Below are 60,770 nucleotides of genomic sequence, written 5' to 3'. Positions count from 1 at the left end.
ACAGGAAGGCAAAGATGTTTTTAAAAGAAACATTCATTCCAACATTTTTTATAGTAGCAAATAAGAACAATGGAGACATTTAAGGGAACACACTAGATAAATAATGGTATATATGAACAACGAATTATGTAACCATTAAAAAGAATAAGGTGACATGGAAAAATGCCAATAAATATATTTAATTGTTAATTTTATTTTTAAAGGGAAGATATAGCATAACAGTATGGTGTATACACTTTCAAAGGATCTATATATGCTATATATTTCAGTATTTTTCTTTGAAAGGATATAATCAGTATGTGATAGGTACATCTCTTGGGAAAGAGATGGTGGGGGAAGACCCCAGAAGTGGGTAAGAGAGACATCATTTAATAGTTACATTTCTGTACTGTTACTTTTTGAAAAATCTATGTATATGTAAATTTTTTTTTCTATATTAACAGAGATTCTCTGGGTGCAGGGATAATTGGTGTTTTTTTGTTTGTTTTCCACCTTATCCTTTTCTGTTTTAGGCAAATAAAGATCATTTCAATAAAAATTGTAAATGACAAATTACCAGCTTTTTCAAATGGAAACATAAGGTGATCAATATTGGATTACGCATTATATTGTTTTCCAATTAATTACTGCATATCTGAGCTCAAAAGCTGCAGAACCTGCTCCAAGAATGATTTTTTTTTCTTTATCGAATTTATCTAGTTTATCCCCTTAAACTGAGATTGGAACTGTTTTCACCAGTATGAGAATGTTGACATAAAGAAACAAAACCAAAAAGGTAAAATAATTATTTTGAAAGAAGACTAAAGTGTAAAGGAGAGGATATGGCAGGAAGATTAATTTGGGAATCAGAGTGATATCTGTGATGGTGAAGATGGGCTCGCTAAGACTTGACAACATAGATGATGCTTCAAAGAGGCATCCGTAGGAGGAAAACCAGGATGACTATCTGGTTAAAACCAGCACCGTATGAACGTGGACTGTATTTCTAATGATGACATTGAGGGCTTTTCAGCAAACATCTTCACCTCAGGTTTCCTACATTTGAAAAAGGGAAAATTCTGTCTTCTCCAGGTTTTCCATTTTATAGTAATTTGTGAATATCAAAACCTCCTTCTTCCAGTTATGCTATATGGACATGGGACTGTTTATAATGTTTAGCATAGTAGTTGCCCTCTCTTGATTCTATTTCATTGTGCATGTTGTTTTCTTCACATAACTTGTTTTCTTTCCCCTAACTTGTTTTCTTCGAAAATGCCTCTCATCTTTCTTTACTCAACTGAAGAAGCCCCCTGCTCTATGAAGCCTTCCCTGACTCCACCGCAGATGTAGACTGCTTTTCCTATGACATTTCCTATACCCACATGATGGCAATTATTGTATTAAACATGAAGTTTTGTTTTTTATGTCTCTGTTCATTCTAGCCCTAATGCTTCTTGAAAACAGAGATGGCCTTTGGACAAAATGGCACACATATATGAATAAATAACGGAAGGAATAGTCCGATGAACAAATGAAGTACATGCAATGGATGCTTAGCTTTTTCAGGCCAGTGTATTATCACGATTCAGTCACTCACTTTTTCAAAAATATCTGTTGAAGGTTGGCTGTGTATCAGGCACTGTGCCAAGTACTTGAAATAGAGCAGTACACAAGGATAAAATGTTTTGCCCTCTTAGAGCTTGTAATCTTTACAGGAAATTGAGATATGGAACAAGAAACCACATTCATAAGTGAAGCACAATGCGGGCAATCAGAGGAGAGCTTCGGATGTTAGAGACATGCCGATATCTAACCTAGTCTGCTGGAAGTCTGGGAGGCCTCCCTGAAGAAGCGATGTGCTATTGGAGATAGGAAGGATGTTAGGAGTAAGAATTGGAAAAGGGAGATGGTGTCTTAGGGCTAGAAGCAAAAAAGCATAGGGCTTTTGAGGCAGGGAAAGAAACGCAGTCTGGTTGGAGGGTGAAATGCAAAGAAGAGAGTGCTAAAAGGAGAGATCAGAGCAGTACCCAGGGACCAAGTCACATCCAACATTAAAAATCATGTTAAAATGTGTGTTGCTTTATCTTAGAAACAATAGAAAGACATTCAAGCAAAGAAATAACATGATTGGACATTTATTTTTAAAAACTTCATCTGGCTGTAGTGTGAAGCATGGACTAGAGAAAGAAAAAGAAGAAACTGTTACTACCTTCCAGGAGAGAGAGAATGGTTTGGGCTAAAATGAGGTAATGACTTGGACTAAGGCAATGACTTGAGGGCTTGTAAGGAGTTAGAATCCATAGCATTTACTGTTTCGCTAGCTGTGGAAATGAAGGTGATGAAAGAGTCAAAGACAACTTCCTCGTTTCTCTTTTAAGCATGAAACACCTGGTATCGAGCCCACAGAACAACATGATTTTAAATTAGTTAACAATAGATTCTTACAGATTTAGACACAGTGTTATTTAGAATGAATAAGATGTTTGTTTATTGATACCTACCAGATACTACACATCTACACCTACCAGAAAGGCTAAAAGGACCAAAGACAATACTAAATGTTAACAAGGATGTGGAGCATCATACGGTTGTGGGAGCATAAACTGCTACAAGCACTTTGCAAACCTGTTTGACAATATCCACTATGTCTAAACATATGCACATCTATGACAGAGCAATTCCATTCCTAGGTATCAAAGAAGGGAGTGCAGGTGTCTCCCAAAATCACATACAAGAATGTCCATAGCAGCACTATTTATAATAGCTAAAATTTGGAAACAAACCAAATATCCATCACCAGTAAAATGGATTAAGTATCTGTGGCATATTAAGTAATTGTGGCATATAAAATACTGTACAGCAATGAAAACAAACATACTGAACTACACACAACAATATAGATGAATTTGGAATCTTGTGTTGAGTGAAAAAACTTAGACACAAACAAATATACAGTAGTTCAAACACAGACAAATCTAATCTACGGTGTTGCAAGTTACCCACAGGATAGTAAGGATAATAACTGAAAGGCAGAGCAAGGAGTAACTTCTGGGGGAAAATTATCTTCTGTTTCTTGACATAGACACTGATTTATTATACAGGTATATTCACTTTGTGAAAAATTCATCTAGCTATAAACACACTTTTCTGCATGTACTTCAACATTAAGATTACTGAAAAATAAATTTTTGAAGGACTGTGTCCAGAAAACACAGTGGTCAAATTAAAGAAGCCCCTATTGACCAAAGATTAACACTGCAAGTATCAAAATAATAATTATAGTAAATTAAAACACATTGAATTAATGAAAATTTATAACTCCATGGTACCCTGAAATGAAAAATATTGAAAAATTGTCACATTTGAGCTAGCAGAGTGATTTGAGCTACCTCGCTCGAGGGATAAAGATTGTGGAGTAGGTAAATGCTGTGCTTTCATGACATCAAAATTACAACTAAACTACAAAACAACCATCATTGAGAATCGTCTGAAGTCTTGCTAAACCAAAGCCATATAGAGGAAGCCACCTGGAGACTGGTATGAGGGGCAGAGATGTGAAATAGGCTGGTCTCACATCCACGTGTGACCATTAAAAATTGGAATATTTTGGCTGCGAAGGTCCCTCACCCCCAAGGAGCAAAGGGACAGACCAGGCTCCCCAGCCCAGGGTTCCAGTGCCAAGGAAAGGAGTCCCCACAATTTCTGGTTGTGAAAACCAGCAGAGATTGTGATTGAGTGAAACCCAGGCAGCTACATTCCGAGGTACTCCTCTTGGAGGACAAACTTACTCACTGATGGAATCACTCACTCTGAGCTCCAGCGCTGGGGCAGCGGTTTGAGGGGCGTGAGGAACACGCTGTCATGCAGGGACTCATGCGGGGTGTCAGGCGGGGTCTCTGGTCCCGCTCCCCACATACGAACGCAGGGCATGGTGAAGCCAAAAAGGAACACCCACGGAGCCATAGATAGGGGAGTCACACCACTATATTCTCACTGGAGGCTGGGTTGGAGACACAGGAAACAGGAGCCACATGATCTGCAACCCTCACTCCACCGCTTGCTAGCTGCAATCCATGCTTGCTAGCTCAGCCACCATCTTCTTGCTAGCCCCCATTCTTTGTTAGCATAGCTATAGCAGTTATATTAGTGGCCAATGGCTCACTGGTTACAGCTGATGGCCAACTAGCCACAGCTGATGGCCATCCAATCACAGTTGATGGCCATTTACTACCTGAGCCAGCACCTTTCCATGTGAGGCCCAGAGCCTGGAAACTGCTCTCTAGGGCTCCGTTTCCACACATGCGGTGGGGAACTGACTTGTCTGGCTGCAGTGTGAGAGCTCGAGGGGCAGCTTTCTCCCAGATGGAGGAGCTGGCAGGAGCCATTCTTCATTTTTTGAGCCCTCCCCCTTTCCAGCGTGCAGACACAGGCGGCGGCCATACCTGAATCTCCATCAGCCTAGCTATTACCATTCATTCACCCAACCCTGGTGTTCTGAGACCACACCCCCACCAACTTTCGAGCACACCCAAACAGCTTGCAGTGGCTTTTTCATATAAACTGCCTGCCTTGAGTCACGCTGCAGATTTTCCTAAAGTCTCTCAAAGGTTCACAAAACCCAAACAAGCAGCATCTGGCTTCTGCATGTCTGGTACCTCTAGCTGAGCAGCCCTTAAGCCCAGCACTAATGGCAGCCAGCCTTAGTTCCTGGCTTGGCCTCTCAAGGCACCTCCAAGCACAATGTGAGTGGCAGATATGTGTGGATTGCTTTGTGACTCATGCCAGGTGGCCTCAGGCAGAGCACAAGCTGTGTCTGAATTTGGCCTGTGGTGGTCCCCTCCCAGGTAGCCCTGGGGCAGGCATACCCACTGGCCAGGTTCAAACTGAGCTGGAGCATCACCTGGCTGCCTCCAAGGACGAAAAACTCAAAGTGCACACTGGGCAGGCACCAGAGCTCTGCTAAAGTGAATCCTGATCCATAGGGTCAGTTCCTGCACAATAGTTCCTTCACTGTAGTCACGGCCTTTCCTCACAACCAATCAACCCGGGAAAGAATCCCCCCATTAATGTGCAAGCAGCAACCAAGGCTCAACAACAACAAGAGGAAACACATAACCCACACAAGAGCATACCTGGAGCACCCGGCTCAGGTGACCAGGGAGACTGTGCCACTGGGCCCCACGGAACACCTACTACATAAGGCCACTCTACTAAGTCCAAGAGACATAGCAGCCCTACCTAATGTATGTCTATGTGTGAGTGTTTGTGTGTATGTGCATAAACACAGAACATATGGAAGGATGTGCAGACATTCAATAAGGTTTTAGGAGTAGTGATGTTCTAGGTGGAGAGAATATGGTGCCATGCTATTTACATAAGATACATTTTTGTTTTTCAACTGTCTGCAATGCACATATACAACTTCTATAATAATAAAATGTGATATTAAAAAGCAATAGCTAATAAAGTGGAAGATAAATAAAATTGTCTAATTTGTAAATTTTATTTTTTTTATTGCAATTAATAGGACACGACTACATTATAAATAGTACCCAGACTTTAGTGAACTTTAATATTTCAACCTAATCCTTTGGGCTTATATTATTTTTTTTCTTTCTCAGCATGTTGAGCCACCACCATGTTAATGATTACTTCTTAACTATTTAATATTTGTTTTGTCGTTCACTAGTTGCTATACAAAATATATTTTTATGCTTTATTTGGAGATGCTTTATTAAATTATCATGGATTATGGATTAAAAGGAAACATCTCCTAGGCAATTAAAAAAAATACTAATATTCTTCCCGGGAATATTAGTATTAAAAGATATAGTATTTTTGTATTTGTAAAAGTACTAATGCAAAATGTTCTTATTGAGAAAAAGATTCAAAACAGTCATAGATGTTAATTATCATCATAATACTTTGAAATATTTCCTCATACAAATAAAATATTTGAGAAGGGAAAAATTCGTATCTCTAAAATATTGTGAACTATTTAATTAATTTTTAGCCTGCTTTTCCCCAGAATTTCAAGAGAATATTAGAGTACACAAAACATCACAGACAATACGTCATAAAATAAAAGTGAACATAAAAATTTTAAAAACCATGGTTGAGAAAAAAAAAACCAACACAAATAAGTTTTTAAATGCATAGAATAATACCCATATAACTAAGAATCATGATCTACAAACAATATTTTTTCAAAGTCAATTACACAGTTAGTAATACCTATGAAATAAAAGTGAATCAATTGCCCATAATTCTGATTAGATTAGAACTTCTGAGAATACTGGTAAAATCATGAACACCACTCTCAACAACATTAATATGTGTACTAGGCTTTCATCATCTCATTTTCACATTATTTTTAGCTTTTTAAACTTAAAACACTTCTCTTGGGGTCCTCAGAAATTCACAACTATATTTCCGTTTTCCTAAGAACTAATTTCTAGTTTAAACAATAGTCCATTAAGGTACTGCAAGGGTACTAATGCTATTCATATGGATTACTAGGAATCAGAAAACCTGAGATTAAAATTTATAACCTTTTAAAAGCTCTACCATTTAAAAGATTAAAGATTATTACATTATGAATATTAATAAAATCCCATTAGCCATCATTCACTGATTTTCTTCTTAAGTGTCTATGTAATTCTATTTTTTCAAAAAAGCACCAATTTATGAGGGTAATTGATTTTGAAAGAGAGGGGTGAGTCTTTATTTCACTCAATCAACAAATATTTGTTAAATTTTATATGTCAGATATTTTGCTAGGCGCTGAGGATCTAGTTGTGAAAGGACAACTGAATCAGTGAATTCTAATATGGTGCATTCATGAAACATATTTGGATGTCCAATTAATAAATGAGTGAACTCCCTGTCTTAGCTATGAGGTGTGATAAAAATGTGAGTGTTTAAAGTAAAACAATTATTATAGTAAAAGACACATCACCATTAATACTCCTGAAATTACTCTCCCTCACTTTGAACATACTTATCCCATTGTTCTTGCCACTTTCTGAAGCAGTTCTGGAAGTCTTCTTTCATGAGTATTTTCAGTTGTGCTGTCGTGGCTGCCTTGATGTCCTGAATTGATTCAAAATGTTTTCCTTTCATGGTTATTTTGACTTTGGGGAAGAGCCGGAACTTGTACGGTGCCAGATCTGGTAAATAAGGTGGATGAGGACACAATGTCATGTTTTTATTTGACAGAAATTGCTGTACCAGAAGTGACGTGTGACATGGAGCATTGTCATGATGGAGGATGAAGCAAAGAAACTCATGAAAGAGGACCTCCAGAATTGCTTCAGAAAGTGGCAAGAATGATGGGATAAGTATGTTTGAAGCAAAGGAGAGTATTTTGAGGGGGATTAATAGCAATGTGTCTTTTCTGTTAATTTTTTTTTAATTTAAATATTCACTGTATTTTTTTATCACACCTCATATTACTGCTATAGTCTAATCATTTGGGAATGTAATGGCAAACTGAAAGTAGTGATACCATAATACACATATCTCTTATGTTGTTAATGAAACAGAAAGTCACCACTGATTCTATTAATTTAGCATTTGCCTTTGACGTTTGGAGCATGGAGGGGGAATTTCTTATCTTTAACTTCCACCAATGGCTGACACATAACGCTATTTTCTTTTTCTATTTTAACAGAATCAGAGCAGTAGCAGGCTCTGATATACTAGCTTAAATTTGAAAGAACCATCTTCTTCAGAGTTATCAAATAACTCACTCAGCTGAGAATACAAAAAGTGAACCGAAAACCGGGGAAAGAACGAAAGCTTGTCAATCCCTTCAAAGATGAGAATCTCTGGCCTCTTTTGAGGGTTGCATTCTATTCTTAAAGTGTCATTTTATTTTAATATCACAATGTCACAGTCTCTACAGCAATATAGAAATCACAAACATTTTTATATCCTAGCAAGCTTGTCTTGAAATATAAGGAAAGTGTTTGTATGTGCATGAATGAGAGAGGGAGGGTACACAAAATGAGGAAGAACCTGAGAATAACGGAAGTGACAAACTTTTTGATTAAGGTGAGCAATTATTTTAGTTGAACATGAAGTTTAAATAACTGTTTCTGGGTTAACCCACTATTTTATTAACCAGAACTTTGTGACTGATTAGTTAAATAACATAAACACAGACTGATAGCAGCACTTTAAACCCTTGTGTCGACAGCATACATTTTGGCAGTCTCTGTCCGAGGAGCCACATATGACTTGGCTATGGAAATAGCTGCATTTGAATAGTCCTTCCTCATAGAATAAGGATAGTTTCTTTCAGGTCCAACATCTGTTTGAGAGAGAGAATTGTGGAGATAAAAAAAATAATTATGGCTGAGAAAACTTTGAGAAATAAAATAATGTCATTTTATATATTCTTCCCCAAAAGAAGCAAAGATATACATATTCTAAGAAGGAAATCATCTAAGAAGAACTCTGGATGAAAATCTAAAATTTTCATCCTGAAAATTATTTTTGGATTTAAAATTCAACCAAGTATCCTCCTTTTATTTTTCCTGATCCAGAGAGGGATTCCCTTAGCTTTTCAAGTGATAGCTTTATAATAGAAACCATGTTATATTCTTTCACAACAAATATTTGGCTTGCCTCTCAGACTACTTCTCTGTTTCATTCCAAATATAAATTTAATAGATTGAGTGAAGACATATAAGATGATGACACATTAAAATAATCATTATATATTTGGGTATTAGGCACACTTGTAGCTTTTATTTTCAACGACTGTAACACTAACTGGGTAATGAGGTTCAAGTATTGCAAATCAGTTGTCCTTGAACAACTGAAATTTTTAATGGTAGGGATCAAGTAAACAACATTACTTTGGACTGGTGAGATGTGTTGCCATTGGGTTGGAAAGAATGATACTGGAGGTGAGGAAGGAGGCTATTTTACTTTGTTCTTACCTTTGAACAGGTATAAGCAGCATGTGAGGACAGCCCCAGCCAAAAAGCAACCCAGAGACCCAGCCATTCCAAGCCAACAGGACCAACCAAACTTATATTGGATGCCAAGAAATATATTGTGCAAAACCAGAGAAGAACGTTCCACATAAACATCAACGGCATACCACACAGAGCCAATGATTCCTGGGGCACCTGAAAGAAAAGAAAGATATATTAAAAAAAAAAAAGATGCAGGCCTTTTCCAAATTAACATCCAAGGAGATCTGCCTGATACCCAAAATTGATGGCATTATTTAGAAGGATAATAACAACACTATGAATTCATGGACAACACAAATTTTGGTCACCTCTTTTATGTCTTCCTTTTGCCCTCTATCTTGTATTTCTCCCAAATTATATCTTAGTTTAAACACACATAGAAATGCAAAAATAAAATAGTGCAGTGCTCATTTGCTTGAGGAAATCTAAAATGGTCACTGTGGTTTTCTTTAATTTTCCTATCTTTCCAACATTATTTTAGTGTTGTAGAAAAACAAAATATATTAAAAACAAAGAAAAAAGAGAAAGAACACAAAATCAAAGACAAACAATGTAAAGCATATGTTCATTCTATATTGATTTTTTAAATTGACAGTATAAGTCTTTAAGAACATTTTGTTACTCCCCTATACCACCCAGACCCACCAAGGAAGCTATGTCAGCTACATAATCAGTACCCATATGGAAACTGTTTTTACAGTCACTTATTAGTGTTTTAGGATTAAAAACAAATAACTGAAGTAAAAATTGTCTTTATTTTAAAATAAACTCTTATCTATCACCCCCACATAACATAAGAATGAAATAAGAAACTTTATTACTTTTAAACTTTATTACTTTTTAAATAAAACTCACTACTCATACATTAGTTTCTCCGACAATTGGCTTGAAATGATGCCACTAGGTTCCTCTCGTTTTAAAGGTCTAAATTGCATGTCAGGGCCTAGATACAAGAAAAGAAGATGGGGAGTTGGGAGATAAAAGGCTATGTGAAAAGGGTATTTCTGAAATTTGTAGTGTCTAAAAAAAGTTTTACATTTTTTTCTAGGAAGTTTGTGATTTCTATTTAAGACACCATTTCATTGCATTCTTCTCCCAGTTTTACAATGCAAGAAGTTTAAGAAGAACCAGATCACGAACATATAATCTTTAGATAACAGGGTATAATTTATCACCCTTTTTTTTATACTGTAACCCACAGGTTTAGAATGGAAATCCCTTGTTTTGAAATTTAGAAACAGATTTCATATATCTATATCTATATCTATACCTATATCTATCTACATATAGCATATTAATTTCAAATGATGGTTCCAAGACTTTGGCCATGTCTGACAATTTAATTTAGTCATTTATTCAAACATCCCTGCAAGAATTTTCTTTATTGACTTAGTTTTCTTTAAATTTAGCTCATTTTGTTGTTTTATAAATATGGACCATCTAGTGATATCTCAAAAAGTATTCTGGAACAAATTGTATAGCATTAAATGATGTTTAAATTTATCAAGTAAAACACAGTGTAACCTCTAAAAGCTTTATTTTATCACTAAACTGGATGTAGAAATGAATGCCTTAAAAAAATTACTAAATTTTTGTGACTTATTATAATACAAACTGAGGATCATCAGGGCCTTGACTCGATGCATGTGGGTGGAAAAATCAGGGAAGCCTGGTTTTGAGTATATGGTGGGTTAGGCTCCCCACTATGAGCTTGCTCTGTTCCCACTGGATCTTCATAATAGCAATTCAAAATAGGTGTTAATTGCTGGAAATTCAGCCTATTTTGCAGATCTGGAAACAGAGATAGGTTAAGTAACTGACCTAGGGTCACATAGTATCACTCATATATATCTCCAGGTATAGTTAGTTCCAAAATCCTTATTCATTCACTATCCTACACTGCCTGGTCAGGTTTCCACTTAACATTTGCTTTGCTAACTTTTTGCTGCTACCATAGATGAAGATGATTCTCTGTGGCGGGCATTCCTAACAGTTTTCAGTCTTCCTGCTCTTTGATTTCTTCCACAGATACTTCCTTCCAACTTGCATTAAGATCCAAAGAAGACATCATGCTGTAATAGAGGAATTCTACATTTTGAAGTTGATGACAGACCTGAGTAAAATATCAATTTTGCTGTTTCACTAATAAACAACATGTAAAGTGCTTTTCAACGTGTGGTTCATTAGTCATGCTTGATTTATTAGTCTTCAGAACTCCATTTATTCATGCTTCTTAAGAGGAGATAATAACATGATCTGTTTATTGTGTCATTTTTGATCAAATGGGTGGGCACATGAGAAAAGTCTAACACAGACCTTGGCACAATTTAGTTCATTGCTAAGAAGAATTTGTGGGAGTGGGTACAGGTAAGGAGGTGGTGGCTCGGGGCTTAACTGAGGATTTAACTTCAGGAATAATCACAAAAGAAATTATATTTTTAAATTAAAGCATTATACAGCTGCTTTAGATGGTTAAAAATTAGTTTGAGGACGTCAGTAAATCTTGATCTACTTATTAACAAAAAGAGATTATCTGATTCCAAAACAAAAGAAAGTAGGACTGATGGATGTGTTCTTTATTCCTTCAGTCCAGAAAAGCAAGTCACATATGATCCTGAAATGAACTGCTTCAGAACAGCACCCTCCTCCTTCACCTCAAAACCTAAAGGAGCTTCTCTACCTCTATCACTAAGTCCAGACCAATACCTGCGATTAGTAATGTGGTTCCGGCAACAAAACAGAGGCGGACTTTGATGTACGGCTCTTCAGGGAGGAATTTCACGCAGTCAAGACCAAGGAGTAGGGTGATAAATCCAAACCCGGCTAGAATATCTGCAGTAATCATCAACGCTCGGGTTACCACCAGCTTCACTGGAAGATCAGGGCATTTGGTTACAGCAGAGTCAGATGACGAAAAGATGTTAATTCACAGAAGTACATAAAAAATATAAATAAAAATAAAACCACATACAGTAACACAAGCAACTGAAAGAATCATGCATTTAACTTTGCATAAACTTGAAAATGAGTACCCTTAAATTTTTCGTAAAAAATATTATGAGACTGTTGACATTAGTTGCTTAAGCATTGATTATTACTTAGTCTTACTGGCTTCCTAGCAAAATGCATGGCATATAGTGATGACTAAATAAATATTTCTCTTTTGCCTTTTGTTCTGGAATGAGTACTGGTCACGAGTATTACAGTTGAACAGTGAATTGAAGTACATAGAGTATCTGTTCTAAGGAAGTTACCCAATAAATATTCAATAAATAATCATTGTATTTGTTTGACGCTTTATTGAAAAAATATTTTAAATAATTTGTTAAAATTTGGTATAGAGGAACAAAGTAAAATACTTTAGGATGTCTCTTGCCAATTTAGGCTGTTGGGAGCCATCAGTAGAATTTCAAGAGGAGGAGCTTCTGTCATTAAGCAGAAGACTATTTCTGGAAGGCAGATCATATTCTCTTTCACCCCTTCAAGCCATGACCAAAGGAGGGTTAATTAATTCTGAAGTCAGAACTACTAGTATTTTAGCTAACAGAGAGGAGTAATAAAATATATTCCTTTAAAGATACAGGAATTTTGTTTTATATTCATAATGATTTGGGTTTCCTTGCATTGTAAGTAATTTTCCTCAATGGTGAAGTAACTTTAGGGACTATTGAGTAATAGGTTGCTCGCAAAAATGTGGCCAATTATTCTTGTTTAAAATACAAAAAATATTTTTTGATCCATGTAAGAGACTATCCAGGCATAAAATCAGCTTTACATTATTACCAGGTACGTATACTATATATAATCATTGTCATTAATATATGAGCATCTATTTGTTTCTAGAATGGAATTTTTAAGTTCTCCAAATTTATCATTCTTTAAAATAATTTACACTCAAGTTTCAAATTTAGGCCGACTCTAAGGCTGATTTTTCTCAAAACTAAGGAAAGAAAAAATGTGTAACTCCATAGGTAATTGTCAGTTTTTATATTTCAACAGATACTCTTGATTCTCAAATGGTATATACAAGTGGGCCTCCTGCTCAGCATCCCTAGCCAAGGGGTCCCACATTTTGGAGTGCCCCTCCCTGAAATTTAAGTCCCTTTTCAGAACCTGGGACCACCAAGGTACAAGAATGCCATCTAGATGGGGTGTCCTGAAATCCTTGAGGGTCCTTGAATTCCCCTTTTCAACCCCCGATGCCACCCAGTGTTATTCAGAGGCCACATGGAACTCCAGCACTCACACTGACAGGTCAGACAGGGCCCCATGGCTAGCCCACTTCCAAGAGGGCAGCTCTAAAAGCAGGTGGCTAATGCTGGCTAGACAGAAATTTCTTTTTGAGTATTGGGTGAGATTTGGCTGCCAGAGTAACATTAAACACTCTAATGGGGGGAAAGGAGGCTCAAATTAACTATATCAACAGGAGCCCTGAAAAAAAGTATTTATCTGGGTCTGTATATCCTAGGTTTAAAGAGCAATGGGAAAGATTATGAAATTTTGAATGTGAAAAGATATCAAAGACTAAAATAAAATTCTACTTTCTTATAGGTAACATTATAATTTAGAAGTTAGAGTTATAGTGTTATATTATCTTCTTCAAATACATTTTAATCTCTGTTGTGCTTAAGTATATGATAGAATTTTTAAAAGATCTTTTAGATATTATTTGAAACTAACAGGTAAGAATATATCACAAGAAAAATATGAGATAGTGTAAGCAAAAGACAAAAAAGGAACATTAAAATATAAACAATGGTTTTCTCTGTACAGTAGGCTTATGAGTGATTTTATTTTCTTGCATAAATGTACATAACCATATTGAAAAGGTTGAAAGATTTCATCTTTCTTTTTTCTTCTCAGCTCTAACCATCTGATGGCATTTCTGCAATAGCCTAGAGTCCACACAAATTTCCATTCTTATTGACCAAATCATGCTTCTTTGTAGGTAAAACTAGGTTAGCGCAAGGAAAAAAAAAAAAGACAAAGAATTAAGAGGTCTTTTTAGACAAATAAACTAAAGGCCTTATGAATTATGTTAAAAATGTTTCAGGCACTCAAATCCTAAATGACAGAGGAAGATATTTTATAGCACTGCTCCTTCTAAGTGCTTTTCCCTGGATGAAACAACTGTTCAGGGGAAAAGTCACATTCCAAGGTTTATTCTTCAATTATATTAAGTAAAGAAGTTGCCATGTGGTACCATCACCCGTCAATTACTTTGAAAGAGACTAAAACCAATTTGCTTTAATAACAGGACCAGTATTTCTTGGCACATTCAATACTCTAAAATAAATAATCGGTAAGGAGAAGAATTCAGAGAATCAACAATAACATGTTTTAATCTTTGAAATCTCTTTATTCCTAGAAACTTGGACGTTGGTAACACTTAATTATAATTTAAAGCTAAGAATACGGAAAGCGAAGGAGCTGGTTTCACTATTCCCACTAATAATGTGTCACATATATTGATTTTTTCATTCCCTGGTCCCAGAGTCGGTGTATCTCTCTTTGCCTACCTATCTCCCTATCTGTTTTTCTGCCTCTTTCTGTCTGTGTCCCTTTATCTCCACCTCTCTCTTTCTTAGCAAATCTTCCATTGAAATACTGTAAACTTCCTATTTGAACTAAGTCATTGCTAAAAGATATCTCTGAAATGCTTTTCATCTAACTTGTCAATTCTAATAATCAAAATCACAACATCCTGAAGAACGTATTTCCATTTTAAAAGTGTTTACTATAAGCCTAGTGTGTATCGGGCACTATGCCAGGTCTTTGGAGAAAAGCAGAGATGAATAAGATAGCATCTTTACACTAAATAATTTATAAATACATGGGAAAAGATAAAATACGCTAAAATGTTTCATTTCACATTTCAGAAATAAACAAAATTTCTAATCAAAACATTTAAAACTGGACAGACCCTTAATATAGTACTGTAGAAAACAAAACAATACAATGGAAACCTGAGTTCAATTTCCTTTGGTATTCCCTCCCTGCAAGGGGATGTCTAAGGCATACGTACAAGGGTGTTCAGCAAGTATAGAATCGTACTCGTCACAGGTGCGAATTCCATCAAAAGCATTTGTGACACACTCCCACCAGAGGCCCCGGCATTTTGTGCTCACCTAGATGTTGGAGAAGACACTGTGTGAAATGACTCACGTAGACACACTTCAGTTCCCCACGATCAAAGGAAGAACGTGGCTCTTGTGAGTTTGATAGCAAAGTACAGTGGTTACAAGCGTGATCAGAATTTCATTTACAACAAACATAATGCATTTTAGAGTATTTTCCCTTAAGCATTAATAATTAAAGGCTTTCCCCACCGGGAAATGAACTCACTTCCTGAATGGAGGTGGGGCAGAGGAAAAGTCATGCCTAAGATGGATAAAATCAGAATTCCATACATGCAAATGCCTACAACTGGTTCCATCATGGCGTCATGGTTTAACATGGAGACAATTCTCTTCACTTTTCTGTGCTGACATTTACTCATCTCCCCCAAATCAATATAATAATAGGATAATAGGTGATAACAGTTGACATCTTTAGTCTATTGAGAATGTACATTAATTTTTCTTCACTGTTGAAGAACACTGGGTTCCATGAAGAAAAATGTTATTATATATGAGGTTCATAAACTTAAAATAATTGCCACAGAAAGCTATACATAAAACATGCATAACTGAAATATGAAGACCGCATGGTTTCTTCCTCCCTGCTCTTCTGACAGACTACAAATGCTTAAGCTATGATATGGATGTAAACAAACTGAGCATTAGTTTCATACGCTCTGACAGCTATAAACCACTTTTACTTAGAAATGTTGTACAGATGATTCTGTGTCCACTTAGAGCTAAAAGCTACCCGTGCCCTGAGCCTTCCCATACTTTATCTATAAACTGTAAGTCACAATAGATTTCTTAGAATTGTAAACATGCCAACATTACATAGATTCCAGTATTCTTAACAGCGCTCATGCATATGAAAACAGCTAATATGATTGTTTCTTCTGGCTCAATTATGGATTCACATTACCTTGGAAACCTGGAAATAGCTTAGTAAGATTTCATCAAGAACTATCTCGGAAAATGAAAACTTAAATTTTTTCTTAAAGACAGAGTAAACAACAGAGCAGAGTGGGAAGAGAAATGCAAAGGCATGGGGATTATAACTGATGTGGAGAAGCAAGGAAGGAATATAAAACACTTTGGTTTGCAAAAAAAAATCCTGTCAGGGACTATTTGTTCTGCGATCCTCTCTGCCCCACGTTCTGCTTGGAGGTGTGTTGTGTGCCAAATAAAGCCCTACTGCTCACTACTCCATCACAACTTTGAATGTAGTAGTTCTATTATCACTGTCTATGTAAAATACTTATAACTGGTAGCAATGAATAATTCTATATTGAGTCTATACTATGAAGCAGTTACTGCTTAAGGTATTATTTCATTTATTCATTCAAGGACCCTGTGAGATATTATTATCATTGTCTATTTCACAAATAAGGAAAATGAGGTGTAGGAAAGTTATTAACCCCAAGAAAGCATTGTTAATAAATGAAGGAGCTAGGACTCAAACACAGCAGTCTTTGTCTATGCCCTTAAGCATTGCAACATACCTAACACCCGTTTTTAAAAAGCTTAAGTCCATTTTGGGTTAAAGTACTCTAGCAATGGAAATTAAAACATAGCTTTGAATGAAGTCATAAGTCCTAATTTTATTCTTATCCTACAGCCAGAATTCTACAAAACCTCACTTTGGCTTGCTCTTCCTAAGGTTAAATCTGGAAGTGATGTTCTGAAATGTATCAAGTATTTATCTCAGGAAGCTGAGGAATCAGAGACCAAAAATATAATGAAGAAAATCCATCTTGTGAAATTTCTAAAGAATATGAATATGTAAAGTTATGTAGGGATAAAACATAAGCTATAGTTGAAAACATGTAGACTTGAAATATGAATTAACACTGTTATTACTGTGTTGTAACATGGGCAAGATCTTCCCTTTTTTGAGCTTCAGTCTTTTTATCTGTATAAAGGAGATAATGCTAGAGTGGTTATACGAATTAAAAATTATAAACTTACACACTATAAATGATATGCTCAACAAATGATAATGTAACTACTTAAATATCATAATACCCTGGGTAGTGACTGCGTTCAGCTTTACTAATCATAACGACAGTGGAGAAAGGTAGACGTAATAGGCTGAATGGTGGTCCTCAAAAAGATATGTCCATGTCCTAATCCCCAGAACCTGTGAATGAGACCTTATTTGGAAAAAAGGATTTACATATGTAATTAAGTTAAGGATCTTGAGATACCAAGATCATCTCAGATTACCAGGGTAGGCCCTAAATCTAATGATAAGCGTTCTTATAGGAGACAGAGGAGAGACACAGACAGAAGAGAAGATGGCAATATGACGATGGAGGCAGAGATTGGAGTGATATGGCCACAAGTCAAGGAATGCCCACAGCCATCAGCAGATAGAAGAGAGGTAAGGAACAGATTCTCAGCTAGAGCCCTCAAAGGTAGTGCCACCCTGCCAACACCTTGATTTCAAACTTCTGGACTCCAGAACTGCGAGATAATAAATTTTCCTAGTGTTAATGTGAGTGAAAAAGGAACTCTATAATAACTCTGACAAGTCCGGTGACAAAAACTAACCTCACAGGGTGAACTGATCATAAATTCCTAACAGGGAAGGTCATGGTAGGTAGTCACGCCCCAGGTATAACTTCTTTAGTGAAAGGTTTATCTTTGCCTTAAGCAAGTCCTGTCCATTGTTTCTGTGCCTCTACTTTAACATATACCTTTGAAATGCCTCTTTTTCAGACCCCTCAGAAGCCAGAAGTGTAGCCACCCTCAAGAGACCATATAATCTTGTTAGCTATCCTGTAATCTAATCCCTGCCTTGCTTTCTCTCACCTATGTAATCTTCCTCACATTCCCTCCTTAATTGCAAATGTCCAAAAGAAATTGCAAAATTGTCATTCTCCAGAACACTTGTGATCTTGCTTCTCAACAAAGTTGTCAGTTTGGCTCAAATAAGCTCCTATAAAAATTATCTGGGGGAAAAAATTATCTGCAGGTTTGGACATTCTTACATTGACATTAAGCCACCAAATTTGTGGTAATTTGTTATGGCAGCCCTAGGAAAAGAATATAGTAGAGGCAATTTGTACGGAACCATTATACTATAACAGAAATATGGTATAACCATAACAGAAAAGAGACTTTCTCATAGCCAATTGCCAGTCTCTCACTTTTAAGAAACACACTGGATCCAGTTTATTCCAACTTGAGCTAGGTACGTGGATTTGAAGTTACTGCTCCATAATCAAACAGTGACTATCCATAATTTTCTTCTAATGCAGCCACGAAAACAAACCAACAAACCCAATATGGCCATTCTTGTTATATATGAGATTATCTAGGAAGTAGCCTGAGATATGTGAAGATACTTATTTGACATAAAGAGCATTTCTTTCTTGCCATCATAATCCAGTAGTGGTGTCATTTTCCAGGCTATTGATCATTTACCTGCAATGACCATATTTAGAAAAGCAATGAGCTCATTAGAGGAAACAAGGAATCCCATTTCATTAGATATTAATGCTCAGGGGCACACTATTAGATTGCTTGGTATTCACACTCAGTTAAGGTATGTGAGAATAGTGGCTGTAATTAACTAAACTTCTGTGTTAATGTAGCACTTACTGGAGACACCCTTAAAGGTGCCTTTGTGCACAAAAGACAAGGTTAAAAGATTTTATGTTGTCATATTTAAGAAAGCCCTCCTTGTTTATAATAGATAGTCTTCACGTAATTATCTTGGTGTTGTACAATGGCTTATTAAGAACTTTTTAAAAAGCAAGCGGATCAAAGTTCTTAAAAGTTTTAAGACAGATTCTTAAAAAGCAGACCGATGGTTAAAATATTATGGTTAACCTTTCTTAAAGGGCAAAAATGCAAAATGTTCACTTATAATTCTTAGTTCACAGAGTTGTCTAAAATAGATTATTCCAAAATTAAACTTTCATCTTTTAACATGTGATTTACATATTAATAAATAATATAGAACACCATACTAGAGGAATTTTCATATTATTTCAATGAATATCTGTGGCTCCTGAAGTGAGGAGGTGATAGTCTCCTAAATGGAGAGAAGTCAGTATGACAATAAAAGTACAAGTTACAAATATGAGGCCAACCGAAATCTCTTAATATTAATTAGTTGCCAACAGTAAAACATAGAGATTTTACAGAACAGTCCAGATTTCTGGCTTCCCTTGGAAACTCGATCAGTCTGGCCACCCGGACTTCCTGGCCCCACGTAGCAACAATTCCCAAGAGCTGAGTAGTTACTCCCATTAGGTGGGATTTGTGTTTACATGTTCCTCACTATTCCTGTGCAGTCTGCCTTTCTCATGCATGTTGACTTCCTGGTTCCACAGGCATTTGAGTTTTCCTGTCCTGGTATATAGTAATGAGAATAAGTCACTATTGCTTTCAACTTGCCAAATTTCTACCTATTATGCAAATCCCACTTCCAGTATATTCCTTCATTCATGAGATTCACCCAGTCTCTCACTGTTTATATTTTTATAGCATTTACAATATTGAATTATCTTTTTGTATGTGCATTTATGTACATCTGTCTTCTAAGTTTGTCTGTTGTCATCTTACATACCATATTCATTGAATGGCTGTCATGCGTCAGTCAACAGACTAACTAAATGCTGGGGATACAGCAATGACAAAGACAAGTATGTCACCTTGCTTCAAGGAGCTTACAGACCCTCCTTCTTGGTACACAATAATGCTCAATAGATGTTTACTGAGAGGAAAAAAATCTGTCAATTTATCTAATCCATACACATTAAGCCCCATTTGAACTTTGACATAGATAATGGTTACTGACACACTGTATGCACTGATGCGTAATAGGTGTTTTCAACTTGACTGAATAGACTAGAACCGCTGAATCCAAGAGTCAAATAACTATTATTTAAACTAGAAAATTTGTAACCGATTTGGTGTGAGCCTAGACCCTGTCTATTCAACTGGCTCTGGAAAGTATTTACTACAGTGCTCAGGATGAGCAGGGTACCACTCAGAAAAAGCTTTAAGAAACCATATTGAGGATGACTCTTCCCAGTTGAGTTTATAAATTATTTCTTCAATCCTGATATTTATTATTCTGATCTCTTTATCACTTTCCCATTAAGGCTTCTCTATGCTAGTCTTTGCCAATTTATCTTTTCTTACTTTGGAAATACTTGCAAGCAGCAACACACAATTTTGCTTGCCTTGTCTGGTTTACTGTAGTTTTAGGTGTGTTTGTCTTTCCTCTGCATAGTTCACATATATGTTTTGAGAATTAGAGAAACTTAAAAACATTTTAATTGACATTTATTTCTCCTTCAGTTACACATGAGAAAAATACACACACACACACACACACACACACACACACACACACACAAGGCCAGACAATTAAGTTTGCAAACTCATCCTAGAAAAAGTGCTACATCCCTCATTGCTGAATATCACTATGGTCACCTTCAAAGTACTCCCCTTGGGAAGCTATGCATAGATGCCAGCACCTAGTCCACCTTTCAAAGCAATTTTGGAACTCTTTTTTTTCCTGGAATGGCCATCAGAGCTGTCGACGTATTACCCTGGATGTCCTGAATGTCATTAAAATGTCTTCCTTTCAGTATTTCCTTTATTTTTGGGTAAACAAAGAAGTCATTGAGGGCCAGATCAGGTGAGTAGGGAGGGTGTTCCAATACAGTTATTTGTTTACTGGCTAAAATCTCCCTCACAGATAGTGCTGTGGGAGCTGGTGCATTGTCATGATGCAAGAGCCATGAATTGTTGGTGAAAACCTCAGTTTGTGAAACTTTTTCACGCAACCTTTTCAGCATTTGCAAATAGTAAACTTGGTTACCTGTTTGTCCAGTTGGTACAAAATTCATAATACATTATCCCTCTGATATCAGAAAAAGGGTAGCAACTAGTTCACAACAAACTTAATTGTCACATCTTGTAAATTATACCCAGCAGGCTCAGTAAATATTTGTTGTTGGTTAACTACTATCAAACATATTTTTTCAATATGCATTTGGTTATAAATGCATATGCACTTTAATTTTTGTGTGAATATAATATACATAGGTAGGAGAATGCATAAACCAAAAGAAAAATTAAATGTCATGTAGTTATATTTTAAAAACCACCTTGCAAACCCAAATTATAGGAAATTATGGTTTTCATACCATTTTACCATCTTTGTGCTAATAATATACTTTAACAGTGAAGATTCAACTTGCCTGTTTCCAGTAGTTCCTTGTATATATTTATTAAGATGAAAAAGTTTTAATAATACTAAATAACACATTTTACTATACTATACTAAACCTTGAAACATTTTCAATTTTAACATGAAATACATTTGATTTTTTTTATACTAGGATTCAGAACTTCTGATTTTAATATTTTATTTAAGCTTTTTTTCCCTATCCCAGCGTCTAAAAGAACTCAAGACAGGCATTTTATAAGGATGAGGAAGAAAGATTAAAATAAACAGATGCCACCTTTCCTTTGTACTCCATTTAGGTACCATGAGTTTATTTACTAAAATATATTTGGTTTAGCTCTGCCTCCTTATTTATGGAGCACTGGCTAAAAGTATAAATGGCAAAAATATGATAATACAAACTTAGTAGGTAAAATATAATTTTTGTGTTCTTCACAGTTATATTACCTAATTTATTAGGTTGGTGTAAAAGTAATTGCTGTTTTTGCAATTATTTTTAACCTTTTAAACCACAGTTATTTTTGCACCATCCTAATGCATATCTGACCTATCTAAATATTTGTTTTAACATTTATTGTTTAATTCATTTAAGTCACACATTTAATCATTTTAGAATGCTTATGAAAGGATCGTATCACAACTTTGCAATGATTACTTCCCAGTGACAGATCACAATTTATGTTGAGTGAATAATAATAAAATACTAATTTTCTTTTTTCTCTCTTCTTCATTTCTTTCTCTCTGAAACACTGGGCAGAAAAGCTATATCCTCAAGACCAGAATTCACACTTCACCAACTTTATTACACATCCCGGGGATTAGACCTTTATTCCTATCTTATTAAAAAGAGAAACTAAATCTATATCTTGAGAGAATTGAAATTGTAGCAAAATAAAAGATCTTTCCTAAAAAATAATGATGGTCTCCCTACAGAGATACTCCTAATTTAGGGATCAACGTGAGGTTTCTGAAGATCACTTCACATTATATTTCATTCACAATCATTTATTCATCCTTTTAATAAATATACCAAGTATCTTAATAGGCACCCAATCAATTGGTGTTAAAAACACATTATGAGTTCCTGTTATTTGGAAGTTCATGCTAGGTTCTGTACAAGACTATGAGATGAATAAGAGAACTTTTGTAGCCTCAGATGTTCACTGAAGGAGTTTGGAATCAGTTGGAAAGTAAAACTAGTATATAAATAATCAGAGTACATGCTAGATATAATTATTTTAATATTTACTTTATGTCTGAGAGAATTGTAGTATCATTAATGCATGTAGAAATCCCAAGAGATAATCTGGTTATAGGGATAAAATTAATCCAAATGTGGGAAGTTTTCATTTGAGGTAATAAAATTTTAATCATAACAGTACTTGGTGTATTGCAGGTTCTGAGTCAATAATTAACAAAAGATTAACTGAAAATGGAATAATCTTGTGAAAACATTTATTTCCTTGTGATAACTGAGAGACCAGTAATTTTGTGAAGAAACTAATTTTTTATTTCAGTGAGGACAATGAAGGATTACACATCTTATAATATAGGTAATGTACTAATAATGTTATTAATTCATAAATTTTCTTTTTAAAATGTATTTAATAGGTAACTTATGCTATTTTGTCTTTATTGTCTGTCTTATTTCCCTGGTTAGACGAAAAGGAAACAGTCACAAATATAAAAATGGGCAAACCACAGCTCAGAGAAGTAAACAAAATCTCTCCAAGAGAATCAATAGCAGAAATAGAAATAGAACTTAAATCTCATAGCTCTTCCTTCAGTGAACATTATGCAAAATGTCATTTCCTCTTCCAGAACAAAAACAAAACAGTAAACTGCAAATAGACAATAATATATCTAACATTTATTGACTGATTTGTATTTGCTTGGTACTGTGGTAAATGCTTTAGATACACAAGTTCTTTTAATCCTCACAAGACACTTATAATGTGCATATTTTATGCACAGAAGAGGAAATGTGGTTTACAGCAGTTTGGACACCTGTCTAAATTTTCACAGCTACTACCTGGCAAGGTGGGATTTAATCTCCAGTCCTTCTAAAATCAAGTCCAACCTGTAAGTCCCTCCACTATAAATCATTGTATTACTGACCCCGTTGAGGTACGGCATAAAAATCTAAGTGAGAAAAAATGAGGCGGTTCAGGGACATTGATGCTTGATGACTTCTGTATAGAGACTAATTTTCCTCCACTTAAGCTCTAGGTGAGTCACTCCACCAATCCTCCAATTGCCCCAAAATAGTAAAGGATTTTAATCTTGACTTCTCCCTCTTCATCAGCCTTCTTTTCCTATATGCAATCAATTACCAATCCTATCAATTTGAATTCTTAGGGTTTCCCATATTTTCACATATCTCCTTATGCTTGCTACCACCCCAGCACAGACCACCATTGTTTCCCTCCTGTTTTATGGCAAAAGTCTCCTCATTGGTCTCCCGATACTTCATTTCACCCCTTCTAAACATTTTCCACAAATAACCAGAATGACTGATCTTTCTAAAACACATGTACATGTTTGTTTACAATGAAGTATGCTTGTCTATGGTGTACCATCTGTATTTTACATGATACACAAAGTCCTTGAGACCCAGTCCCTATATTCTCTTCCCTACACTGAAAACTCTTCCTATGTTGAAATATACACAAAGCCACAAATGTAAAGTGCTCTTATACTTGGATCTCTGCCTATACCATTTCCTGTGCTTGCAATATTCTCCTCTTCTCCTTCCTCACCCACCCGTCCTTCAAGTCCTTCGTTTAAATGTTTCTTCTTCTAGGTAGACTTGACTTAGATTGAGTGATCTGGACACGCAGAGTTATTTGTTATCATAGCACGTGCATATCACACAGTAACTACCAGTTTACCTTCTTCCCCGATATGTTGAGAGCAACATAAGGAAAATTTAGGTCTCTTCCTCCTTCATAATCCTGTACCCACCACAATACCAGGTAGACAGCAAGTGCCAAAGAATATTTGTGAAATGAAGAGAGAGAGAGAGAGAGAGAGAGAGAGAGAGAGAGAGAGAGCAATGAAAGAGAAAGTGAGGGAGAAAAAGGAGAAGAAAGGAAGAACATAAGTGATAGAAAAGGGAGGATAGGAGAGAGGAGGAAGAAGAAAGGGGGAGGAAGAAGAAAAAGAAGGGATGGAGAGAAACAGGGAGGGAGAAGGAGGAAGGAAGAAAGGAGGGAAAGGAGAAAAAAATAAGGAAGGAGAGTGAGTGGGAGAAAGGAAGAAAGAGCTTGTGAAATTGCAGAAAAAATGGAGAACATTCACTCAAGATTCCAGTGGAAATTTTTGGGGAGGCTCTAGATGCCATCAGTCCTTCAGTGACTGGCTATTTCTCTGGGATTGCAAACGTCATCATAGTCAAGGAGTCCTGATGTTAAAAAATGTAAAGATTAAAAAGGACTTTAAAACAACTGAGTTCAACTTCATCTTGTAATTGAGTCAAGGACAAGAGTGTGGCTTGCTCAATATATGCAGACAATTAAGAGGCAAACACAGGCTAGAATAATTTCACAATCCAAGTTGTTTTCACCACATCTGTCTTCCCAGAGACACAAATGAATCAATAATGACAGGAGCAGGGTATTAGCTTCAGGCTCTTGGTGTCTGATTTAGGGCTCTGCACACTGCAATTCTGTGTACTATTTCTTTTTCCTAATGCTTTTACTTAATGCAAAGAACACACACTTCAAGGCAGGTATAAGTAAGGCAAAATAATATTTTGTAGGATTTGAGTATTCGCTAGTAAGGCACGAGTATTTGAGCTTTTTCTGCCTAATACTCCTTGTTAACTCACCTTAATCCTCTAACAAGCTGTGAGCTTTTCCTCATTCTCCACTTTATCATGTGCCCTCTAGAAGGCCCCGGCCGCCATTTTTATCTTTTGAAATCCTTTGCATCTTTTTGAGGCTTTGCTCTAATGTCTTTTTCTCCCTGAGACTTGCTTCATTGTCCCTTGCAGGAAATAATCGTTCTATCTTCTTTGCTCCAATGGAAATTTCTTCACTTATTTCTCAGATATGAATTGGCCTATGCCTTTTATTAGTTTCATGTGCATATTTTTTTTTCTCATTAAATGTAACTCCTGGAAGGCTGGACTCATTCTTGCTTTATCTTTATTTCACCTAGTAGAAACTAGCATAGTACCTTTAATATGACATATATTTCATGTTTGTTATGTTTACTTGAACTATAGAATGCATTTTCCAACTCTGATGCCTGCATCATCCTAAGAAAAGCTAGAAATTCATAATATTCCTTTTTTTAAAAAATTTTCCATGGGTATGATGTGTTCAACAGTTGTTTAAAGTGAGCTAGTAATATGGACCAAAGGTAATATATAAATGAGGAAGGAAGCAGGGAGAGAGAGAAGTATAAGTGAGCCAGTGAGTATCAGAATCTTGAAATTTATGGATAGTAGCATGATTTATATGCTTTCATGTGCTGGACAATTGAAGGAGCGATTATTAAGAGAAATTTGTGTCCCTTTAAAAATATTGCCAAATAAAGTGATTGTTGTAAGAGAAGGGGCATCATTTGTTACAGGGTTCTTTTAATATGGAGGCTTCTTGGGGAATATTTGTAGCAATATATTTCAAGTATGGAAAACAAAGAAGAAGCTAAGAAACCCTAACTTTTGCCCAAGGTTAGTAAGGATTTACTCGAGGTGAATAACCTGGCCTGCTCATTCCATTCATTTTAACTAGAAGTGTTCTTGTACAGGGCAGGTGGCAAATTGGTTGGATGTAGAGAAATGAAGCAAGAGGTACTTTAAATGCCAGGACTCCCAATCTCTCTCAGCAAGGTTTGACCTTTTCTGAACCTCCATTTCTCATCAAGTGAAGTTAGCAGTTCCATTAGCTTAAGCAGAAAGATTTTCAAATTATTTTAGAAAATATTTCTACAGTGCTTTTTAGATGAAATTTTTTATATTTTTTAAAAACATAATTTTAAGTCTGCTCAAGTCTAACATTTTTCTGCATTAATCACCTACTACTGACAGCCCAGATTCTAGCAAGCTAATGGCCGCAGACATTTTTATCTGCCCTTTTCCCTGAGCATTGTTCAAAGAGCATTTTTTTTTCATCCACCACTTATATGCATGGCCAGATAAAATGCATCACTGGACTCACATATAGCAAACATCCTTTACACTAGTTCAATTCTATCACAATTTTCAGAAATATAATTTCCTAGTACTAAAGAAGTACTTATAACTCCAATGATTTTGAAATGCCATGTCAAGAAGTCAGAGGAAAATTAAAAGCAAGAAAAATAATGGCAGAATTAATACATAGCAAAAAAGAAAGATTATTACTTTCCATTTCTAACTCCAACTTGAGAGTTGATAAGTAAAATTATGAGAAAAAACATATAAACTTGCTCTTGGGTATCTTTTATCAACTTCATAGAGTTGACATTATAGCATTTGTTAGAGTAAATTGTTCCCTTCAGAATGTACATAAGAGAGCATATTGGGTTGCTATATACTCTTTATTTGAGTTCCTGATATATTGCTTCTTTTTCTTACCTACACTTTCTGAAACCTTACTGATGAATAATAGCTGATTTTGATTTTTACTCAGTTCTATCTCTCTCAGATTCGTATAACCACAGGAAATGCTTTTAAGCTCCAGAATTACTTCTTTCTGAGCTTCTGCAGTAAGAAAAATAAAATCCTCAAATGTGAACCACTCACTCATTCGTGCATAACAGTCGGTTCCCAAGAGTAATTCATTTTTAAGAGAGGGTTTCTTAAATCCATATCTGTTCCCTGCACCTTGGGACTCACTGGAAAGTCTTATTTTTCCCTCAGACATGTTTGTCCTGCTTGGAAACTCCTCAAAACAACATTTTCCTATTGCATGCTAATTCTTTAGGTATATGCAGTGATGGAAGAGGTGAATTTCCAGAGGCCTCAGTGACAGGGATTATGTCATTACCCTTGTGGGAATTCATCATTATGAAAAAAAAGAAGCAATATGCAGTTATCTCATCTGTAAAATGGCATAACAATACCTCCCTCATAGATTAGCTGGGAGGATGACATGAGCTAATAATGTGAAGACTCGGTAAGCAGTAAAGAAAGACTAGGCCAGTCCGCATTGGCTAATATTATCATCGGTCCCAGGGAACACAGTGAAGTAGTGAGGCTCAGGGAAAATTTGGAAGGGCTTGGTTGAGGAAAAGAAGTTGCTGGCGTCTTACCTCCAGGGAATCATCAGCATTCACCATCCAACAGTCTGTCCAGGTGGCTACAACCAAGAACCCAGTAGAAAACAAGGCAAAGAAGCAAGCGATGTACTGAAGAAGCTCCCTCATCTTGGCGAGCAGCCCGTCTGGAAGGGATGCATGGGCAGCTGCAGCCCTGGGCCACTCAGGGAGCTGGACGCTGTAGTCTCCTGTGCCTCTGGGACCTAGGGATGTGAAAATACCGGCCTTTTCCTTCTCACACCCCACTGCAGGCGTCTTGAGTTACGGTAAGAGTAATACAAACAGGCTGGAACCCACAGAGGGGTCCTGGAGGTCATTATCCAAAGCAACCAGCCTCCAATCAGAAGCCAGGTCAGCAAAACGACTGGGTATGTTTTGGGTGGGGAAGAAAAGGAGTCCTGGTTACGTTTTCTGCCCAGACTGTGGGCTAATGTGAGATGATGGTCCCCGAGGCACGTGCCAGCATCAAGATGGAGAGAAGGAAGAGGGGTCATACCCCATGCTGACGCCTGTAAACTGATCTTTCTCAGGCCCTCCAGGGAAAGTGAGCTATTCTCCTCCCCCTCCGTAAGGAGGCTACACGGTTGACTGCTATTTTATTATTAGGACTATTTTAATATTCGCTACCTTAGACAGACAGGCCACTGGGGAAACTATGCTAAACAAGCGCTTGCTCAAGGGAGTTTGCATTCCAAAGTGTTAGGCAGAACAGCCCCATGAAGGATTTTGAGTACCTGGGCCCCAGGTGAGTTGCGGCTCCTAACCAGTCGGCATCATTGAGTGGGTAGAAGTCCTTGCTCTGAAGCTTATAGACTGAGGCACTTGGGTTGCAGTTTCTGTAAAATGGGGGTGTCAGGACCTTTTTCATAGATGTTTGGGAAAATTCAATGATATTGTGCCTGTAAATCGTTTAGAATGGTTTCTGACACAAAAACAAAAACAAAACAAAACAAACAAACAAAAAAACTGAGCAAAAATTCTCCAGATATGATTATTTTTCTCCCAGGGACCAATGTTTTAAAATGTGTCTGGAAAAAAAAACAACTGTTTTAAGTTAAGAAAAAAAATATTTTTTAAGTTTTTTGTTTGTTTGTTTGTTTGTTTTGATATAGCAGGGGCAACTGTAGTGTTACCTATACTTGAATGGGTAGCCTTATTGGGTGTAAATAGTCCATAACCAGCAGTCTTTTAAAAATAGTTAAAATACATATCTCCATTTTATCATCATCAGATAGACCTTTCTATAGTAAAATACAAATTTTAAGTGATGATAATAAAATAAAATAAAACATTTTACATAGTTCTTAATGCAAGAGAGAATGAGAAAGACGGGAGAGAGAGAGAGAGAAAGAGGAGCAGGAAAAAGGATTAGAAATAGGTCATTACTCTGGGAAGACTCAGCTACTAAGTTATTTTAGTAACAACTCATGAAGAGATTACTTTTTTCTATTTAATAATGATTTGGTCATAGTATTTAGGGCAAAAGGCTAAAACCAGTAATGATACAACATCCTTCAAGCATATATTATAACAATAACTTTTGTGACAAACCTTATTTTCTCATTTTAATTATTTGCATTAAATATATATATAATGTAAATTAAATGTCCAACTAAATGTAAAAGTTGGATGTGCAACCATATTTGGAATATAAACCCAGTTAAATCATCAATAATGATATACACATTAATAGTAGATATTATTATTATTATTATTATTATTAGTTTGTGAGATGCTTAAAGATGCTTTTAATTTTGCGTATTTTATTTTACTTATTTTACTTAACAATTGGGGAAAAATAAACTTATTTTTTAAAGTGCTCGTTCAAATAATGGAATTACCTATGGTGTGAGGCAGCTACAATGCACGCACGCTGCTTTGGTGACTCACAAGTGAATCTTTTCCTGTGCCCTAAACTCTAAAATGCTTATGCTCTGTTGGTCTGGGAGAGGAAACTAATTCCAAAGCACATGCCCATTACAGGAAAAGTCCTGGACTTAGCTGCTAGCTTTCCACCCAGGAACCTTTCGCAATGTACTTTTCCTGCTAACAGTGCACCTCAGGGCAATGGTTCTTAAACTTGAGTGCACATTGGAATCTCCAGGGCCATTTGTTGTAAACCCATTTGTTATAAACACAGGTCCCAGGTGGGAGCTCAACCTCAGAGGTTTGAATTCAGGAAATTGGGAGTGGAAGCCGGAAGTTCACGTTTATATATGCCTTGTGTGTAATTCTGACTTTGTAAGTAATCATCTGAGGCAGATGAACATGCTTTGAGAAACTAAGCAGAAGAAAAAAATCTGCATTAAAAGCAGCATGCTACTTTTCAGAGTCATGTACTACAGGTCATGGACAAAGCTGTGGGAAGGGAGATATCAGAATTACATTTTGGTAGCAACTCTTCCCTAACTAGTACCAATAGCAGGTCCCAAATCCAAATTACAGAATGTAGTGGAGAGGATTAATGAAGGAAAATACATCGAGCACATTCATGCATCCTACATGCAAACATACACGTGTACACACACATGTATCTCTGGAAATCAGAGATTCTTTCACCAAAAATATATAGTCTTTAACTGAATTATTTCATATTCAAAACTACTGGGAATTGTATGTAGTTGAGGGGGACTATTCATAGGACTGTAGAGTAGTTTCTGAATCACAGTTTACTACTTTTAGAGAATAATATAAGATAATCATGCTTAAATGTTCATTTCCGTGGGTGAGGCCATAATATGATAGGAGATCCAAGAAAGGACAGCCATGCAGACTAACAGAGTAGGCAAGACTTCATGGGTGGGACACGAGGGCACTTCTAAGGAAGAGATAACTGTGCAGAGAGCTGTAAGGATGGAGGGTGCAGGTACAGAATAAATCATTCACAAATCTATAAAGACAAACCACTTTCACTTTCTGCCCATACTCTAGACGCCAATATTTTGCTTCATCAACTCAGTCCTAGTTTAGTTCCATTCCATGCAGCACACAGTAATGGACAGCCCATTCTGACTCCAGTACTGTGCTATGTCCTGATGACCCAGAGAAAATAGAAGATGGAAGACCTGGTCCCTGTCCATATGAAGTACCAATGAGTGGACCAGAGCTAGACTCCCGGTGTAAAGTGAGGAGTTCCATTCAGGTAACTCTGAATACAGCCTTAAGCTAGAGTACCACTCCCAATGATAGTGCACAGGTACATTAGATAGAAACATGCAGCATTTCCCAAAGTAGAATAAACAAAAAGGAAATTGTCACTTTGCCTGTGGCTCAGTAGTGTTCACAAAATATTGTCAAGTGCATTATCTCATCTAAGCCCCATGAAGACAAGACAGCTTTCTTTGTTCACCTATGTATGCATCCCAAGTGCTTAAATTTTGCCTGGTATACAGCAGGCTCTTGACAAATATATGTTGCATTTAATTTAACCCGCAGAGTCCCCACATTTTACAGAAAAGGAAGTAATGTTGAACTTGCTCTTTCAGAACCATCCAGGACGCCCCAGGTTAAATACCAGGCTGGCAGAAGTGGTGAGGTCATCTTTGCTGTTTCAGAGCTCTTTATTCTGACACTCCCTGAGACATTTTGGTCATTTCATATGCACCGTGTTTCCACTTGCCCAGTGTTTGCTCTACTCCTGGTTGAAGCTATAGAGCCACCTGGTGATGAGATGAATGATGCCCTCAGTCTAGCACGATGGATGTGGGTCTACGATAGGAAGTGTACAACTAGAAACAGGGCAATTGTCCCTTTGGCCTGCAGGTGGAAGCAGCTCTGCATTTTCAATTGAGAAAAACAGCAAGCTGTGTTAACTCTGTTGTTTCTGGTAGTTTCTCAAACTGTTCCTTCTATATTCATTATAATGAGTCCTTAGAAGGAATAAGCTGATTTATACCACATCTTATACATAATCTTCTCACTCCTTTTTAATTGCCCAGTGCTCACTGGGGAAACCTACACACTAAAGTCAGTTGCTACTGTCAAAGGCCATGCTGACTATAACTAATGGCAAAATAAATGGATGGTTAAAAGTTTGGACCTCAGAGTCAGGCAGACCAGAGTTCAGGCTAAGACACTTAATACATGTGAGCTCATGGGGAAGTTACTTAATAGCTTGTTCAATAAAATAAGAATTATGAATTCTGTCTACGATGGCTGTGAAAAAAATAGCATTTGTAAAAGTCTTAATACAGTGCCTGGAAAATTAAAAAAATCAATAAATTATAGCTATTATGATTTTTATGTTACAACCTTGCTCTTCTACATATGTGCTATGTATGTGTGTATGCATATATATGTGTATGTGTATTTATGTATGTGTGTATATTTATGTATATATGTGTGTACTCATATACTATATATAAAACAACTTAGTACATTAAACACAGAAGAAATAAAACGTGTAATCATAAATCAATTTTATTTTTGTCTCCTATGGTCCTTTCAAATCCATTTGGTTTGAGCCAGTTCTTTCCCTGCCTTTTGGATAAAACCTAGGGTAAGTCTCATGACATTTCCATTATTCTTAGATAATATAAATTCTTCCGGTCATTTCATGGCACAAAAAAACAGCCTCATTCCAGTGGTATAAATATCTCTACTCCTCTATATAGGCCAAGCCCTGTTATACAGGATTATGAAGGCTTCAGAACAATGCACCTGCCACAGTCTCTGCCCTTTAGATTTCTTAGACCTGAGACATACAGTAGTCCGTTATGTCTCTCCAGATCCAGGGAACAAATACTAGGCTTTCGGAATAAATGGGTTGAAACTCCTTTCCCTAGTCTTAAATTGAGGTATAAGAATTCTCACCCTCCTCCACTGTGACAGGGAAGTAGGACTCAATATATACCGATAGCTGTCTCCAAAACTATTTTCTAATATTTATTTCATTTCTTGGAGTCAATCTTGGATTTTTTTGGGGGGTCGGGTGGGGGGTGGGCCACAGGGCAGATATAACTGATCCATTATGAGTTGGAAAACTGGTTCTAAGGCACCTCTTTTGCAACTCCTGCCTGGGGTTTCTCATCTCGTTTTGGAATGTGGTATCTATTGTCTAGTGACCTCAGTTGAAACTGAGACTAAAATGATTTCCATCGAAAAGCCTATTACATGGGGTTAAATGATGTTAGACTGGAACGCTAGTGTTCATCCTCGCCACACCACACCTGGGTTTGTTGTGTTTATTCTGGAGTACCACTATTTAAGAACCTGGATCCCATCTAGAGGAGAAGGTTCCAATTAGTGCAGTTAGTGAAGAGATTGGTGTGGGGACAGAGCTAGGAGTGCAGTTTCCAGGTTCTCAGCCTCATGTGGAAAGGTGATCACTCGGGTAGTAAATAGCCATCAGCTGTGATTGATGGCCATCAGCTGTGGCTAGCTGGCCGTCAGCTATAACCAGTGAGCCACTGGCCACTAATATAACTGCCATGGCTACGCTAGCAGCAAAATGGGGGCTCGCAAGAAGATGGTGGCTGGGCTGGCAAGCACGGATTGCAGTTAGTACGGTGGAGTGCGGGTTGCGGATTGCAGAGAAGTGGACAGGGGGTTGCAGACAGTGTGGCTCCTGCTTCCTGTGTCTCCAACCCAGCCGCCAGTGAGAGTATAGTGGTGTGTGTGGGGACAGAGCCCCAGAGAGTAGTTTACAGGCTCTCGGCCTCACGTGGAAGGGTGCTGGCTCGGGTGGTGAATGGCCGTCGGCTGTGGCTGATTGGCCGTCGGCTGTGGCCAGTTAGCCAATTGGCCGCTGGTATAACTGCTGCGACTACGGAGGACTGCCGAGGAGCCGAGCAGAGCTGAGCAGAGCCAAAGAGAACGGAAGAGGAGAGCCAGCCGAGAGAGAGGAACAGAGGAGAGAGTGGAGAAGAGTCGTCGGTCAGTCGGTTGGCGGAAAAGCGTACGGCAGGTCACACGTCCGGTGGGCCCAGCCTCCAGTGAGACCGTGGTGGTATGACTCCCCTACCTATGGCTCCGTGGGTGTTCCTTTTCAACCTCACCATATCCTGCGTTCTTATGTGGGGAGCGGGACCAGAGACCCCGTGTGACTCCCTGCCTGACAATTGGCAACCATCTCCTATTAGATATGACTGAAGGAAGTTGGGGTGAAGAGGGTATTTTAAGTCTAAATGAAGGAGACAATAAATTTAACCATGGGTTTTAAATAGGATTGCCATATAGGAAAGGAATGATCTTTCTAGGAGGCTTCAGAAAATATTTTGAAAGCACAACAAAGCAGAATTATGCTCAATTAAAGAACTTGCCAACAATCAGAAATGACAGAAAGGGAAATGGTCTGATCTGGTGGGTGTCTTGACATTGGACATGTTCAAATAGAGGAAGAATTTGGAGAATTCTTGGGAGAGCATGGGGCTCTGGAAAATCTATCCTCTTACTTTAAATCTTACCTTATATAGCATATGAGTCTTACGCCAAACTTCAGAGACGACTCGCTGACTTATTCATCAAAAATCATACCTCCAGTTCAGCAGCAATGCGTATATCATTCCTCATTCTGTAATTTATTTCACCTGGAAAAACAAGATGTTCTTCATGGTACAGTACAATTAAGCCATCAAGAGTGCTGTGGGTGAACCATGATGAAATAAACCTGGGGTCAAAGGTTACCATTTTAGGCCCTTTGAGTTAACAGATAACCCATGAGGCCATCTTGAGCAAAGGTAAAGCGGTGTGAATGTGCATCACCTTATTGAGGAATAAGTTTGTGACAATCATCCCATAAACAACTCGGGAGCAGGGTTCCTGTTATTTATGTATCTATGTATTTATTTATGTGTTTATTTATTTATTTTTGCTTGTGATTTAAATGGTCAACAGTGCTAAGTACAGTGATAACTGCATTAATGGTAGAAGCTCACAGGCTGGGATTTGTTTAATGGAAATCGTGATTGTGCAGCTATCTTGTCGAATGCTGGGTTTCTATAAATATATTTTGAGTGAATGAATTAATTAATGAATGAATGAATTCTATGTGCCAATCATTTGCTCAGCCCTAGAAATTCATCAAAGAATAAAATATTCTAGTGGGAGGATATCCAAGATATTTAGGTTCTTAATAGATATTCGCTGTCTCTCTGTCAGATACATAAATTTACTATGAGCAGTCTAAAGGGGTCCTTTTAAGGTGACACAGTAATAGGATAGTTTATTTGAAATATATTTTACATTCAAGAAGCAGGGCATTTTAATAGAAAATACTGGGCTGGAATTCTATAGATTTGGCTTCAGTCCCAGATAACACTTCAGATTTTTTTTATTATGTATTATATGATAATAATCCAGTAATGATAATGGCCCAGTAAATTTGATCACTGTAGATAACATCCAATAGAAACTACGAAAGCCAATGTAGATGAATCAGGGAGATAGAAATCCTTCTGAGGAAAGTGAGGCCTCCTCAAACCTGGCAAATGTTCAGGGACAGGGTTCGACTCCACTGATTACCTATCCACAATCCTGACTCCTGAAGATCGTAAAGCAGGACTGCAATGTAAGATCCTCACCTGAATAGGATGGTATCAGGGCCTGTGTCATGCGGGAGACCCTGCTCGCTGCGCCATTTGTCGTGCAGGGAGGCCTGCGGGGTCTCTGCTCCCGCTCCCCATACAAGAACGCAGGATATGGTGAGGCCAAAAAGGAACACCCACGGAGCCATAGGTAGGGGAGTCATACCACTATATTCTCTCTGGCGGCACTATACTCTCACTGGAGGCTGGATTCACACTGTCCGCAAACCGCCATCCACGTTTGCCAGCCCAGCCGCCATCTTCTTGCTAGCCCCATTCTTCCTCCTCTTCTCTCCTCTCTCCTAGCATAGCCACAGCAGTTATATTAGTGGCCAATGGCTCACTGGTTACAGCTGACGGCCAACTAGCCACAGCTGATGGCCATGCAATCACAGTTGGCCATTTACTACCTGAGCCAGCACCTGTCTATGTGAGGCTGAGAGCCTGGAAACTGCTTTTTGGGGTTCTGTCCCCACAGCCTGGCACCCATGATGTTTGGATTATCATCCCAGTACAAGGAAACCTCTCTGCTGAAACTATGAAGCCAGTCACTTCACTCGTTTGAATTTATCAGTGAGGTAGTTTCAACCAGCCTGCCCTCAGGGAGGTAATGGAATTGAGTAACATCACTCATGAAGGATACAGTACTCTGTATCTTATTTTATACATATGAGGAAATGCTGTGCAGTTCAACCTGCCTTCGGAAAGACTGCTCCTCCCAATCCTGCCTCTTCTCTCTCTTGTCACCCAAGCATACCTGCTGAGATCCTCTTCCATCTTTAAGGAACTTTACACATGTTATCTTCTTATGAAAGCAGTGTGAGCCTCCCCACTTGTATGTAAGCTCTCCTTTGAATTATTATGAACTCTTTTCTTGTAATAATAACAATGATAGTAAATATTTAGGGTCTTATTAAATATTTATTGTTATTAACATTTTTCAGGGCTTATTACATGCCACAAACTGAGCTAATTGCTTTTTTTTATAATTAAATTTTATTGGGGTGACAATTGTTAGTAAAGTTACATAGATTTCAGGTGTAGAGTTCTGTAATACATCATCTATAAATCTCATTGTGTGTTCATCACCCAGAGTCAGTTCTCTTTCCATCACCATATATTTGATCCCCTTTACCCTCAACTACCACCCCCCTCCCCCAAATGGAAACAACCAAAATGTCCTTCGATAGATGAATGGATAAAGAAGTTGTGTATATATATACACAATGGAATACTATTCAGCAGTTAGAAAAGATGAAATAGGACCATTTGTGACAACATGGATTGATCTTGAGATTATAATGCTAAGCGAAATAAGTCAGATGGAAAAAGCAGTGAATCATATGATTTCACTGATATGTGGTATATAAACCAAAAACAACAAAAGAACAAGACAAACAAATGAGAAACAAAAACTCATAGACACAGACAATAGTTTAGTGGTTACCAGAGGCTAATTGCTTTTCAAATATTACCTCTTTTCATTCTCCCAACAATCATAAGAAGCCATTACTATTATAAACACACATTTTATGGATGATTAGGGTGATATTTTAACTTATGCCAGATTTCACAACTAGTAAAAACACGGCCAAGGTACCACGTCTAATTGAGTCCAGAGAAGGTGGTGCTAATACACTTCACAATATAGGCTGCTTCCAGGCATTAGCACCACACCTTTTCCTGCTAGATTATGAGAAACCCTGGCTAACACTGGAAGGCTGCTTTAGAGATAATCTGGCTTGGCTGTCTCATTTTACAGATGAAGAAACTAAGGCTCCGGGAAAGTAGCACAACTGTGGAAGAGACAGATACGATCGAAACCACCTCCATGTTCTGTGTTCCACGCTGCCTGTAAGAGTCGTACGGGCATGGAAGGCAGCTTCTCATCTTCTCATCATCCACAGCATTGACACATGCAATATCTGTAGTAAGTGCTTACAAATTAAATGTTATTGGATTTTATTTTGTGATCAGAGATCACTAATGAGAACACACAGAGATAACAAAGGGTATGACTATTAATGACACACAGAATACAATCTAGTACCTATAATTTACTTGTATATCTAAGGAGACTTTAAACAGAGGATCAAAACATTGTTTTTTGTTTGTTTGTTTTGTTTTGTTTTATATTGTTTTGTTTTTAACCAAGTGACCACTAAGCTAAGTTGCACTAAATTCCACTAAGTTAAACTAAGTTCCACTAAGCTAAACTGATTTACAGAGATCCAACTAACAAAAATAGATAACGTCTAAAATGGAATCTAAGAGAAAAAAACTCTATGATAAACTCTATGATAAAACTAAACTCTGCGATAAAAAAAAAAAAAAAAGGCTAATTACGTGACCCCTACATTTAAGTGAAATGTTTTAACCACAAAATGTAAACATAAGTAAGAAAAAATTCTTTGAGGATCCAATGCATTAGCAGCGACTCCTTGGTGTCTCCTTTACCACATTGCTCTCCATTACCTCCATTAGAGATGCCCATATTTATCAGGATGAAATACAATGTACTTAGCATAGCATGCAAGGCCTTTCCTGGCCTGACCCTTTCTGGGTATCTACACTCACCTGTTATGACTTCTAACATGCATGCAGTCCCTTTGAACCAACAATACTCTCTGGCATCTGGAAAAAACTCTTCCCTCTGCCTGGAAGATCCCTGGTCTTCCCCTCTCCTCACCTCTTAATTAACTCCTCTGCCTCCTTCTAAACTCAGGCATCATTACTTCATAGCTGATTGATTCCAAAACCTATTTCATCATCAGAATCATCTAGGGAGTTGTTATGAAAACACAGATACTCACAAAGATGGTGATTTCTGGGCAATATAATTTAGTTAAAGATCTTCAGGAGATTCCGAGACATCCCTGCTTTAGATAAACCCTCTGAACCTAACTTCCCCAGTTACCTCAGTTATCAAATGGTAATTGTGTCTGTCCTCCCTCCTGGGTTGGAGACTCCTTATCGGCAGAGACACCCACCTTCCATTTCTCTAAGACCAGCCAGCATTAGATCAGTGATGAGGGGTGGATGAATAAATAAACAAATGAAATTGGCAGATTATAAGCTTCTTTGTTCAAATTGTTTCCTCTGCCTACAATATGAGCATATACATTTACTCCTTTACTTTCTGATAACCTTCATATCCTCTGGGTTATAGTTACCTCTCCTTGCTATGAATTACTATGACATATATTTTTGTTCATTTTTCTCTTGTAACACTTTATAGCCTGACTTATATTTATGTATTTGTACAGCTCTCCCATTGAGTTCTGAGGTCCTGAAGTCAGAGACTGTCTTTTTCAATTTTGTGATTCTTCCAGTTATCATCAACTTAACTCCTCCAGACTTTTTAAATTAAACCTAAATTTTGTATTTCTTCAACTTTCTAATCTTTTATATCACTGAGGTTCCCAGAATAAAATCCTTATGACTTTACAATACATAACATTCCACAGAAATATATCCAATAATCTTGAGTTAATCTCATATGTAAAGGCTTTTGATTTAGCAAAAAATTCTCCAACAGGAAGAGAAATGAAGTTTTAGAACATTGGAGTAGGAGACAGTCCATATAAGGGTACAAGATTCTTAATACTAAATAAATCTGTAATTGATGTTTTCAGCAAAATTTATTCTGAAGGCAGTGATGTGGATTTAAAAGCAGCACATGAGGATGATTGTGGTGCTTGACAAAACGAAGGTGATGGTTACTGGAATTGTTGTTCAAGATGTGAAGATCTGAAATCAAGATACTGGGACAACAGAGATATCAATTTAGAGTTAGGTAACTAATCAGGGATGTGTGTGTGTGTGTGTGTATGTACATATATATATGATTAAAAACAAAAAAAAGCATAAAATAAAACAAAGAAACAGCTAGGTCAAACAAGGGTGAAGAAATAGACAGGGATTAGAGAAAGAATTTGACCAGAGGAAGGTGAAAATTGAGTTGTAAAAGCTAAATCTTCAAAAACTGAAAAACCTATCGAGCACTCATTTTGGATGCATCCATAAATACCTTGTTGGGTAGACAGAAGACTCTTGAGGGGAATAAACTGGAATCAACATTAAATGTTGAATAAATAGATAAATGATGAATGGGTAAATGCATGAAAGACTGTCTGGTTCAATTCATTAGGTTGGTGCAAAAGTAATTGTGGTTTTTTGCAATTATTTTTAACCTTTAAACCACAATTACTTTTGCACCAACATAATATGTCTATAATTTCAAATAGTATCATCACATTCCATTCTTTAAACCTTTTGCTATCCTCTTTGGGCAGAAAGGTCTAAATGTCTCAACTCTAACAGGGTTCAAGCATAAAATGAACTGGTTTCTTCCTTCATGAGTCATGTTTCCTCTTACTTTCATCATGTGGGTCTCCTTTCATGTGAGTTCCTACAATGACCAATGGCTTTCTCTGGTATAACCCAACTCAGATCTATGATAAGGTTTCACTCATAACCCTGACATTCCAAAGAGCCCAGGGATTGAAGCAAAATTAAATGCCAAGTCTGCAAAACAAAGTAAAACAGCCTAAATCTCTTTGGTCAGTTAACATTTGCAAAAACGCTGTCAGTAAGTTATTAAGCAAACACTATTTATTTGACTTTCAGAAATTATATGTGAAAGGAAAAGACAGTGCTGCTTATCATTTATCCTAAAGTGCATCTCACTAACTGGAGTTTAAATAACTCTTCTGAATAAATAAAAATGGCATGGATTAGGTGTAGGAAGGAGAGAAATAGAAAGATAGTATTTCACAATAATACACCGGTATCTTTAAAAGTTTTATAAGCACATGCTCCTTTTCATAAAGAAATATAGTATAGATATAAGTTCAAAGACCTGTAAATCTAATGCTATTTAAACTTATTTAACTGTTCCCTACTCTGCTACATTTAATTAGAAGATGTCGAATATAATGATAGACCTAATTGCTCTTTGATTAAAACTCAGCTTACAGTATATGTAAATATTTTTTAAACTTCTTGTAGGAATTGTAAACTTCACTGTTTTTAACAACAACATAAAATATTCTTTTCTGTTTAACAATTGGTGTTGTTATCTTCTTAAAATAAATAAGCATCAACTAAAAAATTGTCTTATAAATAATGTGCCTGGCTCTAGCTAGGTAAGTTGGTGTCTGGTTGTGGGAGAAAACTCACAAATCGTACCTGCTGAAGTCCACCTGATACATGTATTAGGGTCAACCACAAGAGGATGGCTTTCCAAGCAGATGGTTACAAGCAAGTCCATTCCTGTACAGTAATAAGGAATGGAGTGTTTCAGGGTGTTAGAAAGGGCAGGAGGAGAGGGAAGTAAACAGTCAGTTTGCCACTCCTTTAGATGGCATTCTTCATATGCTGTGAACTTTTTCTGAGCTTAAAGCAATTCATGGAACTTGTTGGTAACTTAGACTTTTGGTCCTGTGCACAATAAGGACCTCTGACTCTGCCTCAGAAGAAACCACTATAGGAAAATAAAAAAGCTATTTTCAGTATTGGAAGGAAAGAAAGAACCCCCTTTGTTACCTCCAGTGGTTGATAGCCTGACCTCTCACAAGGTAGACCAGTCTAGATTATTGGTATCTAGCGTTTTTACTGGCTTCTTTGACCTCTCTAGAACATTACTACATCTGAGTTCTATGATTATATGAGCTATCACCTAACAAGCTCAGATTCTGCTGCCTAAATCCCTGTTCTTGCTTTCATCAACCATAAAGGAATATGAGCATCTGAGACAGCCTCTGAGAAGCTTCTTACAAAAATAGGAAAGAAAAGCAGGGGAGTCATGAGTTTCCTCATGAGTAAAGTGAGTTTTTTTTTGTTTTTTTATTTGCAGGGCAAATGTGTCTCAGATTCCTTATCAAACTATCAAAGCAATACTATGTCTGTCTCATAGTTTTTAAAGTATGGATGCATTCTGGACCGTCCTATATTTTCTTTGTCACTGACTGGTTCTTCAGAACTAGTCATATATTTTCTATGTCAGAGACTGGTTCTGAAAACTTTATTCATGAAGAAAAATGTTGCCTGAGCACTGTATTAGATATTGGATAATCAAAGGTGACTAAGAGTTTGTTCTCTAGGAGCTCACAATCTATCCTGAGCACATTAACACTATTTAGGGCTATGCACATTAGTAAAATACCATGTATTACAACTATATTTCAGGCATATCCACTCTTCACACTTAAGAAATTCAGAAAACGAGAGTCCTTCTTAGAATTTTTATGTTAAAAAACATAATTAAGTCAAAACTTCTCTACTTAAGCTGTCAAGCAGATTAGGAATTAGAGAACATTTCTGATTCATAAAGGACTCACTCCTAAAAATATAACGTTTTTAGCCTGTATGCACCATGAAATCATTTATAAAATGTTTCTATTGTCATAGGTGTGAGGTAAGAATTTGCTAGCAAGGAGGCTCAGTGACCTCCTGGAGATGGAGGTAGAGTGTGGATGAAGAACAAGAAGTAAGGTGAATGAGTTGATGCACTGAGGCTCTGGAAGACCCAGTTTTCAGCCCCAACTCAGGTGTGTATTCATTATTTTAGGAAAAATATTTCACTGCTTTGGGTCTCATTTTCAAAGCACTGGGAGGAAGGGAAAGGAGTTCTCAACTTCTTGAAAGTCTTATTTTAAACTGGATGTCCTAAAGGCTGCATGCATCAAGCAAAGGATAATGAAAGACAGCAAGAGAGTTGGGTTGGTTATGTCAAGAATTGAAAAGCAGAACAAACAAACAATTTATTTTGCGTTCCCTGACTCAAGGCTTTGTTCTAGCCTGAGGTTACATCAGTGCATAAAGCAGACAAAATTGCCTACTGTCATTGAATTTACTTTCCATTGGAAGATGGAAACCATCAAGTAATTCAAGGAACAAGGCAAGAACATAATTTCAAGAGCAGATATCAGTGGCACATTGAGAACATCAGAGAGTCTGAGTCAATTCTCTCTGCCTATGACTTATAAAGTTGATTAATAATAACTTGGTAGTGGTGATAACCAAGATATATGACACTAAAATGATTCACTACAATTAGTTTGCAAAATATTAAGTTAAATTAACCCATTTAAATTAACTAGTATGTTCATAGGTAGATAGTTATAGATATAGCATAAATGAGGAAATTTCATATTAATAGTTCTCCGGTCTTTTTTCTAGACAAAGGAGGAACATTCAAATTAAAAAAGAAAAAAAAAGCTGAAGAAGGAAGACGTATGACTGACTCTCCATGTGTTTAAAACAAAAATACATCTTTCAATCTAATCTTAGAGGCTTGTAAAATAGCAGAGTTAGAATACCTCTAAGAAATTTCTGAGAGGGGAAAAGACCCTCCCAAGGCTACGTAAGTGAGTGACAGCCCTAGAGTAGGAACCCAGGTTTCCTGCAGGCCGATTTAGTGCTCTGCCCACCAATACCACACTGTCACACCCTTCATAAAGAATAACATCACGTCTTTAAGGTAAAAGAAAATGTTCTCTGTATGCCTCACATTTTCTCAAGATACAAAATTTGCCTTGAAACTTTGTGTTAATTCTGACTCAGTTCACAGAATCCTCACAGGTTTCATCTACCCACACCTACTTTTATTTGAGCAAGGGAAAATAACATTAAGTTCTTCCCTGTAACAAACAAGTCTCAACAAAGCCAAAGCTGGTTTAGTCATTTTTTTCAGCCATTCTTTCGTAAGGTTTTGTTTATCATAATGAGCCTGAGTCACTGTTTTCCCTAAAGATAGAAAGGAAGAAATAAATGATAGAATGATTATTCTAACACAGAACTCAATAAAAAATTAACATACTTATATTTGTCAACATGGAAAGATGTTCACAATCAATTTTAAAGAGATAAATATCTACTTAAAAATAGTAACAGCTCATTTTTTGTAAAGCACATAGCTTTTGTTACAAAAAGGGTTAGGATAATTTACACAAAACTTTAAACAGTCAAGAGTTCCCTCTGATGGATGTATTTTATATTATTTTAACCAAGATAGTTGTTTACTTATCTAGATTTTCTAATGTTTCTATCATGAATATGCATTGTATCATAAAAGTGATAGAATTATCAAATTATGCCAAATTTTCAGTGCATGTTCCTTTATGAAATTTAAATCTCAAGTTAAAGAGCACTGTTATGCATCTACATACATTTATTGAGCAACTACTATAAAATGAGACCTATACACAATTTTATTTGAACCCCCTAATAGCTTTATGAGTGAGTCAGTTAAAAGATATGCTGGAACTGGGACCTTGATCGTAATCATCAGAGCAAAAGGAAAAGATATGGTCAGGTAAAGTGACCTGACTTCAGGACTGGCCTCACAAAGGCAGTTAGTTACTATCTGGAGGTGGGGTCCAGATTAGACAATGGCATACAAATAAATATAGCAGCACAATTTGCTACTCAGTAGAGACAGCCTAAATGAGGTGAACAACAGGGTCCCCTTGCAGGGAATTCATCTATAAAAAAGCAAGACTCAAGACAGAGAAAGGGATAAGACAAGTATAATCCAGAGAAAAGCAAAGGAGAGTAATCAGATTGTCAAGATCCATGACCAGGTGTTTGAGATCTAGGGAATCAGGATGTTTCACAAGCTACTCTTTGTGCTCTAGTAATATAATATACGCCAAGATGCTCGTTAAGATTTAAAGGCATGATTTCTGCCTATGTGTAACACTGAGAGAGTTCTTGGTACAGAGTGACAGAAAACCCAAATCAAACTAGTTTAAACAACAAAAGGATTTGGTCGGCTTGAAAAGTGAAAAAATATAGAGGAAAAATGGAATTTCAAGCATTTTTTTTTTTTTTTTTTTTTTTGTAAGGGTTCAGGCTCTGTCTCCACAATTCTTTATGCTTCACCCTGTTTAGAATGGCAGCTTTGTCCTCCAGCTGGCTTTCCTCATTGTGGTAGAATGGCTCCAATATTCACATGTAAACATTTCACCATCGAGGAGACAGGAGACTGTCCATGTACTGGGATGACTACTAAAAGTCCTTCAAGTCTCTCTGAATGGACCAACTTGGGTCAAATGTCCACTTCTGTAAGAATAGAAGGAATGTGCTAAGAGAAATAATGAAAGGCATTGATTGACTCGGTTTAAATTATTGCATTAGGTATCTATGGCTGTGTGACAAATTATCTAAAATTTAGCATCTTAAAATAACAAATATTTGTTTCCACGGGTCAGGCTTAGTTGGGTGGTTGTGATTCAGGATCTCTTCTGAGGTCAAACTGTTGGCCTCATCTGAAGATACAACTTGGGGAGGGTCTGCTTCCGCTCCATTGTTGGTGGCAGCCTTAGTTCCTCACTAGTTATTCGCTAATCACTGCAGAGTTTCGTTATATGGACCTCTCCATTGGCTGCCCAAGTGTCCTCATGGCATGGCAACTGACTTCCCACAAAGTGAGCAGTCAGAGAGAGACAAAGAGAGAGTGTGCTCCCAAGAAGGAAGCCACACCCTATAACCCAATCTCAGAAGTACCATAACAGCAATTCTGCCAAATGCTATCGGCCACAAAGACCAACAGCAGTAAAACGTGGAAGGAGTGTGAATGCTAGGAGAAAGATACTACTGGGGGCTGTTTTGGAAGCTGGCTACCACAGCCACATACAACGACTCTGCAGGCAGGAGCAGTGTCAGTTTCCCTAATACCACACAGGAACCCAACATAAATTGGATCACACTGGAACACTAATCTAATTTTAGTGTTCCTATGGAACGCTAAAAATCTCATGAATATAAGACATTCCACAATAAAGTAGGCACTATGGCCAGAAAAAAATCAGGCAACAAAACAAAACTAACAGATTTATTTTTAGATAAGAAATCCTTTTCAAAACAGAGCATTTTGCAGGCCCCGTTTTCTGTGGAAAATTCTTTGGCAAATAATTAACTGGACATTTGGAGAAATTTTCCACTCTTGTAATTCTAATATACAGAGGGTGCCAAAAAAAATGTATACACATTTTAAAAAAGGAAAAAAAAAAACTATTAGAATTGTAATAATATATACCAATAACAAAAGATACATACAAGTCACGTTTGACTTCTGCAGTTACAAGAGATGCTCAAAGTGGTTACCATCAGCGTCCAGACACTTCCGATTATGGCGAACTAGTACTTGAGCAATGTTGACCAAAGTGTCCAATTGTATACATTTTTTGGCACCCCGGTTATTATATACTCCTTGCTTAGTCCACAAGCATATATTGAATGTCCCCACTGCATAAATTCATACTAGAGTAGTAGTTCTGAGTCTCTAGCTCACAGGCCAAATTTCACTATTTGATAGGTTTCCTCTGGGGTATGAGTAAATTGCTGAAGGAAGATAATTTACGCCGATAATTTCAAGTCTTAAGCATCATCAATTTTTCCAACAGGTCACAGGATAGGAAGATTGTTTCCTGGAAGTACTAATGACATATATTATCTTGTTTTCTATCACACTACAGTTTCACTTTTATATCCATCATCAAATACAAACCCTTGTAGCTATCAGGACAGAAAGTATTATCCTATCATAAAGTAAAGAAGTAAAAGACATTTTCTTTCAGAATGACAAATGAATCTCCTAGGAATCCCGAGAAGAAAATTATCTAATGTGAACCCCAGGAATTTATCTGCTGAGATGGACTCAGGCTTCCTATGGTTAACTGACCTAAATTCAAAATCAGAATCTAGCAGCAGGTCACCGAAAGGGACCTCTTACATACTCTGCTAGGAAGAAGCAAAAGCTGAACTCTCATCTCAGTTTCCCATACTATGCCCTGCTTGCTGACACTGTCTGAATCAATGGCAGCAAGGAAATTCCTGTTCCCTTTTTGCTATGATATCACCCAACCAACTGACTGTGACCTGCTCCAGCCAATCAGGACTTTACAAAATGTACCTTATTTGCATTCATATCAACCAATCCAAACTGTACAATTTGGAAACCTCATTTACATGAAGTTACCTGATACGAGAACTATGGGTAGAAAGTTTTCTATAAAAAACAAACAAACAAACAAACAAAAAACACAGCCCTCCTTTGTTTCAGCAGAGAGCACTTTTGGTTTCTGCCTGAGGCTGTCTCCTCAGTGTGCAAAAGATTGTTCTGACTAAAGTCTCCTTTTCTGCTCCAGTGCCTTTTGTTGGATTTTGTTTACACTCCCTACTTAAAAGGAAGCAAGATATGAAAGCTAGTCTTCACAAAAGATAAAAAGGATTTTTAAATAACCCGTCCTTTAAAATTTTGTGTTCAAAGGATAATATTGAGTATTTATATTGATCTTATTCCTTGAACACTCCTGCATCCTGCCCTAGAGCAATTATAAGGCCTTTGCTATCCTCAGATAGTATTATTTTTGGAGGACTCAGCTCCCATCACATCAAATATAATGGAAGCTGTGGTACATTGCCCAAACACCCTTAAGACATAGGGTACTCAGTCCCCCAAGCTTTCTGGGAGTGCTGGATGCTGGTGGATCACAGTTGAGACACTCTTCCAGGTATTGCTCTAAGTTATAGGGAGCTTCTCATCCAAGCATACACTCCTTTCTAAGAAGCAGTCCATATGCCAGGATGTGTAGGAACAAATTCATGGCTCCCTTCCCCAATCTGGGACAACTCTGAAGGGTCATCCAAAATCAAGAGCTCCCTATGGAATTGGTCAAATTCTTGTTGCAGCTGCATCACAATTCAGCTTTTCCCTCTGTCTAATCTTGTCCTCCCACCCTTTTACAGATGTGTTCCAATGAGCAGTTAGTAAATCTGCTTCCAAGCCTCCATCTCTTTTAGAGAGTTTTGCAGACCTGTTTCCTTGAATTAGATAGCTTGACTTTCTGCTGTAGTTCTTTGGGCATATAGACTTGGTTTGCAAGGTTTCTTTGTTTCTTGTCTACTCCACCTTAAATATTGCAGTCATCAGTTTCTTCTTTGCTCTAGAATTTGGAGGTCAAGGGCCAGCCACACCTCAATCACAGCTCATCCAATCCCAACACAGGCCAGCCCAGCCCAGTTCAGAAGCCCAGCTTTTGTCAGAGTATCATGGGCTTGGCCAGCAGGAACACTCAAATACTTTACAGTGTCAAAACATGAGCATGCTGTGTTCTCTTGGTTTCATTCCAATGTATGTGTGGAGGCTTTCCCATACCAATAAGCAATTCTAGGACACTGGCAGGGTATCCAAGAATTCAACTCAATTCAACTCAATTCTAACACTATCTACGTGGAGATAGAACCAGGTTCCACAGATAAAGGGCTCAGTCTCACAAGACTACCCTACACTTCAGACACCAATCAAAAGGCCAGGTTGTTACCTGTGATTCTGACTGACAGGCTACAAATTGAAGGTTCCAACGACACCCTCCAACTCAGGGTGCCAATTGGAAGTCCAGGTTGTTACCTGTACTTTTGACCAACTGGCTATAAATCATTCGTTCCCCATGACTTCCTCTTGGGTTCAACTCACTTGCTAGAATGGCTCAAAGAACTCAGGAAACCCATTTACTCACTAGATTACTAATTTATTGCAAAGGATTTAAAGGATATAAATCAACAGCCAGATGAAGAGATACATAGGAGAAGGTGCTGAACAAAGGAGCTTCTGTTCTTGGGGAATTTGGGGCCTAGCATGGTGGTATGTAAAAGCATCTTTGTTCCCCAACATAGAAGCTCTCAGAAACTCTCCTTCTGGGTTTTTGTGAAGGCTTCAACACATAGGCATGAGTGATTAACTCATTGGCCATTGGTGATTGACTGGCCATTGGCGATTGACTCAACGTCTATTCCCTCTCCTCTCTGCAAATCAGGGGATGGAACTGGAAGTTCCATCACTGTATTCATCATTGTTTCCCCCAGCAACCAGCCCTCATCTTTCCCTCATCCGTAGGTACTTTCCAAAATTCACCTTCGTTAATATAAACCTAGTTGTTGTGCAAAGGGCCTTTTTATGAATAACAAGACACCCTTTTCATCTTTATGGCTCTGAAGTGTTTTCAGAAACTGAGGACAAGAGACCAAATATTGTAACAAACTAAAAATAAAAAAGAATGCTTCCATTGCTCTCATTGCTCAGGAAATTCCAAGGATTTTATCCAGGAACTGTGTATGAAAACCAAATATATATATTGGAAATATAGTTTGGTTATCTGAATGACCAAATATATACATTTCTTATAAATCACAATATCTTAAGTTTCTTTCCTATCAAGCTCCACAGCTCTTTCTTAAGTCATAGGTCACAGCTACACCAAAATTTCAGAAATTTCTGGACATGCCTTTATCTGTAATTTGTCTGCATGTTTATGCTGTTTTTTCTTTCTGAAATACCCTAACCATTTTCTTGGTTTTGGGAACTCTAACTCATCCTCTAAGACCTGTCTCAAGTCTCATACACACTGAGAAATGTTTCCCAAGCAGAGATAGTCTGCCTTCTTTTCCTCAATGCCCTCATGCTACTTTGAACCAGCACAGATCACATAAAATTATAAGTAGTATCTGCCTGCTCCAGCCATTACACTGTGAGGAACAAGATTTTATCATTATATCCGCTTTGCCCTTAGTACTAATATTGATGTTTGAAAAGATTTTCACTAAGTTAACAGAACATATAGTTTGTTCCAAGTGAGAACAAGAAACCTATCAAAATAAGAATGGAGAGACTAACTGGTTAGAAACAACTTTACATTGCGATAAAGTTGAACTGGAGTCATTCATTTAATTCAACTAGAATTTATTGAGAACTTACAGAGTTAGAGCGCAAGAGTATGTGGAAGAAACTTACGGTTAATAAAATGAACAGGAAGAGAGAGAGTCAAATTTAGAAGTCCTTAATGCAGGGTGTGTGAAGTCTGACCTTAATTTATATGTTAGAGTTGTTTATTCAGGAGTAAAATTAATGATATTCTTTATTCAGCAAATTTTTGCAGAGATAAGGCAAATTATAGTACAAACAAAATTGAAGGAAGTGCATAAAAAACATCAATGACCAAATTCTATCATTTTAAGTACTCATTTTTATACAGAAAATTGATATCTTGATTAGAACTCATCCTGTGCTATAAGAAAAGTTCCAAAAGACTGTTGTTATTCAACAATGGTTTATTAATTACTTGGAGTAAATATATGCATTAAACAACAGAACATTAGAATGCTAACCTAGAATGAGACAAACTGCAATTTTACAAATTGTATTCTTTAAAAATACTAATAATAAATTAGATTTCATTAATGTCCTGGATCATAAATACTTTTCAAAGGAAGGGCCATAAGGTCTCTTATTTAGGCAATTTTTTTCTACTAAATGGAACTGTAAATTTCAATAACTACTAAAGTCCTTTCAAGAAAGACAATTAGAAGAAAGGAACATGATCTGTAGCAGAGTTGGATTTAATTAAAAGACTATGTCCATTTATTTTCAATTTAGGCCATTTTAGGTTAGATTGCCATCTGTTTTCTAATACAATCTTGGCTTGTGGAAGTCTTGAGCAATGGACTTATGTTTGAGTTTCCTGCGAAAAAATCACTACAGAGACTAATTACAACATCCCAGGAAAAAGCAGCTCTTTTTCATCTCAAAACCCCACACAATTTGCAATTATCTGACAAGTGCTGCAGTCCTTGGAAATGTTCTCACTTTCCAGCCCACCTTTCATGTGTAGGACAGAATTTATAGTTTCTGTATCTGACTGATCCATTTGTTTGTACTCAGGAGGGATTCGCCAGATTTTTATTCTACTTTACATATTCAGTCTTATGTGGCATTTCTACTCTGAAAGCTGTTGAATTGGAGACATGAGTGATTAACGGTTAGATCTTCTTACGTTGTAAGAGAAAACATGCTTCATAACCATACTTTATTTTCATTTATCTTTATAGCACCTCTCACTGGCCCTTATAATATAAAATCCACAGAGCCATCCTCTGGACTTACGAAACAGGAATTTCAGGCAAGAAGAAAACAATTTTCCCCGTATTACAAAGACAATTATATTCAGTCTCATTTGTGGAAGAAATGAGAAGAGGACAGAACGTAAGGAACAGTGCTCAGCAGCTCACATTCATACTACTTTATAATACTTCCCATTCTTCAATTTGTAGAAGTCTCGTGTTTAGAATCTCAATCAACAACTATGGACTGAACATTTACTACTTACAGTCCTCTGAACATTTACTACTTACAGTCATACTCCCTATGACCTGGAGAGGATGCAAATATAAAAGTAAAATAAACAATCCCTACCCTCAAGGAATTTCAAAATTGTGGTGGGGAGATAAACTAATGCTAATATGAACTAAAGTGTAATAAGGGCAATGCCGTGAGTATAAAGAGCTGTGGGATCATGAGCAAGAAGATGTAAGTGACAGGGAGGCTCAAAGATGGCTTTAGACAGCCTGAGATGTTTGAACTGGATTTTAAAGAAAGGGAAGGATTTATAATTGGCAAGAAAGGGGGAGACCTGCAATCTGAGCGGATGGAAAAGCATGAGTAAAGCACCATAGTGGAAAAATGAAAAATGCAGTCCACACATGGGAGAGGGCAGGGTGTGGGGTAACACAAAGGTGAGTTCAGATCACGTTTGTAAAGGACTTTCAGTGTCATGCTAAGAAATTGGACTTTATAGTCTTTGGGAAATCAAAGGCCCTTAAAGATCATGTTTGGAGTTTAGACAGATCCCACTAGAAGAGAGTAAAGTGTGGAATGAGGAAAATAAGTAGAATGAGGAAAGGATAATAAAAGTTGTCAAAGAAAACACTTAGAGCTTATTGTTTTAGTCCAGGCAAAGATAAAGACTACTTGCATAGTACTGGAAGTTCTAGCCAAAGAAATTAGGGAAAAAGAAAAAAAAAAAAGAAGAAAGAAAGACAGAAAGGCAACCAAACTGGAAAGGAAGAAGTAAAATTATCTCTGTTTGCAGATGATATGATCTAATTATTACACACGCACGCACACACACACACACACACACACACACACACAAACTCGTAGAACTAATAAATGATCAAAGCAAAGTAGCAGGGCACAAAGTCAACACACAAAAATAAGTTGCTTTTCTATATAATATTAATGAACAATCTGAAAAGTAATTACAAAAACAATTCCATTTACATCAAAATGAATAAGACACTTAGAAATTAATTTAATCAAGGAAGTGAAAGACTTGTACCATGAAAACTACAAAACATTGCTGAAAGAAATTAAAGAACACATAAATAAAGGGAAACACATTTCATGCTCATGGATTGGAAGATTTAATATTGTTAAAATGTGAACACTACCCAAGGCAAGCTACAGATTCATTGCAATCCCTATCAAAATCCCAATGACATTTGTTTGCAAATATAGAAAAACCCACCCGAGAATTCATCTGGAATCTCAAGGGTCCCTAACCAGCAAAATCAACCTTACAAAAGAAGAACAAAACTGGAGGACTCACTTCTAATTTCAAAACTTACTATCAAGCTACAGTAATTAAACAGTGTGGTATTGGCATAAAAGCAGACACTTAAGTCAATAGAATAAAACAGAGCCCAGAAATATATTTTCAATTACATGTACAGTCAAATGGTTTTTGACAATAGTGCCAAGACCACTCAATGGGGAAAAGGCAGCCTTTTCAACAAGTAGTGCTGAGAAAACTGGATATTCACATTCAAAAGAATCAAGTTGGACCCTTACCTAACACCATATATAAAAATTAACTCAAATTAGATCGAAGTTCTAAATTTAAGAATGAAAACAATAAAACTCTTAGAAGAAAACAAGACAAAAGCTTCACGACATTGGTTTTGGCAATGACTTCTTGGATATGAAATGAAAGGCATAGATAAGAAAAACAGAAAAGATGGGCCTCATGAATATTTAAAAATTTGTGCATCAAAAATAATATCAAAAGGCAACCCACAAAATGGGAAAAAATATTTGCAAGTCACATAGCTGGTAAGGGATTAACATCCAGAATATATCTATAACTCCTAAAACTTAGCAGCAACAAACAAGACCAACAACCTAATTCAAAAATGGGCAAAGGACTTAAATAGACAGTACTCACAAAAAGATATACAAATGGTCAATAAGCCTATGAAAAGATGCTCAATGTCACTAATCATTAGGGAAATGCACATCAAAACTACAATGAGATACAACCTCACACCCATTAGGATGGCTACTATCAAAAAAAAAAAAAAAAAAAAAGCAAGGGTTGGCAAGGATGTACAGAAACTGAAACCCTACTACATTGCTGGTGGGAATGTAAAATGATACAACCACTATGAAAAACAGTATGGCAGCTCCTCAAATAATTAAAAAAGGAATTACCATGTGATCTAGCAATTCCACTTCTGAGTATATACCCAAAAGAATTGAAAGCAGGGTCTCAAAGAGTATTTGTATACCCATGTTCATAGCATTATTATATACAATAGTTAAAACATGGAAACAATCCAAGTGTTCATCAAGGGATGAATGGACAAGCAAATGAAGTACATGCATACAAGGAATATTATTCAGCCTTAAAAAGGAAGGAAATTCTAACATATGCTACAACATGGGTGAACCTTGAGGACATTATGCTAAATGAGACAAGACAGTCACAAAAAAACAAGTACTACTGTGAGAAAAATAGGGAAATACATGTGTATATATATATATATACACACATATATATTTTACATATGTATTATATATTATATATATATGTTCATATATTTGTATATATATCTATATCTATATCTATCTATCTACCCCCAATTCCTGACACAGAGCTTCTAAAACCCTTATGATTTCCTATGTCTTAAGAACACTAGAAGCATCTTTTGTTCTAATGTTTGTCTTTGACCCCATTCCTGGCTCAGGGTTCCTAAACCCCTTGTAAATTCTTAAGTGATAGGAGCACAAGGAGCATCTTTTGTTCTAATGAGACAATGCTGGCTGGGCTCCTGGAAAAGGATTGGTCAACAGAAAAACCAAGCTATGATTAGGATCTTGGAATTTTCTGCCCCTTCCCCCTTCTCCAGAGAGTGTAGAGAGGTAGGAAAAGGAGTTAAAAATTGATCTTGCCTATGTGGCAAAGCCTTCCATAAAATCACAATAGTGTGGGGGTTCAGGGATGTCCCAGGTGGGTGATCACATCCACACCAGGAGGGTGAGGAACCCCAACTCCAGAGATAGAAACTCCTTTGCTCGGGACACTCCTAGACCTTACCCTCAGGTATCTTTTCATCTGGATGTTAATCTGTATTCTTTATCATATCCTCTACTAGATGTAAACATAGGTGTTCTATGAGCTGCTCTAACAATTTAATCGAACCCAAAGATGGGGTTATCAGAACCTCTGATCTATAGCCAGTTGGCCAGAAGCACCTGGGCTTGCGACTGGAATCTGAAGTGTGTGTGTGTGTTGTTGTTGTTATTGTTGTTGTTTTTGGGTGATGGGGCAGTCTTGTAAGGCTGAGTCTTTAACCTGTGAGATCTGACACTATCTCCACGTAGATAGTGTCACAATTGAGTTACTTAGTAGGACATCCAGATTGTATCACAGAGAACTGCTTGATGGATGCATGGGGGAAAGCCCCACACACATTGTAATTGGGTCTTAGAACCTTCACTCGTATTATTCCACTTCTATGAGGTACTTAGAGTAATCAAAATCATAAAGAGAGAAAGTAGAATGGTGGCTGCCAAGGGCTAGGAGGAAGGGATAATGAAAAGTTGGTGTTTAATGGGTACAGAGTTATACGATGAAAAGAGGTATGAAGATGTGTGATGATATATACACACATTATGAATGTATTTAGAACCACTGCACTGTACATTTAAAAATGGTTAAGATGGCAAATTTTACTACACTATTTTTTTAAAAAAAGATAAAGAACACTTGAACCAAAGTGTTGGCTATAAAGATAAAAAGGATAAAAATGAATGTAAGCAATTTTTTCAGAGACAAAATTTAAAGTTCTAAGTTAGAGAACAGTGTGACTTAATGATTAAGTAGAATCAAGGTTATCTTGGTTCAAATCCCAGCTGTGGTCCAAATACATAGTCTTGGAGAAGTTTCATGTCTTAGAAACAAGTCTCCAGAATTCTGCCAAACTTGATATTAGAACATACTCCACGGGAGAATAGTCACTCCATATCAATATCCTCTATAAAAATGGAGGCAACTTCTTTGTAAATTAAAAAAAAAGGAAGATTATGATTAAATTAAATCCTTTTAAAGTGGATATATTGGAAAAAACTTCACATGTATTAGATAATAATCAGTCGGCATTTTCATAATATGAAACATTAATTTTTATATTTTCAGAATGTAAAATGCAAGACTGTGTATAATTTAGCCAACAGAGAATCATATACCAACTATACTAATATTCTTGTATATTAATTTGTGCAGGATAAATTCTCAATCTGAATGCAGTATTGTATAACATGCTTAGTAATTTAATGATAAAATATGTTCAAGCAAAATTATGAATGTTATTTGCAATCATTAAAATTCAAAATTGTATAAGTGAGTGTAAATAATGGTTGTAATGACTATCCTTGCTTTATTTTATAGCATTGAATATTTCAGCAAGACTATGGTGTAAGAGAAAGATAACTATTTTCTTCAAAATAGAGAGCGATCTCAATACCAATTATGTAAAATAATATCCCTACTGCTTTTAAATGCCATCTTATTACAAAGTAAATGATTTTCTATGTTTGAGTATGAATAACATTGTAGTTGAAGTGAGACTGAGAATAAACATGCCTTTGGTTTACCACAGATCTGTAATTAACTATAGTGTTATTTGTGCCCGGCACTTCAAAAAATTTCCATCAACAGGCGCATCAGTCTGCAAATCTACAGATTAGTCCAGACATGATGAATCTATGCTATGTGTATACAAACATTTTGTTCCAAAAAAGAATCACCTAAATTTGAGAATTATTGTAGCTTTAAGATCGTATGATACTTAATGATAGCAGTGTTTTATTAGCAATTAAAGCAGAACAATCTGAAAAAAAGACATATTCAAGTTTGTTTGTTAATCTCATAAAATTCAGTTATAAAAATAATCTAAAAAATGAATTATTAATATATTGTTGGCACCTGTTTGATATAAGAACCTGTAAAGAAGAAAGATTTCACAGGCTCAGCCCACTAAGATAACAGTCTTTACTATTTTTCGCAAAAATCATATTGCTTTTCCCCCTGATTTCTTTTAGGCTCAGGTCAATTTTTAATAACTCTGAAGATCTTTATGTGAAAAATCCTAAAAGTTAAAAAAATGAGGCTGCAGATGTCCCTCAAATAATTTTTTTTAAAAACCCCAAAATCAGAAATCTATCTATGCACCTGGATATTGCTCCATTTTTTTGTGTGTTCACATGTATAAGCTACAGCAATTAGTTACACTGTGATTTCCCTTTTCTGTGGGTGATCTGCTGGCACTGACTATGTGCAGGCCACCGGGATATGAGTGACTATGAACACTCCATTAAAACGCCCTATGCTGGTTCTCACAGGGTGTGAGAAAATTTTTCTTTTAAAAAAGTTATAACAACATAAGTGTGTATTATTAGAATTACTAGAGGGTAATTTGTAAAACCCATCAGTTACACATTTTTCTAATAATCTGAGATCTGATGTTTTCTTTTAAATTCTTATTATTTTTTAATGGGAAGAGGACATGAATAGACATTTCCCCAAAGAGGACATAAAAGTCAATAGACATATGAAAATATGCTCAACATAATTAATCATCAGAGAAATGCAAATTAAAACCACAATGAGATATCACCTCACTCCTAAGAGAATGGCTACCATCAGTAAGTCAACAAACAACAAGTGTTGGCGAGGATGTGGAGAAAAGGGAACCCTCGTGCATTGTTTGTGGGATTGTAAATTGGTGCAATCATTATGGAAAGGAGTATGGAGGTTCCTCAAAAAATTAAAAATAAGACTGCCATATTTCCCAACAATTCCACTTCTGAATATTTATCCAAAGAAATCCAAAACACTAATTTGAAAAGATATATGCACCCCTATGTTCATTGCAGCATTATTTACAATAGCTAAGATATGGAAGCAACCTAAGTTCCCATCAATGAATGATTGGATAAAGAAGAGGTGGTACATACATAGAAAGGAATACTAGCCATAAAAAAAGATGAAGTCTTGCCATCTGCAACAACATGGATGGACCTACAAGGCATTATGCTGAGTGGAGTAAGTCAGACAGAGACAGACAAATACCATGTGATTTCGCTTATATGTGGAATCTAAAAAACAAAATAAATGAACAAACAAAACAGAAACAAACTCGTGGATACAAAGAAAAAAAAATGATGGTTGCCAGATGGGAAGGAGGTTTGGGGGGCAGGGTGGAGAAGGTGAAGAGATTAAGAAGTACAAATTGGCAGTTGCAGAATAGTCATGGGGAAGTAATGTACAGTATAGGGAATATAGTCAATAATATTATAACTACGTATGCTGTTAGATTGATACTAGACATATTGGGGTGATCACTTCATAAGTTATATAAATGTCTAATCACTATGTTGTACACCTTAAACTAATATAATATTATATGTTAACAGTTACAGAAAAAAAAATTAAACAAATACATGTTTTTAAGTTGTCCAAGAGGAAGGTGGCCTCTCTACAAAATTATTTCTCACATATTTTATTATTAGAAAGTTTTCAAAACACAATATAGAAACAGAAGCACATAGCCCTTATTTTCCTAAATCAAAAGTTTAAAGAGAAAGGATTAAGACTTAGGGATTTTCCACAAGTCAGTAATTGTTTAAGTGTTTGGCTAAAGTGGGTAAGGAAAAAAATCACAGAAATCAATATGTTGGTAGAAATGAAAATATAAAATATAAAAACAGCAAAGACAAAGATGTCAACAACTCAAAAGCAAATGAGTCTAAGTCTAGCCATGGCAATCCCTATTTATCATAGACATTTAATTACCTCTGATAGCGTGTAATGATGGTGTGAGAGAGGCCAGATTACTAGGAGGGTTTGTTGTGTATAAGAGTAAGTCTACACAAGGGATTTCTCAAAATAACTTTGTAATGTTTTGTATGTGTTTTAGACTCTAGTTTCTTTTCTTCAGGTAAGTATAATAGTGTTTCCCTCCCCGCCTCCCACAAAAAGAGAAAGATCTTTAGAACAATGTTTACTTATTGAACAACTACTGTGAACACCTTCTGTGAGCCAGTCAGCTTGTTAGGTACTGTAGGTGTGTTCAACAGAACTCTGTAAATGTATAGAAACCCAATTACCCCAAGCAAAAGAGAAGATTTTCTGAACTCACTGAGTTAGGGATATCAGAAGGGGTAGGAATAGATCTAGTCTCAGGGACATTCATATCCAGGATATTAAACCGTTTAAGATTTCCCATCTCTTCTCTCTGCTTCTCCTTATCTACTGGCTTCATTCTGTAATGACAGAAATGCCACAAGGCATGACCCACAGTGTCAAGCAGTCCTATGATTATGTTCTCCACATTTGCACTAAGAGGATGGAATTCTTCCCTATTAGCATCATTTTTGGATAATAGAAGGCACTCTTATTGGCCCGATTTTGGTCACGTGGCCCAGGAATCTGAGTACAATGATTGGGTCCTCTGTCTTGCCATCATGGGGACAAGAAGACTGCGATGGTCAACCCAAAACACATGGAGAAGAAATAGTTTCCCAAAGAAAAGGGTGTGTTACGCTCAGAACAGAAGATGCCCACCACAATGGTGAAATTAAGCTTTGATAAAACGGAGTTCTTGGCCTGAATATTAAAGTGGTCACCATGATTAGAAAAACCTTTAAACTGGTGTTTATTTAATCTTGATACAACTTTTTCAAGGTTTATTTTTCGGTGTTTATAAGTAGTCTGTAAGTAGTATAACAACTTAGTGACCCAGGATATAATAAATAAATATTCATATTTCTGGGGTACATGCCTCCACTGCTTTTTTTTTATTATTGTTAGGAGTTTGAAGGCCATACATGTAACAAAAATGGAAAGCTATTTGAGACACAGCGTCATGGGATTGTAATGATAGAATTTATATTTTAGAAAAAATAACTTTGGTAATGGTATAGAAAGTAGGGTTTGAAGAGAAGAGACCAAAAGCAAGAAGATCAGTTAAGAGATTCTTGGAGTAGATTACTTACACTAGGTCACTCAGACTGTATTATGGATGAAGGTAGCACAATCTTATAGTTAATACAGTTAATAATATTATTAACTATAATAATGAGCAACATACAGTATTGCGAAGAATGTGGCAGTATCTAGAACTCTGTATTAATCCTCATAATAATTCTTTGGGGTAGATCCTATGTTGACTTCATTTTACAACATCATTTAGTGAACAACTATTATTGTGCATTTATGATGGATATAGTCCTTTATTAGGGATTGAGGAGGAACTTAAAATTAAGTTTGGGGCAACGCCCTTTCCAAGGTCACATAATTTCTTTATGTAGAGCTGGTACCACATTCAGGTCTGACACCTATTTCTGAAGGACAGAATGAAGGGCAGAAGAAAGAGGAGAGCAAAACATGAAATAACTCAGCACTATCATAATTGTTTAAAACCAGTGATCTACCCATTATCTGGAGGCAATTGATAGGAGAAAAACAACAGAACCCTGATAAACTTTAAGGGGGTCCCAAACTATTTTGAAAGCAACAGTAGCATTTCACGGTCCTTAAGTTATCCTGGAATTGTAGTTTTGGCCACTACTAATAAGATACTGAGAAAAAGAAAGCCATCGCATTCAACTATAATAGTTTTCCATGCAACATATCTCAACCACAGCTAAACTGATTTCTAATTACATGATTAGAAGTTAACCTGTTAGCTCTATCTGGGATAAGTAATTCAAACAGCACTTTGTTACACAAAGTAGGATTTACTGTTGGATTAAACATTCCAGAACAGTGCCATGAATAGTCCTAAAATTGGAAATGGCGTGGAATGTTCATTGTGTTCAACCTTCTATTTTCATCCTTCTGCTATAGATCTAGCTGTAGGTCAGATCTACATAAAGATGATTCCAATCCTGTATCCTAGTTCTGAAATATTCCAATATAATCAAGTACAACATATTTATTGAGAATTTATGTACTAGGCACAATCGCTAGAAAAATAAAACTAAATTTGCTTGGTAATCCTTCCTTATTAAAAAAAATAAATAACTGTTTGACATCAGAAAGAAACAATACTGAACTCCCTTCTACTTTTATGAAGTTTCATAAAGTTATTGTCCTTTTATTTTTTTTAAACAAACCCACTCTCTCAGGTGCCCTTCAGTTTTGTTTTCAGACAAATAATGTTGAATAATGATCCAAATTGTAATCACTGTCAAATTAAGACCATTAATTACTGGTGCGCCCTCAACCTAAGCAAAATGTAGAATGTATGTAATTACTGGGATAATTCAAGTCAGGAAAAAACATTTGGCTGCACTTGCTAGACCTCTCCCTGACATTCTGATTTATATTTGGGAGATGACAGCCCAGTTTAACCTGAATGCACTTGAATTTTTCCATAAAGAGAACTTACTCCCCATGTCGCCCTAACACCAAGGCCAGGTTACGTCATCTGGGGTCAAATATCACCTTCCACTTTAGATGACTAATAAGTAAAATAACCTTAGGTCTTTGCGATTTTTTTTCTTGACTACTTATATTTGCATTAATTGTATTTACAGTATGTTTCTTGACTATTACTTCACTTTCCATTTATTTTTCCACCTATCTATCCCTAGCAACAGTCCTCAGCCCAAGATTGCTAAAGTAATGCATGTTTTTGACCAAAAAAAAGAAAAAAATCTTAAGAATAATAACAACAATAATGAAAGTTTCCATTAATTAATTCAACCATGATAAATTCCAGTCTGCACAATTTTGCTTTAAATTCATTGGTTCATTTAAACCTTAATACAATTCTATGGAATAAGTTCTATTTTATAGCAAAGGAAACTGAGACTCAGAGAGGATAGTGTGTTTAGTCTGGGTCCTCAAGAAGCTGCTTCCGAGATGGGATTGAATGTGCAAAAATTGTATTAGAGGAAATATTTGTGTGGAATAAAATATGGAGGGGGCTGGAGGAAGAGGGGAGAGAAACCAGACACAATACAGGTCTGACCCAGGATAACAGAAGGAGAAAGAGGAGGTTGGGTGAAAGCATCTTAGACTTCCTGCCTCTAAGAAACTTTCGGCAAAATTGTTGGAAGTCCATGAGCCAAAGTCACTCACAAAAGAGAACGGGTCAGACTAGTATCTCTGCCACTCAGCCACTGGTAAGAGAAACCCGTGGAAGGCATGGCCTCAATCCAAACACAGTAACGGATTTCAAAGCCAGCAAGGGAAGCAGTCAATCAATTATGCCCCTTGTAGTTCTGCGAGGTGCATTCTCATGGCTGCCACAGCGAGTGAAGGGGTAAAGCCGAAATCAACCAGCATATCCTTACCTCAATATGCCATCCCCTTTACTGCTAAGCTTATTATATTTTTCATAAGCTTTGCTTGCATGGTCTCTTAATTTTGGTAATACTCTTTTCCACATTTAAAAATCAGAATGAGTAATTTTAGTTGCTTATAAAAATAAGCTTTGACATTTTTCTTTCTTAACATTAAGTAAATCATTTTCAATATCTTTAAGATGGTAAATGATTTAATAATGCAATCCAACA

The 60,770-nt window shown here is 36.7% G+C and overlaps 1 protein-coding gene across 1 annotated transcript; it reads right to left on the bottom strand.

Moving 5' to 3' along the window:
- Positions 1-1,998: 1,998 nt before the first annotated feature.
- CLDN16 (claudin 16) lies at positions 1,999-28,201 on the bottom strand. Its single transcript, XM_019743140.2, has 5 exons — positions 27,537-28,201; positions 14,992-15,094; positions 11,673-11,837; positions 8,928-9,119; positions 1,999-8,293 (listed from the first exon to the last, which is right to left on the bottom strand). The coding sequence occupies exons 1-5, from the start codon at positions 27,648-27,650 to the stop codon at positions 8,160-8,162; spliced, it is 708 nt and encodes a 235-aa protein (XP_019598699.2). The 5' UTR covers positions 27,651-28,201; the 3' UTR covers positions 1,999-8,159.
- Between the last annotated feature and the right edge of the window lie 32,569 nt (positions 28,202-60,770).

Source organism: Rhinolophus sinicus, linkage group LG01 (genome assembly GCF_036562045.2).
Source record: "Rhinolophus sinicus isolate RSC01 linkage group LG01, ASM3656204v1, whole genome shotgun sequence".
NCBI classification, from domain to species: Eukaryota; Metazoa; Chordata; class Mammalia; order Chiroptera; family Rhinolophidae; genus Rhinolophus; species Rhinolophus sinicus.
The sequence above is the reverse complement of the archived record's forward strand: the minus strand, read 5'-3'. Positions and strand labels throughout refer to the sequence as shown.

Bases quoted from the DNA above. Each gene is read 5' to 3' on its own strand.
- CLDN16 (XM_019743140.2), bottom strand. From the start codon at position 27,650: ATGAGGGAGCTTCTTCAGTACATCGCTTGCTTCTTTGCCTTGTTTTCT. The intron at 15,095-27,536 runs GTAAGACGCCAG...TCCAACATCTAG, and splicing joins ATGCTGATGATTCCCTGGAG to GTGAGCACAAAATGCCGGGG. The intron at 11,838-14,991 runs GTACGTATGCCT...CTGATCTTCCAG, and splicing joins TATACTTGCTGAACACCCTT to TGAAGCTGGTGGTAACCCGA.